General features: G+C 40.9%; 2 protein-coding genes and 1 long non-coding RNA gene across 4 annotated transcripts in view; 1 reads left to right on the top strand and 2 right to left on the bottom strand.

Moving 5' to 3' along the window:
- Positions 1 to 479, bottom strand: part of LOC142164722 (uncharacterized) — a 1,623-nt gene extending 1,144 nt beyond the window's left edge. The window contains exon 1 of the long non-coding RNA XR_012695668.1: positions 238 to 479. This is a non-coding gene — a long non-coding RNA (uncharacterized LOC142164722). The remainder of the gene's footprint in view (positions 1 to 237) is intronic.
- Positions 480 to 1,611: 1,132 nt separating this feature from the next.
- LOC107811059 (ubiquitin carboxyl-terminal hydrolase 14) lies at positions 1,612 to 14,018 on the bottom strand. Of its 2 annotated transcripts, XM_016635910.2 has the most exons (20): positions 13,670 to 14,018; positions 12,754 to 12,928; positions 12,416 to 12,528; positions 11,983 to 12,319; positions 10,984 to 11,078; positions 8,373 to 8,506; positions 8,211 to 8,267; positions 8,002 to 8,079; positions 7,215 to 7,269; positions 7,105 to 7,137; positions 6,414 to 6,494; positions 5,811 to 6,009; positions 5,622 to 5,679; positions 5,429 to 5,551; positions 5,070 to 5,158; positions 4,876 to 4,965; positions 3,339 to 3,509; positions 3,133 to 3,251; positions 2,903 to 3,029; positions 1,612 to 2,073 (listed from the first exon to the last, which is right to left on the bottom strand). In XM_016635910.2, the coding sequence occupies exons 1-20, from the start codon at positions 13,763 to 13,765 to the stop codon at positions 1,895 to 1,897; spliced, it is 2,409 nt and encodes an 802-aa protein (XP_016491396.2). In that variant the 5' UTR covers positions 13,766 to 14,018; the 3' UTR covers positions 1,612 to 1,894. The 2 variants fall into 2 exon arrangements, with proteins under 2 accessions (XP_016491396.2, XP_016491397.2); XM_016635911.2 differs by lacking the exon at positions 7,105 to 7,137.
- Positions 14,019 to 38,576: 24,558 nt separating this feature from the next.
- On the top strand, positions 38,577 to 39,458 carry LOC142165287 (uncharacterized). Its single transcript, XM_075223875.1, has 3 exons — positions 38,577 to 38,714; positions 38,814 to 38,888; positions 39,036 to 39,458. Exons 1-3 carry the CDS (start codon positions 38,577 to 38,579, stop codon positions 39,456 to 39,458), a joined length of 636 nt encoding a protein of 211 aa, XP_075079976.1.
- The last annotated feature ends 32,631 nt before the right edge of the window (positions 39,459 to 72,089 follow it).

Genomic DNA, 72,089 nt, shown 5'->3' with positions numbered 1-72,089 from the left:
AAAATACAGATAAAATCTATAAAAATGCAGGTATTTGTCAAAAAAAATTGGCAAAATATATGATCGAACGGGAGCTAAAAAAAATACTTTTAAGAAAAAATATTTCTCAAAATAAACTGATTTTCGAAGTTAGGCGAAAAGACTATTTACTACATCCTCCTTCACCTTACTGACAGAGTGAGTTATATATAGCATAGTTTTCGAAAAATTATGAGGAGTAGAGAGGAGACAACAAACCTGTACGATTTGCAATAAATCATTTAACTATTTGTAAAATTGTTCCTTCAGAGAAGTAAAAACATGATTGAGGAAAAGGAATTGGAAAAAGTGGCAAAGTCCAAATGCCAAATTAAAGACTTCACATAAATTGTCATCAACGCTGCACTCAATGATGTTTCTAAGCACTCTGCATTTGCTACTACTATTGCTTTCTCATTTTTCTTTTCTTTTTTCCTGGGAAAACTCTTATTTCACATTATTTTGTGTCCAGCCATTTCACTTCCTTTTTATCTTAGTCCAACCTATTAATTTAGTAGTTGAAGTACGTTACGAGTTGGAGTAGTACATTTGGATTTGAATCTATTGCACTTTCCAATTTTAACTATCCTAAGATTGTACTTGACTCTACAATCCATATGCACCTATCATTCAATTGTACTAGACGACGCTCTGTACTGCTGCTAAATGGAAACCCACTCCTTTTTTTTTAAGTTTCCTTATTCAATCATAACAACTGCACAAGCCATTAAAAAACTGTTAACGAAAAATAAGTATCAAGTGTTGCAGAACCTAAAACACAGATTATACAGTTAGTAGATCCGTACTTCAAAAATCCAATACGAACATTATTCTACAATTTCACAAAAAATGTCTCTTTTTACAGCATATTTAGACAGTAAATATTTCTGAGTTTTGTTTCACTAAATCTCTTGTTTGTCTCCTCAAATGGTAACTTCCTAGCTGTTCTTGTGACAAAGAAGCAAGAGAAGTTTTTGCGGTTGGTTTTGTATGATTACTTACCAATTACCACTAAGGCGAATAACTAACCAAAATTTACCGGCACTTTTTTCTATCCCCACTCCCTGCTACTATTTATAAGTATCTTTTTGAGTTCTGAGAACAGCTTTTAGCTGGAAAAGCCATTTCGCGTCTTATAGTTGCAAACAAACTAAAAATACAAAATGGCAATTTGTAATTCTGCATTTGCATTTGAAGGGCTATTGGTTCCTAAACTTGGCCTAGAGTTTAAGGTGGAGACGTCAGTCAAAAATGTGGTGCTACTTGTGTTTATAAACATTACAAATACTCTGTTACCTTACAACTTGACCAATAGAAAAATAAATTGAAGGAAAAGTGGTCGGTATGGAAATTGAGTAATATAAACCAAATACATAGACAGCCCCACAAAGTTAGCCACATTTTTTCATTTAGACACCTAAACTAAGGCTGAAGCTGTTTCTGTTACCTATTAGACACCTCATGAGGATGGTTTCTGACTTTATGTTATCTATTAGACACCTCACGTAGTGCCTGCTGAACAATCAACTACCACCATTTAAATAAAAAACCAAAACACAACAGTAAAAGCTTCAGAGAGAGAAATCAGAAAAGTAACGGAGGAAGCAAAAAGATGAATCCATAAGAACCAGTAGAACAAAACGACCCCTACATACATGGAAGATAGATCTATCCAAATCCAGGTCCTGAAGAAGTTACACTCTTCTACTTGAGATTTGAATTTCCCTAAGATTTAGGCATGTGAAGTATGTTATGAGACACTTGTAGTATGTATTCAACCAGCATAACATATGACAATAGCAAGCTATGATTCCAGAAGTTGCTTGGTCCTGCATGCGTATCCCGACATTTTATCTAGCTCTCGGGTGTCCATTGTTCAACTCTCAAGTCTTTCAAAAAAGTAGAGGTATCCCATGTCCAGCGGGGGATTTTTTGAGACCCCAACTTTTTCATCATTGAAAATCACCCACCTGCCATCTTTGTGAATATGAGCAACATAATGACCACACTGTGTAGATGTGCCAATGTGGCTCACGAATCCTAGGAGCCTGTATCCTGTTTATTATCCAAAATAAACTTGGTCAGGCCAAGCAGCATAAAATTATCTAAAAGTAAACCTAAATGTCACCATCAAGGATAGTGATTTGTATTGAACGAAATACACAATACAATGCTATTGGATTTATGCGTAAGAACCTTTTGAAAGAGAATTAGGAACTTCTATCATCCTAAAGAGAATTTGCAAGTAGTCATTTATCGACATTGCAAAACCAAAGAAACAGGGCCCATAAATAAATTTACTATGTTGTGAAATCTAATTTGCAGCCCTTGATAGCAACATAATTTAGTGAAAGAAACCTGTGTCTCCAAATAAGAAAATAAAAGTTTAGATCAAGAAAAGCATATAGCATCTTTTCTGACAATTCTCAGACCACCACAAAGTGAGAAACCAAGGGGTGGAGCTTTAGTAGAAGAGCAACTTTCCCTCCACCCAGTAGCTGAAGGTTTGTGACACGAAGGGGTGAAAAGTGAGAAATCATTGTTGCCCCTGTGAAGGGGGAGGAAGGAGAGCTACCAAATGAAGAAAAAGAAACCATGACCAAGATGATTAAACCCAGGTGGATTCAGTAATTGGAAGTTAAGTGGAAAAGTTTTAAGCAGTAGAACTAGCATATTCCCTGATAGAAAATCCAAGACCAGATTAAGCAGGAATTTTATAGCTAAAAATTGTCTCATTCAATAAACTAAGAGGATCTTCACCTACTACACCACTTAATAAACGGGCTAATGATCCTTGTCTCGTGCATTTGTTAAGAATATATCAGATCCAAGTAAAAGCATGAAAGCTGTAAATCAACAAGTAGAACCGAGATAGGGAACTAACTTCCTCCTCCATCAGGCAGCAAGGGATCAACTGCAGCTCCACCACTAGTTGCAGCATCCATGTCTGATGCAGCAGAAGCACTAGGATTGCTAAAAATCCATTCAGTAGCTCTTTCAACATCACCACCCTATGAACAGACAAGAACAGAGAAAGGGCAAAACATGAACCATGTCATAGGCAGTAAATAACAAGGAGCAAGCTCAAAAAACCCGTGCAAATGAGAAATTTACCGATGCCTTCAGAGCCCTACAAGCAAGTTTCTCCTCAAAACCAAAGGAAACCAGCGTATCAATTTTTGATTGATCGATATCAGGATTTTGCACGTTTTGTGATATAGGAGCATCAATATCTGGGAAGAAATTACACATCAACATCATGCTTCTAATAATTGCAAAGACTTGATGAACTTCTGCTCAGAGGAAATATCAAAAAACACCTGAATCATTCATGTGCTCAAGTAACCAATTCATTGCTGCCTCTACTCCACTATTGGAAGTATTAATTGCAGCCTTCTGACAATGAAGAAGATTAAATCCCATTGAAACAAGTTGTGCAACAATATCCTCATTAGCCAGAAGCTTTGTTGATTGCTCACCATCCCCAGCATCTGGTTTATGGACCAGTAATGAAAAATAATGAGCAATTTAGAACTTATAAACACATGAGAGAAGCCAGCCATAGAATTGACATACAAGTAGTTATCACAGCCAAAAACTTCTAAAGACAATTATGCGATGATCATATACAAAAGACTGAAAGAGATGCACTAAAAAGCTGTTAACATAACCATCCCGGCATCCCCCATCTTGAAAATCTCCCAGGAATTAAAACAATCACAAGCTGGAAGAATGAGAAACACCAAAGGGCCTACTAGAAGCAACTAATTATCTAGAGCAGGAATTAGAGTAAATGGTGACCCGAATTCTATTTCATGAAATATAGATATCTGAGGTATGTACTGTCAGGTCAATATTGGCTTCTCTCTACACATAGGTAGCTATCTCCTGTTGCTACTCCCACCCGTATAAAATAACTAGCACGCAATAAAATAACACTATCAGACCAGAGAACGTAACACTACCAATAATGGAGCAACTGAGGTTTACTGCTTAAAAACATTCAGCAAAAACTTTATGGAAAAAAATTGAACTAAGACATAATAAAACACATTTAAAATACATGGACATCGGGTTCATCATTTCAGTGCCCAATCAATAGAGATACCCAAATCATGTTACAGCCTACAGGGATCATGGAACGAACTAAATAAAACTAAGCAATGTTCTTTGGTTTCTCAACAGACACATCAACTGAACAAGCAATCCACCAATTGATCCAGAGAAAACATTGCAAGCTAAAAAGGAGCAAGAAAATTTTGTTCCCTTACTAGGTCAATAATAACTTACAACAACAACAACAACGACCCAATAACTTAGCAATGTGCAGATAAAAGAATAGAATTAAAAACTTAGAATAAAATACTCAAAATGAATGAGACTGATCCCAGACACCAACCTTGTCTTACAAAAAAAAAAAGGGGGGGGGGGGGGGGGCACCCAAAAGTTGTGCATCGTTCCACGCCCTAAAGACTACCAATATTTTTGACGAGAAAGATTGCAAGAAATTACTTTGTTTTTTGATCGGTAATGCAATCACTTTTAGTTCCAAAGGTCTTTGCCACACTTCCTCTAACAGAAAGCAAAGACCTCATCATTGAAGTATACGAGCGATGCAGTGCAGATTCCCACATTTTTGAAGATTTATCTCTTCAATAAGTGAGAGGATTGAAGTGCAAAAAATTCTTGAAAAAAATTGAGAAGCTACAAAAGGGAGGCAAGGCAGAAAAGAAGTCCTATGAGATAAAAAGATAGACATGCTCATATTATTCCTATTCACAAAACATTATTGGGCATAAATGAAAGACATTTTTCCAAGATCACTAAAAGATTAGTAAAAAACAAGGAGATACAAACCACTGTCAGGTAATAGCTCTTCTCCTGGTTGAATACCATTACTTCGCATGCCACTTATGTCAATGGTTTCAGGGACATCTATGTAGACATCTAAAAAGTCCATCACCAAAAAAAAAATAAAAAAAAATAAGCAATTTAACAAGATCAAACAATGGGCTCGTTAGAAGTATTCCGCTAAAGAAACAATGACATACCAAGCTTCTTTGGCACCCAGCCTTCCTCCATAACAAATTTTCGCATGTGCAAAACCAGATAATCTGGAAAAGAAGTCAAACCTGCAGTTCTATTTATAAACAAAGTTAAAAAGGATAAAAAGTAGAATCATCAGGTAGGATGCTCAAATAAATAGATAAAGGTGCCAGTCACTGGGCATTAATTTCTTACAAGGCACCTATAATCTCTAGAGGAAACTGTGCATGTTGTGACAAAGCCAAAAGATAAGATACTAGGCAAACAACAAAAGAAGTCAAGCTAAACTACATCTGAGAAGCCGCAAGCAGAGGGAGATGAAAATTGGAGAAACAAAAATATAAGGGGAGAATAGCAAGTTTACTTTATAGCCGTTGTCCTAGCCTTTAAAGCTGTGCTGTAAAACTCATGGACCTCCTCAGGAGCTGAAAAACAATCTAAGCAATCCTTCAATGACACCCTCGGGCGGACAATTTCGTCAGCAGACCTGCAGAAACCACACATTTAGCAGAAGTATTATATGAAAGGCAAGCATGGATCAACTAGTCAAGACTCACAGTTCTTTTCCTTCTGCAGCTTTCTTACTCTTCAAATTTTGGAATTCTGCTAACTCTTCTGGAATTTCACACCAAATGAAATATAAGAATAGAGCCAGTAATGGATATCAAGCTCTTCCGGAATTTCATAACAAACAAATGTAAACTAAGAGCAGGAAGAGAGAGCAATAAACAAGACAGAAAATTCACTTTTATTGATGGCCTTTTCCAAAGGGATATTAAGAGAGAGAATATAATCATTCCTCCTGTTGTAAGCAACTTTGCCTGAGGGACATTGGAGGCGTTCTTCAATACCAAACTTGAAGCTTCTTGACGGATCAAAATCAGGTTTCCCAGAGTTCATCCGTTCAACTTGATCAATAAAATGCAGGAAGAACTCTAAGGCATCCTAGATATAAGTTGCTATTAGTAAACAATAAGAATAGTGATAGCCATGGTAATGGCAACAAACCAGAATGAATAGAATTGCAAAACAAAAAGACAAAACCGACTAGGTCTCAAGGGAAATGAAGGGAAGGGACCATGAAGCCAACATGAGCATACACAACAGTTCTGACCACCTTGGTTGCAGACAAAATGATAAGAAAGCCACAAGCGCCGATGAAAGCATCAAACAAGCCACATATTTTATCAGCTGGCTGGAAAGAGCTCAAATGAAATTTTTCAGCGTGACGCAATACCGAGAGATTGCCGGACTTCTTTTAGTGCTGAGGTGTTATCACGCTTTAACCTAATAATCAAAAATTAAAAACAATCTTCTGGTTGTAGAAGTTCCCAAGAATGCCGGCGTACCTGTTGTCTCATAGTTGAAAATTCAGGGTGGCTAGCAGCTATTACTGACTTGAACATTCTGGGACGGATACCCTCCTGTTTCTAATAAGTGAAGAGAGCAAACAAATGATTAATAAGAGAGGGAAGATATAGATACGGGTGAAATGATATGGTGAAAACAGAAAAGACGAAAGAAAAAACTCATGAGTTAATGTTATGAACAATATATAAGAGGTATCTAAAACACGCCTCACACCTGAAATACAACAACAACAACAACAACAACAACAACCCAGTATAATCCCACAAGTGGGGTCTGGGGAGGGTAGTGTGTACGCAGACCTTATCCCTACCCTAGAGTAGAGAGGTTGTTTCCAATAGACCCTCGGCATTCAAGTGCACTACCCCTAAGTAATGAGCATGATTTGTTAATGCACAACAAATGAAAAATTGGAAGCTTTAACAACTGTTTTGGGAAATTTACTAAAAAAAAGTAAGTCAATAAACCGGATATCACAAGTTCTGGACGAAGGTTTGTAACCAACATTCATTTTAAGGCATTGTCATCAATCTTCAAGGAAAATACATCTTATTGCTGCATCGGCAGCAAATTTCTATCATAATATTAACAAAATAAATAATATGGACTACTCTTAAGAGTCAACCATGTAGATGCAATCATAAAATATAACAAGTTCATATGAGATTTTACCGGTGAGCTTGCAGCACTTGTAGTATCATCCTTCTGAATCACCATGGATTAACTATTAGCTACTAAGAAAAAAGACAATACAAAAAGGAATGAAGTACTCACACACATACCTCCAGAACAGGAGCCGAATATTTACCAGAAAGCAAGCCATGAGCCAGTTTCGTTCTGCCAGAATACAGGTCAGCTATCAACAAGTTAAGAGCACACAACAAGTTCATAACAGCTTTCATGAACAAAATCTTACCAAATATGCAAATTGAAGCATGGAAAAGGCTCTGTTACAGGGATCAGTATTTATACTACTACTACACCTCAATTCCGAATTTATTGTGTAAGCAATATGAATCCTCAATTAGGAATCAGTGTTTATGCGACCAGAAAATTCAGCTAACTGCAGAACTCTAGTCATCGTCACAGTACAGCCTAATTTGCAGTTACAGGGTCTGAACAAACCCTGCTGGATACCCCTCTCCCCACGAAAAGACCCCGAAAAGAAAGAAAAACTCCCTCCGTCACACATGAAGGAATGCAATGTTGGTGCTAATCTTTACATAAATTCATTTTTCATATTACTCCTTGTTCATTAGACTTGCCCGTAACAATGTCTCATTGGTATCAACAATTCAAGCAAATATGCTTTGCAGAATATGAATATCTTCTCAAAATTGTTAATTAGGAGTGCCAACGGAGGAATTCAGTTTGAAAATGCATAAAGTGTGTGCAGTGACTACCATCCTGTAACAATGAGAAACGTAAGTAGAACTCAGTATCCAGCAAGACATGCTTTGCTGCTATGCAGATTTTTGTAGAGCAGTAGAGTGCACAACAAATGCAATAGCTAGTTGAGACGTAATGGTAATGGTAAACTGGAAAAATGAATAGATCCAAGCTACTCACAGCTGCATGTTAAGATCTACAGTTGGATCAGCAGGAGCCATACTGAAAGCTGCTTTCAGACTTTGATCTGAATAGTATCTGATAGAAGATATGGCATCAGATGGGAAGATGTAGAAAAGAAGGAAATCCCAAAACCACTTTAACATAAATGACATTTTCCTTCAATAAATGAACATCAAAGACATTGCCACAAATAACATTTATCTTACTTTAAACAAAAGGAACGCATCGAGAACACAACCTGCATTGTAGCAGCCAAGTAGCAACTGCAAGAAAGATATATGAGACCAGACAGTTTCATACGTTTCTTTCTTAAAATGAATATAAGACATGCAACGTTGGCCAAGCAGCACTACTAAGGCTAGCCGCACCTGTTACCAAGATTGACTAATCCAGTGTAACCAGGTCCAAAAAGTGGTTCAACATCCTCACCCGTTTCTTGAATCCGGTTCCAATCAAAATTAATATTTTGGTCTAGCTCTCTCTCAGCAGTCGTCATTTCAGTCTGGGAAAAACAAAAAGAATTAGTCGTAATAATAGGAAGAGATGTAATGATGGGATTAGTAACTTATTAGTATCAGTTTTATGTAGATAATAATTAACAAGTGATTGCTCAATCGCCTCAAATGAAAATGATCACAAAGTATGTAACCAGTTAAAGGATAATTTCTAGTTGTACTTACAGAATATGACTCCAAATAATGGGAAGAAATCGAAGTAAGATTTAATAGGTTAGAGAAGTAATCATATAGGAAAGAATATCATTTTCTTAGCTGGCATCATGCTTAAAATAGGGCTGCAAATGAGCAACTCCAGCTGAAAGACTAAACAGAATTGAACCAACTCTAAGGCCCATTATTATGGAACATTTCCCAATCTTTAGTCTATTGACCTGTCATATCTGTATACATCTTTACTCCTCTAACATACTATAATGCTGGATGATTCCATTTATTAATCACTAAAAACTATCCATCCACGAAGTGTGGACACCAAACGTATTGTCATACAGCTTTTTTGAATATGTCAAATGTATTGTCACATATCTACAGGTTGATAAACACCCACAGAAATACTCCGCCTGCCCCAATTTACGTGACACTTTCCGCTTTTCAAGATTCAAACTTCTTAATTTTGACCGTGCATTTGGACATAAAATTTTCAAGTTTCTCGAAGTAAAATTTACATATTCGGAAACTACGTAAAAAAGTATATAAGTCACAACAATTAATAATTCAAAATATTTAAAAGGTATATAAAAGAATTAAGGTCAAAGTATAATTCTTTAGACTCACGAAATCCTAACGCCGTCACATAAATTGGGACGGAGGGAGTATCGCACTTGTTGCACATGAGTCTATTTTTCTTCATTCTAAGTTCCAATCTCATAGTCCTCAAAATTAGAAAGCATAATTTCTCAATTGGACACAAATATGTCAAAAGGATTTGAACTTCTTGTCTCCCTTTCTTAGCCACAAAGACCTGAAGCTGACATGTACTCAGGATATGTAATAGTGTCACTGGTAGAATAGAACTACTTGAAAACAAAGATTTGTGACATGACTCAGCTTCTTCCAGAAACCTTTCATGTTAACCCCCAAATCTCACACTAACGCCATTTTAAAACCATACCTTTCGACATATACATCAGAGAACCTCCTTTTAAGTTCCCTCGCCTACCAAAAAGAACCCTCCACTCCCCCATTTTCACCTATGCAAAGGCTTCTTGTACTCTTCTGTGTCCCTCAAGCATTAGTTAACCCATGCATATCTATTGCATGTGACAACACATTCTTAACATTTTTCTTAGATATTCCATGCAAAAGAATATGACCCAATATTAAAAATGTCCCCTACCATGAAGGTGCCGTCAAAACTTAAAGGTATGTTTTATAGAGCGGTGGTCAGACCGACTATGTTGTATAAGGCTGAGTGTTGGACAGCCAAGAGCTCCCATGTCCAGAAGATGAAGGTAACAGAGATGAGAATGTTGAGATGGATAGGTTAGATAGGATTAGGAATGAAGTTATTCTGGACAAGGTGGGTGTGGCCCCATTAGGACAAGATGCGAGAAGCGAGGCTTAGATGGTTTGGACATATGAGGAGGAGAAGTACAGATGCCACGGTAAGGAGGTGTGAGGGGTTGACAATGGAGGGCCCAAGGAGAGGTAGAGGTAGGCCAGAATTGAGGAGAGATCATTAGGCAAGACATGGCGCAACTACAGCTGACCGAGGACATGAAAGAAGATGTGGAGGTTGAGGATTAGGGTAGTAGGTTAGGTAGGCTAGATTGTTAATATCGGTAGCATTAGTACGTACTCTGCTTTTTGCTGGTAGTAGGTTTCTATGACTACCTGTCGTTTCTTGCATTTTGGTCATCTTACTATCTTCTTATTATTTATACTGCTTTTACATGGCTTCTCGGTGTTGTTCCTTCCCGTTTTTCTTTTCATTAATGTGGTGCATATGCTTCCCTGAGCCGAGGGTCCATTGGAAACAACCTCTCTATCTCCACAAGGTAGGAGTAAGGTCTGTGTACACACTACCCTCCCCAGACCCACTATGTGGGATTATACTAGGCATGTGGTTATTGTTGTTGTTGTTGTTACCTTGAAAATTTTTCCTCTCCAACTGTGACCTGACAATTTCTGGATATCAAACTCATTGAGACCCTAAGTTTTTTTGTTTTCAGGAACTGATTTCGAATAAATTATATTTCTATACAATATTAAAATTGAGTAATGATCAAACACCCCACATGCCATTAAGATCTTTAAAAGCTTCAAGTTCTACTCTTTCAAAAGAGAATTACTTTGTTCAGCCACATGTCCTTCCTCCCTTATGACTAGCCATCATTTTGCATAAGAAATATAGCTGAATCAAGAACCGAACACATAACATTTTGTTAGATTTTAGCCATGCACATCATTCATACTTCTTACATGAGTAAAATACACAACGTTCATCTATACAGCTGCTAACCTTTTGCAAGGATGAGAAGTCAATACCAAAATGTGCCAGATGTTGAGCTAAAAGTGGGTCAACAACGCTTTCATCCTCTGGATAGGAGAAAACATCTGAGCTGCCAAAGTTTGCAACCAATTAGTAATCAATGAAAGACAAAAAGGCACTTTAACATGTTACAAACAAGGCAATAGCATCAATGTAGCAACCAGTCTAGCAAAGTCTAGTTACAGGGCCCTATTCCATTATCAGGATCTTAACTCCTGCATAGCACGTCTAAAGAACATGTACAAAGCACTTAATACCAATTCCACGATAAGAAAGTAGTTTGTTCATTAGCTCTTTCTTTCTTTCTTTCTTTCTTTCCTTTTTCTGTTTTGTTTTTGAGGGGTGGGGGTGGTTCGTAAGTGCACATATTCTGCGAACCTCCACCTTACACCAATGAAGTCACTAAAATAAAATCAAAACCAAATAACATCCAGAATGATGAAATTTAAACAGTTAAGCAAGTTGTTCAGTTCAAACCAATAACTAATGCTTTCATTTGACCATAGGCTTACTAGAGAGATATGACTATACACAGGCATTGTCATACTGGGAGAGCAATTTAAGTCTTGGAAAGCTCTCTTTGAATGACGACTTCAAGAAAGAAATTAAAAAAAAGGACTAGCTTTGTTGTCCAAACAACCATAAGTTACATTCCACAAATCATAAACCAAGCAGATCTGCAGTTAAAATAATTGCGGTGCTTATAGTTGAACTGGGAACACCCAAGTAAAAAAAAGAGGCCAGATAGAATTGATGTCGTTCTCAAGATCAACCAAAACAAAAAGAACAGCTACCCAGAAACTCCAGTCAACCAAAACAAAAAGAAGAGTTAAGCAACAAATCAAGTTAGCCAAAACAAAAGAAGAGCTAAGCAGCAGGTCCAGTCAACCAAAACTGAAAAAAGAGCCACGCAGCAATTCCATAAACAGCTCTGATCATGAGGATACACAACTTATAAGATGGCATTACCTGCCCCCTCCAAATCAGCAGTTATCGTCCCAAGCTTTACAGCAAGTGGGTAACCAGTTTCTCTGTAATGGTTAACAGCATGGTCATTACCACCAGTTCCATCCCAATTTTTCCTACCACATAGGATAGTTCCATCAGTTAGATTCAGCCAAAGATTTTCAGTTTTATCACACTTGGCACATTTCCAGCCCACTGGTGGAACAACAACTCCATTGTCAAGCTGTAGCAGATCCGTGGCATATTTACTGACAAGCTTCTTATCAGCAGTCCAAGACGCCAGTTGCTCTTTTCTCTCAGCACCTTCAGCTAGTAAAACAGCATCAACTGCCAATCTTACCTGCAAGTTTGGGATGAATGTAAGCAATATATAGATGTGTTCATTTTACTGCAAACAAAAAGAAAACTGTGGAAAGATATAAAAAGAAATATGTACCTTTTCAGGCAATTCCACTGATGGGAAAGGAAGAGTAACATAATCAGGCAATATAACTATTTCATACGCTTCTTCGTACTGGGGTTCACTATTATCAAACCCTCCGTCGATACCTAGAAGGAAAATGCATAAGCCAAGTCAATCAATCAATCAACTATGCTTCAATCCCAAATTAGTTGTGATAGGCTAAACTCTGATAAAAATCAGAAAATGGGAACTTATACAGTTCTTTATTCTTTTTTTTCTATTTTGCCCTAGATTTGAAAACTTGTATAGTTGTACGCTAAAGTGCATTCAAACTAGTATACTACATGTGAAATGTTTAACAGTTTAAATACCTATAGCCAAGAGAGTGGGTTTTTTGGAAGGTCTATCTTCGGCATCTTCTGTCTTCTTTGTCTGCTTTATATGCAGATAAACTGAGTTCCCAGTCTTCTCATAGTTCCAACCAACATAATCCTTTCCAAATGCAAGAAAAGCATTCATATCAACAAACAGCCCACCCTCGGATTTCTGGAAAAAAACAGCAATGAAACATTTACAACCGTAACTAAATAAATAGAAACTGCTTCATAAGTGAAGATATATTTCCTAATTGAGCATTATCGAATACGGACGTAAAAGATCAAACTAATAAGTCAGCACCATTATGGCATTTCATAGAGGCTATACAACAACTACTACCATGCGCCAATCCTAAACTAGCTGGTAATGGCTAAATGAATACTCTATATCCATTCCGCTCTATTTTGACCCTGTTCCTACAACTTCATAGCAGCTTTAGGAAAACAAATAACTCCCGGCAGTAGCAGAGCTATGTAGAGCCAAGGGCTTCAACTGAATCCCCTTCGTCAGAATATTATACTGCATAAATAGGGCAAAAATGAATTTCTTTTGTTTACATATAAACTATAGTGTAGTTGCAAAGGAGTTCAAAAGTCGCTTTAGGTCACAAGTTCAAACTCTAAGTATGACAGTTCTAGTACTTTTTTTTTAATCCCCTTGCATAAATTCCTGGCTCGGCCACTGACTCGAAGTACTAATCAACTGCAGGCTTCTAACCAAATCAGAGTGAACCATAAACCCTAGAAGAAACTCGTTAACCCTACAGGACTAACATGCACTGACCTTATTAAAAATGGCACAAGGCCAATAATTACAATCTTAACTATATAACCATAACAACTTCCAGCAAACGATGTGAAGTAAAAAAAGAGCGAGATGATAATTGAATATTGGAATTAAGGATTTTACCGGATTATCGAAAGAAATGCAGCACTCGTGCTTGTAGATACGATTTGTTGGCTCTGGAATCCGAACCCGGCCAAGGTTCGATCGGAGGACCTCCATAGGGTTCTATTCTTCTGTTAAAATCAGCGAGGGCAAGAGTATGAAGAGATGAATGAATATTACAACAACAAGAAAAACAAGAATGCGTGGATTCTTTGCTCAAATGTTCAGCAACCGCCTTTCTCCCAAATGAAGAAACCAGGCTATGGACTATGGACTATGGACTATGGAGTTTTTGGGCTTTTTTGTTATGTACTGGTTAGGTGTCTCCAAAGACCTACTAAGCTTTTGTCCCCGTTTTCACGCCAGAATTAGAGAACAGTAATTTGCATTTTTACGGTACTAATATATCGGTTTCTGTTGCTTTTTTTTTAGCCGAGGCTCTTCTGGAAACAGTCTCTCTATCCTTCGGGGTAGGGGTAAGGTCTGCGTACATATTACCTTCCCCAGACCCCACTTATGAGATTATACTGGATCGTCATTGTTGTTGTTGTTGTACTTTGCATCTAATACCCCTCGCGCCTCGAACATCAATTCACTTTTCTCCTTTCTTTCCTAAAAATCTTTTTTTAGCTATATTTAAATAATTTATCAACATAAAATCTTGATTTACATTCAATGGTATTTTTTTGTATCTTACAAATTATTTTCTTGATTCAATTTATTATCATCTAATTAATAAAAATATGTAATTAGTGTATAGGGTAAAATATATTCATATTAACTAATCACATGAGAAAGCGACACGTAGAGCCGGAGACAGAAGATAATCGGGTCTGAAGGCAATGATCTCGTTTGTTATCGGAGAGAATGATATTCATAAAGGCGAAATAAATGTCTGCCACCCGGTAGCACTTAATGAAGAATATTCTATAGCATTAAGTATATGGTCCATTACAGAGAATATGGCATTCGCTGCCTACCGTTACACATTCTTTGATGGCCCTCATAATTGTCATTAAAGAGGAGCTTAATTCTAGGACCTTGTTCCCTAGTTGCAACTATAAATAGTGAGTCCTATTATCATGGTGAGGGGCACGAATTTTCTGACAAATATATACTACACTTTGTTCAAAGTTTAATATACTTTTATCTTTTGCTCGTTTATATTATTATTATTGCCCCCAGAAGCCTTGCTCTCGAAATCACGATTTCTGCTGCTTTATCTCAACCCCAAGGCTAAGTCTTATATTTTCGTCTAATTTTTTTTATCAATTGGGATCAAATTAATTTCTTGTCTATAAATCACGTATAAATTCAACAGTATCGTTTTATGGATAAATAGTATGGCGTCCACCGTGGGACTTAGACAATTGTGTAATTGAGTTGATCTTTGCATCTATTACTAACATGTTTGATCTTTTGTTCTTAGCAAAAAATCATAGAGCAGATAACGGTGTCAACACCGCACACAACATTAAGGCCCAAGGAAATCAGCCTCAGCACGAGGATTCAATCAATGATACCCGCAATGAGGGGGATGAGGCCACACTGGTCCACGGCGGACGATATTCTCAACTTGATCGAGAGGCGGCTCCTGATGATGCTGAAGACGAGCACGTCGTTGAAACAGTAAATATCTTGAAAGAGCAACAAGAGGCCATTATAGGCCATCTCACATGATAGGATCAGGTCATGATAGAGCTGAAGTAGGTTTTGTCGGGTGCTTCCAACAACACGGATGGACGAGGTCCAGTTCCTCCCGATGCTCCCGCAAATCAAACAACGTAGAGGGTCGACAACAATACCCCAAGGGGCGAGGTCGACTTTGATGGGGTCGGGGGGAACGGTCTAAAATGCCAGACATGCCAAAGAATGATGGGACTTCAGATCCTCATGAGCACATCACCACCTATACAACGACGGTGAAGGGGAACGATTTTGCTCCCCACAAGATTGAGTTAGTCTTATTGAAGAAATTCGGGGAGACTTTTACGAAGGGAGCCTTGACATGGTATTCATTTTTGCCCGAGCACTCCATAAACTTCTTTGAGATGCTCGCGGACTCTTTTCATCAAGGCCATACCGGGGCCAGAAAGGTACAGGCCCGAAAGGCCGATATATTCAGGATTACACAAGGAGAGTCTGAATTGTTACGGGAGTTTGTGGCCAGATTCCAAAAAGAAAGAATACTGATACCAGTCGTACCAGGCGAATGGGTAGCTGAAGCATTCACAAAAGGTTTGAATCCGAGAAGTTCCGATGCTTCCGGAAATTAAAAGAAAGTTTGCTCGAGTTCCAAGCAACAACTTGGGCAAATGTTCACAATCGGTACGAGTCAAATACAAGAATTGAGGATGATTAGCTCGGGACTGGGAGAAGAATAAAGAGAAATCAAAAGATGATTTCGACACAGATCGACGGTCTTCAAGGGGTCAGTTTTTGCCCTACGAACGGGCCGAAGGACGCGGCGAAGTTTTCCGGTCGACGAATAGATTCTCTACCAATAGGAGAGTTGATCACGGCCAAAATAACAGGTCATTGCAGAATAAGGAGACATCTGGTTCTCGAGATTCTTCCTACCATAGGCCTTCCAAATACAACTTTAATGTCAGTGTAGTGGAGCTGGTGTCGGCTATGGGGAACATTAAAGAAGCATGATTCCCAAAGTCAATTAGATCTGATCCCAGTCAAAGGGATCCTAATTTATGGTACGAATACTATGGGACAAACGGTCACTGGATTGAGGACTGTCGGCATCTATGCGAAGAGGTGGCGACATTGCTGAAAAATGGCCATCTCAAGGAATTTTTGAGTGATCGGGCTAAAAACAATCATGCCCGCAATCGCAATAACGTGGAGCCTTCGAAAGCAGGAGAAGATCCTCTACGTTTGACAATCAACATGATTTTTGGGGGGAACGAGATAAATGGTGTGATGTTTTTGGCGGAAAAAAAGACAAAGGTGTCGGTAACCCATAATAACAGACTTAGGGAAGTCACCGAGGACGATATTACTTTCATGGAGAAAGACGCGGATGGACTGCTGCTACCGCATAATGATGCCCTGGTAATCTCTCTAAATGTCTTAGATTTTAAAATTAAACATATTCTTGTGGACCTAGGAAGTCGGCCAATATTATCCAGTGGAGATTATTGGAGCAAGACAAGCTCACCAGAAGTATCATTCCGGCCACAAAACACCTCGCCGGGTTCAATTTGGCAAGTGTTACAACTTGGGGAGAGTTCTTGCTGCCCACAAATACCGAGGGGTGATGAAGATGACCCTTTTCGAAGTGGTGGTCGGCGATATGGGTTACAATATTATCCTGGGGAAATCATGGTTGCACGAGATGTGTCACGCCCCAAACCTGGGAGGCGTAGCTGGAACCCGGTGCCGTACTGGCCTGAGCGAACCACTCTGCAACTTTTTTTTCTTCTAACTATTATGGGTCAACATGGCCACAACTTGTAATGTATAACTATAAGTAGGCAAGCGTTGTATCAATGAACCATCTTTCTTAAGACATGAATACATATGGGTCGTCAAGGCCTCTAACATATTGTACAAAATGAACCTCTATCTATAAAGCCTCTAAGAGTATTTGACATCAAATGGGACAGCGTACCGCCCTACCCATAGGTCTGTAGCAAAACTCTAACACGATGACTTATAGACTTGGATGCACTCTGAATGAGGTGGAGTCTTACTGATTATTCGCTCAATACTAACCTCGTCTACTCTGAGGGCTCGTCAAACTGATTATTTATACCTGCAAGCATATATGCAGCATCCCCAACAAAAGGACGTCAGTACGAATAATGTACTGAGTATGTAAGGCGAAACTGAAGTATAACAATAAGTTAACATTAATTAAAGACATATAAGAATCAACATGAATCTCTGAAGTGCATACTTACTATACTTATATATAATGCTTCTCTTTAAGACTATTATCCATATCGTATGATGCATGACTGCTTAACTGATAAGTAGTAATTGTCCGACCGGCCGTCGCACGGTGGTAAATATATGACTGCCCAACCACTGATAAATAATGATACATAACTACCCAACCCGCCGTAACATCGTGGTAAATGAATATGTATGATTGCCTAACCGACCTTAGCGCGGTGGTAAATTCATGAAGATGAGTGTATCACTATATTATAAACATTAACATCTTTATCATATACCTCAATATAGACTTAGGAACATACTTAGAAATACTTGAATATCACTTTACGGGAATGAATAACATAGACATCCTTAATTTCTAAGAGTAGAACCACTTATGAAATCGCATTGCGTTTACGTATCGTTACTTGAATCATGCCAAAGGAAGGAGCAATTATTCTTAACATATCTTACTTGAAGAATTTATCAAACTCTTTTACTTGAACTTGCCAAGAACAATTTTTGCTCCTATAAATATTTGAACAAGAACTAAGCACTTCTTATGATCATGGCATATTTCATGTTGCTGGACATATGGAGTATCATGGATGTATGCTTTTTCTATGTTTCTAAAGGAAGGGGACTCCATAATAATAAAAGGAAAGATTGAAATCTTCTTTTTATCTCTCAAATTGCCAAAGAATAACATGAAAGTTTAAGGCTTACATTTCACGTGTAAGCAAAGCACATCAAGTGCTATGACTCATGTGCACATTTTGTGCCACCCTTAGCCAACTTCATGCCATGTGGAAGCCCACAAATTTTCCTAAAATGTCACCTAATCTCATAAACCAAAGAGCCACCATTTCTCTTGATCAAGACCCATAATTGCTGCCGCATGGGGGATGATGTTCTCACCAAACTTATCCACCAATTTCCTAAATGTGTCGTCTTGCTCCATGACTTAAGAGTCATTTATTGGGCCTTCCTTGGATGCCACGTTGGGAGGCTTATCAATCCTATCAAACATTTTAATTACTTATCCACCTCAATAATTTGATGACTAAGCCACCAAAACTCCCTAATCATGTCACCTAGCTCCAAGACTTACCTAGTCAATATTAAATTCCCTACTTGCTGCCATCGTAATCCTTATAAAGTTGATTAGTCATGAGCCCCCTTTATCCTCATGATTCCACGTAGATTCATACAAATGACACTTATCCACTTATAACAAATTCCATATTTCATGAATTTATACCAACATTTAACCAATTATTCACACAATAATTTCTATGTCTCGATTCACTTAAAGACTACTCACTCCGTTCCAATTTATGTGAACTTGTTTGACTGGGCACGGAATTTAAGAAAAAATGAAGACTTTTAGAATTTGTGGTTCTAAACAAGTCAAAAAGGGACCCAGAGTATTTGTGGGATTATAAAAGATTCTCATTAGTGGTAGAATTGTAAGTTTAAACCAAATTATTTCCAAAGTTAGAAAGGGGTCATTCTTTTTGGAACGGACCAAAAAGAAAATAGGTTTACATAAACTGAAATGGAGGGAGTAATACAATTCATATACCTTACTATCATAATCATGTGGTATAGCACTAGTTCATAAATATGGGGTATTATAGCTTGGACCGTATTTTATCCCAAAATATCAAACATCAACGAAACTTGCTTTCTTCGATTTGTTTACCCTCTGACCTTTACAACACTTACTTATCACTTGTTTGAAAAAGCATAAATACTTATAACCTCGAAAATAGTCTTGTCCTCATTCTAATGTACTATTATTAAAATATTAATAAATTATGGCACCTTATAAAATTAATACATACACTATTATGTCATCAAAACATCCATGTAAAAATACATACATTTTATCAACTTCTAATTTTCCTAATCTCATATAAAGAGTATAATTTTTCGTATGCTTAAATTCTTAAACTAGCAAAAAGATAACCTTCTTTTCTTTGTAGGAAAATAATTTCTATCTTTACAATAAAGAAAATCTCATTTATAAACTTTCCCATATTACGTATATAATTTAAAGCATATCCAGAAGTAGTAATATTAATAACTATATAAAATTATATTTTTCAAACTTTTTACAAAAATGTTTCACTTAAAATAAATACCATATCAAATGTATATAACGGTATCAATGCTGTTAAACTTATGGGGTATTACAATAACATAGTCGTAAATTTTTTATAGCCTCATGAATGGTCTTAATCCCTTCAAGCTCATATGGATTACTACAACTCATCCTACTATTAAAGTCCGGAATGTAAGAAGATGAAGGTTGTGCCATCGACATATCATTAGTTGTTGAAAATCCCAACTTCCATGGGAATTAAACAAATAAGAGGTGACCAACCGACAACAAGAGAGATGAATGCAATCTCAGTTTCTAGTAGCAAAGGGAAAGAGCATGCAACATAGCAATTACAGGAACCAACGCCTGCTCCTGAGCCGAGCAAAGTCAACCAGGGGAAGAGTTGTCAAAATCTTATCAGGTACCAAGATATTTCCAGGTACCAGAAGAAACGGATGCAATAAAATCCACAAGGAAAGAGCTTGAACAAGTCACATTGTTCAAAAAGTTCTTGGAGAGGAAGTTCCACTTGGGGACACGACTACACCCCGAGCTCGGGTCTAGATTTATCGAATTTCTTAAATTTAATATCGATTGTTTTGTGTGTCCGCATGCGGATATGACAGGTATCCCTTCGGAAGTGGTCGTGCACACACTAAGCCTGGATCCCACATCCCTCCGGTAAGACAGAAAAAATGTCTTATTATCGAGGTCAGAAACAAATTTGCCAAAGAAGAGGTAACTCGCTTGCTTGATATCAGTTCAATCCGAGAGGTAAAGTATCATGACTAGCTAGCTAACATAGTAGTAGTTCCAAAGAAGAATAATAAATTTTGCATATGCATAGACTATAAGGATTTAAATAAGGCGTGCCCCAAAGACTCGTTCCCATTGCCAAACATTGATCAAATGATTGATGCAACGCCGGGCACAAGTTAATGAGTTTTCTCGATGCTTACTCCGGGTACAACCAAATCAAGATGAACCCGGAGGATCAGGAAAAAACTTCGTTCATAGCGGAATTCGGCACATATTGCTATAATGTGATGCCCTCCGGGCTAAAGAACGCTAAAGCCACGTAGCATCAGCTTGTGAACAAAATTTTCGAGAAATAAATAGGGAAAACCATGGAAGTTTACATAGATGATATGCTGGTTAAGTCTTTGAAAGCAGGTGATCATCTTAAACACTTGCAAGAAACTTTTGACATCTTAAGGAAGCTAACATGAAGCTTAACCCCGAGAAGTGCGCGTTCAAGGTTAGCTCCAGTAAATTCTTAGGAATCTTGTTGTCACAAAAAAGGGATCGATGTTAACCCCGATAAAATTAAAGCCATCAAAGATATCCCGGATCATTTGTCAAGCATAAAAGAGGTTCAAAGGTTGAGAGGAAGACTTGCCGTTTTGAGCAGATTCATTTTTCGATCTTCAAAGAAATGCCATGATTTCTTTTCACTGCTCAAAAAAAGAAGAACTTCAAATGGACCCCCAATGTCAGCAGGCTTTGAAGGATTTGAAAAGGTATTTGTCAAGTCCTCCATTACTGTCAAAATCGGAGGAAGGTGGACAACTGTTGATCTACTTAACGGTCTTGGAGGTAGCGATAAGTTCCATTTTAGTCTGTGAGGACAAAGATACACAATCTCCTATTTATTACATTAGTAAAATATTAATGGGAGCAGAAACTCGCTACCCACATCTGGATAAATTAGACATAGCTCTCGTAGTAGCCGCTCGAAAGCTTAGGCCTTATTTCTAATGTCAACCGATAGTAGTAGTGACCACTTTTCCCCTGCGGAATATTATTCATAAACCTGAACTTTCGGGTAGGCCGGCCAAGTGGTCCGTCTAAATGAGTGAATGTGACATAGAATATAAGCCTAGGACTACGATTAAGTCACAGGTCTTGGGCGACTTTGTGGCCGACTTCAGTCCGAGATTGTTACCTTTGGCTACCAAAGAAGCAGTGATGGTATCAGAATCAAAATCTCCATGGACGAAGCTTCCAACGTGAAGAGGTCCGGGCTTGGCATAGTACTGACCACTCCCTCGGTAGAAATCCTAAGGCAGGCCATAAGAACCATTACTCTAACTAACAATGAAGCAGAGTATGAAGCTTTAATTGCAGGACTCGAACTGGCCTAGGGACTAGACTCCGATGTCATAAAAATCAAATGCGACCCCCAATTTTTAGTAAATCAGGTCTACGGGATCTTCGAAGCCAAAGAGGAACGCATGCAAAAGTATGTGTGAAAGTCCAGGATTTGCTTGCTCGGTTCAGGGAATGGTCAATTACGCACATCCCGAGGGAAAAGAATGCGAAAGAGGACGCATTAGCCAATCTAGGTTCATCTACAAAAATGAAAGGATTGGGCTCCGGTACGGTCGTACAACTTATGCACTCGGTACTGGGCGCAGATAGATATTACGAGGTAAATGCGACCAACTTACTCTGAAACTGGAGAAATGAGATAATTGACTATCTCGAGCACAGAAAGTTTCCTGAAGATCCCAAGGCATCTCGGACGTTACGCACTAAGGCAACGCGATATAGTTTCAAAGGAGGTCAATTATACAGAAGATCTTTCCACGGCCCATTGGATCGATGTTTGGGAGCTTCCGAAGCTAATTATATTATGCGAGAAGTCCACGAAGGAATCTACGAATATCACTCAGGCGTGAATTCCTTGGTGTTAAAATTAATTAGGACATGATACTACTGGCCCCAGATGGAATAAGATGCCAAGGATTATGTTCAAAAATGTGATAAATGTTAATGTTACGCACCGTTGGTACATCAACCGTCAGAGCCACTACACTTAGTTGTGTCTCAATGGCCATTAATGAAGTGGGGAATGAATATCGTTGGACCACTGCCACCGGCAATCGGTAAGGTAAGATTTCTTTTGATATTAACTGACTATTTTTCTAAGTGGGCTGAAGTAGGTCCTTATCAGAAGATTGGAAAATGTGAAAGTGGTAGATTTCTTGTGGAAGAATATAATTTGCAGATTTGGGATACCAAAAGAGATAGCTAGTGACAACGGGCCATAATTTATACGCGCAAAGGTCACAAAGTTCCTTGAAGACTTAAAAATCAAACGAACCACATCATCACCCTATCTTCCGAGTGCAAACGGCCAAGCAGAATCAACTAACAAGGTGAATATACAAAATTTCAAAAAGAGATTTGAAGCAGCCAAAGGTAAATGACCCGAAGAGCTACTAGGAGTACTATGGGCTTACCGAACAACATCCAAGTCAAGCACGGGGGGGGGGGGGGGCTTATTTCTCTCTTGTGTACGGTGAAGAAGCTCTAAATCTCGGTAGAAGTAGGAGATCCTACCCTGAGATATTTCTGGGGGATTGAAGAAACAAACAACGAAGCAATGTTGGCCAAATTTGAGTTGCTCAATGAATGAAGGGACTTAACGCATATAAGGATGGTAGCCTAAAAGCAGAGAATGGAAAGATATTACAATCGAAGAGTCAACTTCTATTATTTCAAAGTAGGAGACTTGATTTTAAGGAAAGTAACTGCGAACACCTAGGAGCTCAATGCAGGGAAGTTTGGTATGACATGAGAAGGCCCCTACCGGGTTTCAATCATCACCAGAAAAGGATCACACGAGTTGGAAAACCAAGATGGAGAAAAGTTGCCGATCAACTAGAATGTGGCACACCTCAAAAAATACTATTGCTGATGGGCCTCGCCTACACTAAAGTGATTATGTGATGCATTCTTTTTTCCTTTGTCTAATTTCTATCCCAATTGGATTTTTCTTACAAGGTTTTTAACGAGGCAGCAACGGAAAGCATAATACGAAGGAAGCTTCGTCAGCAGAAATAAGACCTTAGAACGATAAGCCACGCAAACGATGGATCACTATGTAGAGGTTAGGTAATCTTTGGCTTGGTAGCAAAAGTTCCTAACAGGAAGTGAAATTTTCTATCAGACAAGGGTTACCCGACCGTTCATGAGTGCAAGCTACCGGGGTTTATTAGATAGTCTTTGGCTTGATAATAAAGTTCTTAAGGGTAAGTGAAACTTGTTACCGAACTAAAGATTATCTAAATATCCACTAGTAGAATCTCGAACAAGTCTTCCAGTGTTCAAATTCGCATTCTTCACATTCGAACACTAGGGGGATGATATGAGGATACGACAATAATGACTGCCACATTGACCGGAATACAAAACCCGAAAATAAAGTTGTATTATCGAGACTAGGGATTAGACGGCCATCCCAGTAGAAACAAATTGTACAAGTTAGCCACAAGTAATGACAATTTATTTTTAGCACAACTAATGCTTATGTACTTTTTGAAAGTGAAAGGAATAAAGAAAAATCCTTTAATTTCTATCTTGTTTCTTATCTGAACGGTGAATTAATTCTATCATTTGAAAGTTAAGCAAGTAATTCAAATTCTACTATTGTAATGAACATGAAACGTCCTTTCAAGAGCACCATAAACATAAGAGGGCCCTCTCTTATAAAACCCTCACATTAAAGGGTTAATATCGGAAGAACTTATGCCCGGAATCCAAATGCTCTCGGGGAAAATGCACTCAAAGCCTTGCACAATTCAACGCAAAAGAGTAAAACTAGAGCAAATACTTAAACTAAAAGAGTGCAAATACTTAAACGAAAAGTACGCAAAGAGTTGCGTGAATACTTAAACGAAAAGTATGCAAATAGAAAAATTTGCACAATACTTAAATGAAAAAGTACTTTTATTCATAGAAAACGCGCCAAGTAGTACAATTACAAAAGTATGGAAAAGAAAAGAAAGCAAAAACTAAGCGACTACATCTCCAGAACTCGGAGGAAGAGTAACATCTACACCCCCTGGAGAAGTGGGTGGATATGCCGCCATTTTTGCCTTCAGTATCATCACCTTCCACTTCTTCTTCAGTTCTCGAGGACTCATAATCGAAACCAGAAGAGGCGATAGCATCAGGTCGGGCAGGAAGACCCCTTTTGGCAGTTGACTCCCGCTCACAGGCCTTAGCAATTTCGGCATCAAAGTCAATGACACCAGCTTTGGTCTCTTCCAAGGTTTTTCTCCTCCTATTATACATAGAATATGTTTTTTCAACAACGAGGGAAATTGCTCGGTGCTGGAGTTCTTCTTTAAGTCTTTTGACCTTGGTAGAAAGGTTATCCCGCGTGGATCAGGTGGCCTGGAGGCTGACATCAAGCTCGTAGACAGTAGAGCTGAAAAATCTATTGTACTCGATGGTCCTCTTATGCTTCTCCTCCAACCGGGCATACTTTGCCTTGGCGGCAGTAACTTCTCAAGTTTTGGAGTTCTAGGTTGCCTCCAAATTATTCAATCTTTCTGCAGTGGTAGCCTTGCGATCGGATGCAGCGAGAACGACATTATGGACCTCAACCCATTTGGCCTTAGATTCCTCAAATTGTGCCCTTAATGGGGTGGCCTCCTGGCTAAAAGTCACTACTTCTTACTCGCTTTGCTGTAACCGAGACTCCAACTCAACGACCTCAACACCTCTTGCTTCTAGTTCTGAGAAGTGAGTAGCAGTTTGATCTCTCTCAGCCAAAAGTTGATCCCGCTCGAAGGTAAGTTCTTCTTTATCACGAATCAACCTTTGAAGGCCCTCAGAAGCAAGGAGTTGGCCTGCGAAACAAAAATACAAATTCAAAATCATGCCATAACAAAGATAGAAGAAATGATAAAGGAAATAAAGACTATACCGATGGTGCGTTGTACATGGCATTGTTTAACAAACACTCTCCCAAGAGAGTTTGTATTTTATCCCTTTCTTTTTCTAAAGCCAAAGGCTTCAGTTTGTAAGTTCCACCGGCCAGGACAACATATGGCATCCAATAGAAATCGAGATGTTAACACTCCTCCTTTTTTGGGATCTTCTATGGGGGCAACATAATTTTTCCCCAGGTTCCAATGAACTAGAGACTGGCGAAGAGGGATACCAGCCTTTTGGGAAACTGTGACCAGTTGAGATGATGTAGTAGTTGTTGGTGGCGAAGGCAGAGTTGGTGATGAAGGAGATGAAGCTGATGGCAAAGCAGTTGCGGCAAATGCAGTGCTGGTTGTTGGTTATTCATAAATCAAATATGGCAGGGACTCAGTACTCAAACTCACGGTACTAGGCACAACAACTGGGATTCGAAAATGAGAGTTAGTATTTTCCACCATAACATACTCTTCCAAAGTGTCGAGGCATCATCCTCGGTTGGTGTACCTCACTCAATAGATTGAGCATTCTATTGAGCTGAGGAAGGTCGTCGTCTTTTATGTAAAGAAGCCCCCTCTTCACTAATTCTCCATCACGTCGATCATCGCAGTTTCTATTGTTGGCTCAGGCGCGGGGTTTATCGCCACAACATAAAAAGACAACTCGGGCACGACATTCTTTGCCTTCTTATTTTCTCCCCTAGCTGCGGAGGAACGTCTCCTTTTTGGTTGCGTGTTCTCCGGTCGGAGACTCCGAGAAGAAGCACTTACATTAAAAGCAGGCCCAGAGACACATGTTCGGGTAAAAACCTCTTGTAGCAGCCTCGCCACGTCAACATGATTAGCCAAAACGCCCTCCTTGAGGGCGACAACTGAACCTTGGGGTAGACCTGAATTCAACAGGAGAAAAAGGTTAATCAATATCCTTATACGAAAGGTAAAAACAAGATAAGTTCGACTTACTATGATTTTTGGCCTTCCACCTGTATTAAGGGCTAATTCTTTCCACGTGCAGGTCTCGGGCGTAGTGACGTCCAAAGTTTTCTAGACCCACCGGTCCAAGCCTTCAACCCTAGGTGGTATCCACAGAGTTGCTGAAATAAGCGAAAGAAAAAAGGTCAATAACGACATGGGGCAATGTTTAATAGAAGAAAAGACAAACGGTGAATTACGATTGCAGTTCTATAATTACGGACAGGATGGAGTCGTGACCGGAATGATGTCACTGGTGGTAATTCCAACGAACTATTCCATCCATCCATGATCGTTGTCATCATCCATGCTGGATAGCAAAGTATGGTGGCCACGTTTGCTGAAATTTATCATTCCCCCGCCCCCAGAAAATCTTGGGGGAATAAAGGTCCACTAATCGAGCCAAGGTTAGCTCTTTTACCGTCTCCTGGCATAGACGATGGAGACAAGCAACTGTCATCCACACAGAATGACTTACTTGAGTCAGGCATACCTAGTAACAAATGCAGAACTCCGTGATAACAGAGTCAAGCTCCCCGCTCAAAGAGAATGGCCCCAAAGTGAAGGGATACGTATAAAAATACGTAAACCTTTCTTGGGTAAGGTTATCCGCTCCGCCAGGTCAGGAGCGATGATGTTTAAATTAGGACAATAACAGTCTTACTTCACAACAGGGATACTAGAAGGGCTTATAGAATAAAGATACACACCAACAACCTACGTGTGAGGGTTAGCGGTAGGGTACTTCTGTTCGAAGTCTTTAGTTGTGACAAGACTCTTTGGGATGATGGTGCTTACTGTAGGAGGATGAGCGTCATCAGCTTTACCTTAGTTCTTTGAAGAACTAATGTTTTTTTGAAGAAGATGCCATTGTTATCCGAAGAGAGAAAAGGATTTTTGCTAGAGAAGAAGATTTGAGAAAGTTGAAGACAAGTATGAGTTAAGCAAAGAGAGTTCGAGAGAGTTTGGAAAGTTATGAAATGTAAATGGAGAAGTTTGATGCATATAAGTAAAGGAATAGGCGGCTAAAATCGTGACCATAATTACCTCGATAACCGGTAAAAGTGATGTTGAACCGTGGGATGACACGTGTTCTGGGCATTAAATGCAGAGAGATGTGCGTCTAATCAACCATCTGAAACTTTTCAGGGAGGGTCAGAGAACTTTCGTCCAAAAAAGGTACCTCTACCAACTTTCTGATGACACAAAAATATGTCACTGGAAAGTAAGGGGACTATCTGTATAGAGTAAAATATGTTCATATTAAATGATCGCATGAGAAAGGGGCACGTGGAGCTAGAGACACAAGACAGTCAAGTCTGAAGGCAACGATCTCGTTTGTTATCGGAGAGAATGATATTCATAATGGCAAGATAAACCCCTGCCACCCGGTAGTATTTAATGGAGAATATTCTACAGCATTAGGTATACGCCCGTTACAGAGAATTTGGCATTCACTGCCTACCATTACACATTCTTCAATGGCCCTCATAATTGTTATTAAAGAACATCTTGATCCTAGGACCTTGTTTCCTAGGTGCAACTATAAATAGTGAGCCCTATTATCATTGTAAGGGCACATATTTTCTGACAAATATATACTACATTCTATTCAAAGCTTAATATACAAATATACTTTTATCTTCTTGCTCGTTTATAGTGTTAGTATTGCCCTTGGAAGCCCAGCTCCCAGAATCGCGATTTTTGTCGTTTTATCTCAACCTCAAGGCTAAGTCTTATATTTTCGTCTAATTTATTTATCATCTTGGGATCAAATTAATTCACTTATTATAATTACGTATAAATTTAACTGTATTTTACGGGTAAACAATTAGCGCATCCTTTCAAAGGAGACTCAATTATTAGGGTTCGAATTCAAGATATGTAACTAAGGGTAAAGAAATCTTTACCATTTTATTATACTTTTTTATGATGACAGCGGATAAATGACTCATTATTCAGCAATTTCATCAAGGTTAAATGTGCTAATAGATAATACATTTGTTGTGTAGCTCGGTCGAGGCCGGGAAACTAATGTTATGGGAAAAATTAACGGAGATTAGAGCCAATTTGTAGGAAAAGATTATTTGGAAAAAATAGGAGATGGAAGTGCTTCCTTTTGGTTGGACAATTAAAGTAGCCTTTCCTTGGCCCACTAGAATATATGCTTTCTACATGTTCAAAATGAAGACACTGCCTTTAACCCCCCCCCCCCCCACACACACACAAATGAAGAGGCTAGAGTCGACAGACTTTGGGTATGTTTGTTACGAACAAAAAAAATTCTGAAAAATATTTTTAATTTTTTCATGTTTGATTGGCTTAAATATTTTAACTTTTTAATAAAGTTATTTTTCTTCGATTATCGGAAAGAGGTTTCCCTATAAAGAGGAAGGAAAATATTTTTCAAAATTTTTTTTCAACCTTCTCACCTCCACCAACCTTCACCACCCCACCCTCCACCCCCATACCCGCCACCAAACACACCCCAATGCTTACCTCCCACCATAACCCCCACCCCTACCTCCTACTACCCTCTCTTCTCCATCTCCCCTATTTAGACTCTCATAATGTTGCCTAAGGTAAATATTTTTCAAATATATATAGACACACACACTCTCTCTTTCTATTTTCTACTCACTAACTAACACTAAAAAATATTTTTCAGAAAAAAAATTTCACTCACGAATCAAACATAAGAAAATAAGTGATAAAATTACTTATTTTCTAGAAAAATATTTTTCATAGAAAGTATTTTCCTTTGTACCAAACATATCCTTTATGAAAAATGGAACCTAGAATAGACAAATTGAGCACAACAATAGATATTGTGACAAGTGCAACGTGTTTTGCCAGTTGAAATAAATGGAAAACTAATAAAACTGACTTTCCAATTTGGCTTCCTACTAGCTTCGAGTTATGTTCAATGTCCCAATAGCGGAAATTCTTAAGGTGTGGAGTAGCAATTTCAAGAGGTGGACCTTACATACTTGTATCGTGTGCAACGACAACTCATGCAATTTTAATTACCAATTATTAATTATATGTTAGGTGGTTTGGAAGATGAGGCTACGAATGATGCTAATGACCAAATATAAACAAAGAGATCAATCCACAAAATACATAAGCTGATTTAAGATTTCACTAGTTTGACATTTCCTTGACTCAAATTTACATGGGAGGAGCTAGAAGGATATAATAGTTAGTGGTGATACCGAGGATAACAGAAAAAATGATTAAATTTATCTCGTCACCTGCTTATAAATTTTTTTTTTCAAGTTAAACTCAGATGGCCTACTAAATGTTGATGCTAGTGCATGGGTGTTTAGCATTGTAAGCAATAGAAATATATTCGAAAATACTAGTGAATGCGTGTCGGCGAAATCCACAATACCTTTTGGAGTATTCTAGACATGATTGACCAGATCAGAAAGTTGCAATCACAGATGAAATTCTCATACTGCTACTATGTAGCCAATAAAGCTGTAGACTTCTTGGCAGAGCTTGAGTAACTCAACTATTTTTATAGGCGGATCCAGAATTTGAGGGCTACATGAGAACCATTATATGCTAATTACTAGCGATAAAATTCAGTGTGGAACTCCTTAAAATACTTAATGATTATGATCGATAACTTATCATCAAAGCATATACAAAAAAAAGTTATAAAGAAAAATAAAGCACTAAACACAGAGTGAGATTCTTCGCAAAATGGGTGCTGTAGAAAGGAAAGGTGTTTGAATTAAGCCTATTTTAAACTTTAAAATTTTAGTTATAAAAAAAGATTAGTGATCAAAAGGGTATTCAAACTTTAAAATTTATCAAAAACTTACTCAAAAGAATTAAAATTAAGGATGTGTTAGTAGTCAAAGAACTGAAGAAGAGTCTCAAACTCTCAGTTGCCATCGTCGAGTCGGAGTTGACGGATGCCTGCTACTTTTTCAAGTAATTATTGAAGAGGGTTGTAGCAGAAGGATTTATATTTTTTATTTGTGGAGTGGTAATGTGCAATTTGGGACTTTTAATTTTAATGAGGAATTTGAAAATGAATAAAATTAGGGATTTTTTCGTTCATATACATTATTTGAAATTATTACCAAAAATGTTCATGTTTAGTTATTTACCCAACCTAAACAAGTTTTAGCTACAAAATATATACATTTGTTTAAATTAGAATCCTTTTGCGGTAGTCTTCCTTATTTAGATGCGGAATTTTGGGATCACGTATATTTCTTCAGAGATTTTACTAACACAATCATCGCACCTTAATCAAGCCAATGTATTTATAGAATCCTGCTATTACGCCAATTTTCTCTGATTATCATCGCACCATAATCAAGTTCTATTCTCTGTTTTTCTCTGTTTCCTTTAGTTTTCCATAAACGAAGGTTTTGAAAAAAAAATTGCAAACAATTAGCTACAATTGTATTGAATTTCGCAACATAATGTCAAAATTAGCGACTATGCTTCAGCTAAATGGTCACTGGGATAGCGTTAGGAGATATAAATTTTTTGATGTTGATGGAATTGTAGTTAATGAAGATTCAAATTATAGTCAATTGAATTCCGCAATTGCAGAGCATCTAATGATTGATACCTCTACAAAAATCATCGAAATTAAATACACTATCAACAAACGTTGTCCTCCAATGGAAATTCGGAACAATATGGGAGTTCGAGTATATATGGAGACGAAAAAGGAAAATAAAAACTTAGGCATGTATCCACTTTGTATAATAGTGCGTGATTTTGATTTGGAATGCATTATCTCTAATTCGAGCACAATTGCAGGTTTGCTCTATTTTTTCAGTGCTGATGTTTTGTCAATTTCACGTATTCTACAATTTTACTACAACTTATCTACAATAATACTACATAACAAATGTAGTTCAACTGTTATGTTTCTTCAAGTATACTATCAAATACTGAACACATAAATATACAGAGGTCTGAATTGTAGATACTTTTAATTGAGTGCATGTTCATCTGATTATCATATGTCTAACATGGTATGATTGTCAAGCAATTGTAATACAATTGGAGAAGTATCAGGAACAGTGAAGTTGATTGATAGGCCAACATCTCCGACAATTGTGAAATATGAGAGTATCATCATAATAAAACATACGCCAAATGTTATTGAAGTAGGCCAATGTGCACAGTGAAATCTGGGAGGCCGATTTCTCCTCGACTGAATACCTCGAGGGATGATCCCAGAAGACCGGGATCTCGAGCCAGTCACGCCCCTCAAGATCGGCTGGTATCCTGCCAAGGATAATGTCGACTAAAGCCCCGATGAACGTAGGGATCTCCCGAGGAACACACCCGGGCTCAATCAGGTCTATTCAAGTGGCTCGAGATCAACCCACGCATACATCGCAAAGTTAGCCGGTTGTCCCATCCTATTTCTTTTATCACGCAACGTATCTCGTATGAAGTTGGGACTCCCCCCTTTTCTATAAATGGGGAGTCACTAACACCCTGTAAAGCAGAGCTCCAACCATTCTACTCAAATGCAATAATATCTTCTCTCTCTTTCCCCTCTCTAACTCGTTTGCCTTCATTGGCTCGAAGCCATTTAGCTTTATTGCTTTCTTATATGTTCTTTGTTTATCACCTAGCATTATCTCGAAGTCACTTTAATATCTATCGTTCTCTTACCTGCTCTTCGTTATACAACTCAATAGTGGACATAAAGAGCCTTTTTTAATTATATACTCAACTGTTATCCCATCCCCGACTATCCTCGATACCTCAAACTCTGCCCTGTCGTCGACCCCGAGATCCCTCATCAATCAGATCCACACCCGGGTAACAGGCCCATCGGTTCGATTACTATCTCGTTTTAGCTTGCTTTTCACCATTAGATTCCATATTATTAGCATCAACTGCTTTAACAACTAGCTCGAGAATAGATCACGTATTTTTAGAATCACATTTACAAATTTAATTGTTGTTACCATTTTCACGGTAAACAGTTTGGCGCCCACCGTGAGGCTAAAAATAATATTGATTATTTTCTTGCTAGTTTCATTGCACAAATGCACATTATCTTTCACACTTTTTGTCCAAGATCTCTTGATTTAGGTCAAAATGTCTGGCTCAGTAAGCAAAGTCGAGAACGACCACCCCAAAAATCACAGCGGAAACGGCGAGGCTGTTCCAATGGCCGGCACGACGCCGCAAAACCTGGATAACGCATTTGGGCCAATTCTAGCGGGGGCAGGTTTGCAAGACGCACAACAAGTTGATGAGGCCTCGCACACCGATGGGAGCATTCACCATATCGACTAGTAGGAAGCCCAACAAACCCCGGCTTGGGAAACATAGGAAGTTAGCCTTCACGATATTTTTTAAATGTTTCAGGCGCAGCAGTGGCTATCGCTCAGCTACAGAGCCATCCGAAGACTCCCAGCATAGCAGCGCCGAAAATAGCTCCATGCACCGAACGAGTACCCGAAAGACCAAGCAACGACGGATCGATAACAGACCCCACCATAGCGAAGATGCTCGGGGATCTCTCCAAAGGGATCGAGTCAGGTTCATGGAGGTTCATGCAATAGTTCTCCCCAGGGGAAGCGGTCCCGAAACTCGTTTCACGGAAATTCGGAATGTCGGAACTCCCTAGGCGCGACAGGACCTCGGGTCCCGATGAGCTCACCACTGCTTACACATGCGCGGATAAAGGCAGGACCTTCAAGATGATAAGTTCGAGCCCGTTTTGTTGAAGAATTTCGGAGAAACACTCTCGAAAGAAACCATGACGTGGTGCCGCAGCCTAGCGCCCGACCTCACATACTCGCTTACCGTACCAGTAGATTCCTCTTTCACTACTGCTTTGATGGCATCGACGTGTGCTTTTGTGGAGAATGAAACACCACAGGAAGTCACGCCTCATTCCCCGATAGGACGAGTGAGATCATCCCCGGTTTTGGATAACTGGGCAACACAGGTCTTCAAGTGAAGTTTAAACGAGGCATGTCCGACGACTCCAGGTCTTTTCAAATGATGCTTAGTCAGATACCAGCTGATACCTGGCCGTATACCCGTACCCAGGACTGGCCACGAATCAGAGCCATGGACAATCGTCCAGGAGCCTCTACGGGCCCGGTTACCCAAGTAGGCTCCCAGCAAAACAACTAATGCCAAACAGATGGAGGTACCATCTATGTGCCGCGAATGGGAGGAACACCACAAGATGTAACCTACCTCGCAACGGTAGGGAAATATTTCAAGGGCAACATCCTCGAGGAACCTTTAATGGAACTGGATCTGACGAGGCACAGCCAACAGAGGAGCCCTGCCCAGCAGAGTACGCTCTCAATATTGCTGTACCAAATATCATGATCACCATAAGCGAAACCAGGGACGCTGAGCGACTCAGGCCTATTCGACCATGACCCTTTCAAAAGAAACACAACCCGACGCGGGAACCGCAGGGCGCGCGCGGCCACGGGGTCAAGAGTGACCCCCATCTCGGAAAGATGACAACTATGTTACCGAATGAAAACCACTGCCGAGTACTGTCGAGCAGTCATGTTCGAGTCTAGCCCCAAGGAAGGAAGGTAGCCGAGAAGGATGAAGTGAACAAGCCACGACGTATTACCACGACAGTGAAGGAGCGGCGACGCCCTCCGAGGACTCATAACATGGGAGGTGAAAATGTTCACCGTCAGGGAAAAACGGGCCCAGGGAAATATTTCAGACGACAACGTTACAACCAGGGAAATATTTCGGAAGACACCCTTACAACCAGGGAAAAGGGCACTAAGACTCCGTCCCGACCTCACATTGACGCATTGGTAACCATTTCCCTCATTTGATTTATCTTAAATAAAACATGTGTTCGTGAATTCAGGTGGTTCAGTCACGTACAACAACGATGTCAGACCAAAGTCAGCTGGGCGGTCCGAACTAACGGACCAAATCGCTCCCGCATCCCGAATCCTTGGCGGATTCCAAACGATAAATCGCTAGAAAGACCATTCTCTTAATATAGCCCGTCTGAGTTCGGGCCAGGATGTCGAGCTTTAACTGTCAGAGGAGGCGCAAAGCATGGGCACCTTATTTATACGACCGCCATCACACTACCCAAGGACACCATCGGACCCGTTTCTCCAAAAGAGTGAAATCCCTCTTAAAGGGCAGAACTAAAATAAGTCGACTGAGAGTAATATGCGACGAGAGAAAATTCTTCACCATATGGCGCGTCGCCGGCATCAATGCCCCCACCCTTGGAAGGATCAAAGGGTAAGCAAACCACATTGTAGGCCAAACATGATAAGACACGGCGGAGGGCTGAACCAGGGCTCGCGCCCCTAAAAGATAGGAACATATCAAATCTCAAAACATCGCCTATATATCCCGCGGTGAGGAAGAACTGCTTTACTCCCTTGTTCTTTTTTCACTGACCAAGGACACCGTCAGACCCGTTTCGCCAAAAGAGTGAAATCCCTCATAAAGGGCAGAACTAAAATAAGTCGACAGAGAGTAATATGCGATGAGAGGAAATTCTTCACCATATGGCGCGTCGCCGGCATCAATGCCCCCACCCTTGGAAGGACCAAAGGGTAAGCAAACCACATTGTCGTCCAAGCCTGATAAGACACGGCGGAGGGCTGAACCAGGGCTCGCGCCCCTAAAGGATAGGAACATATCAAATCTCAAAACATCGCCTATATATCTCGCGGTGAGGAAGAACTGCTTTACTCCGATAAGGTCGCAGGCCTTCTTGTACAGCCCAACGACGAGCGATGATCTGCTTCTAAGGGCACCTTCCCCTTGGGAGGACCTGGAAACAGCAGACTAAACCCCAATTGGGAATTATGTACCGGATCGAATGGTCCAAACAATGTAAAAGGTCTCTACGACCAAACAACGTAAGAGCCATTGTCGCCAGCTAAAAAATTGAACACTTGAGGATTAAAATGAGCTCAAATCGTAACCCGATTCGGAGACCGGATCCAAAATGTTAACTAAGTAAGCCTCTGGGCCACATATTAAAAGGTTTCTATGACCAAACAACATAATAGCAATTGTCACCAGCTAAAAAATTGACAACTTGAGGATTAAAATGAGCTCGAATTATAACCCCGATTCGGAGACTGGATCCAAAAAGGTTAACTATGCAAGCCTCTGGGCTACATATTAAAAGGTCTAAACGACTGAAACAGCATAAGAGGCGCTATCGCCGGTCTAAAAATCAAAGGTATTTGAGGGTCAATTAAAGCTCGAGTCGCAATTCAACTCGGAGACTGGACCCCAAATGAATAAGCTATAATATGCCTAAGGGCACGACATAAAATGCCACTGTCACCGGCCGAGTAAGCCTCCAAGCCACGCGCTTATGAGGTCACTTCGACCCGAAGGGCAAGAGGTCACCATCACCCACCCATATGGGCAGAAAGAGCTTAAAGGTCAATTAGAACTCGAGCCGCAACGTGACTTGGAGACTGGACCCAAAATAAGTAAACTACAATATGCCTAAGTGCACGACATAAAATGCCACTGTCGCCGGCCGATTAAGCCTCCAAGCCACGTGCCTGTAAGGTCACTTCAACCTAAAGCACAAAAGGCCGTCGTCGACTGCCCACGAAGGCGAGAAAGAACTTAAAGGTCAAACTAAAGCTCGAATCGCAATACGACTCGGAGACTGGACCCGAAATAGTCGAAATAACAAGGCACCCAAGGGCGAAAAATGAAGGCCACCATTGTCCGCCAATGTAGGCAGGAAAGAACTTAAAGTCCAGTTAAAACTCGAATCGCAACGCGACTCGGAGACTTGATCCAAAACAGCAGAAACAGCAAAATACCCAAGGGCAAAAAGTGAGAACAATCACCATCCGCCCACACAGGCACAAAAGATCGAAGGGCAAGCAAGCTCAAATAAAGACCTGACTCAGAGATCGAGCCTAAAATAGTTGGGCAACACATAGGGGCCCCAACACCTGCTCGCGAAGGATTGCGCTTAAAAGCCCCCAGGCCTGCCTGATTGGTTCTGAATCCACGTGGATCCCGCCAAAGCACGGAAGCCAACCCGCCGAATCAAAGGCGATACGGGAAGAGATACAAAAAAGGTAAAACTTCAAGATTTCTCTCATTTTATATATGTGCGAAAGGTCGCTTCCCATCTACAAACATGCTCTACATACAACAAAATACAAAGTGGAAAAATCTACACTCTACCCCTAAAGGGTTACGGCCTATCGGCCCCAGCCTCGCTCTTTGTGGCATCGACAATGACCAAACCAGGTATCACGCCTGACCACCTTCGCTCGAACGAATCCTGCTAAAAGGACAGAACCCATGGAATGGGTCTCTTTAAAGTGCCTGCCCCGAGGATCAACAACGAGCGCATCCCTTGAAGGCTTATCCCAACCCGGATCGATCATCGGTGACAAGTCGCCACTCCTTCATCATCTTCAGACTAGCTTAGTACTATACCAATCTGGGCACCAGTTGTTCTCAATCATAACTTTTGAGGAATCAAGCTACAGCTTCACAATTATGTCCACTCAGATCGAAGCTCGAAGCTTACATTTGATACTTCAGGTATTCCTAGCTCGAACGGCTTTGCTCCTAAGATCAAAAAGACAAAACGCTTACCGCAAGAAGACTCATGCCTTACCGAAAGATTTATGTAATACGGTCTCCGATATTTTCCGAACCGCCAGTGCACCGACTCGACCCTTATTTCCCCTCACCAAGAAGTCCAAGAGGCCTACCCTCCTCCAGGTCCCTCCAAAGTATAGCCCCTTGATGGAACAACTCAAAGTCTGGGTCTATTGGAGCCTTATGGAGGAAAAACCCTATAAGAAAGGGAAGACCCGAGATACAAAGGAATCTTGCTGAAACTTACCGCGAGGTGAAGCCGATAAACCTACTTGACAACCAAGCACCTTCTGATGGCCCAACCCTTGCTGGCCTAAAGGAACCGCTGCTCTAGAATCAAGGACTCCAGGAACACCAGGCTCGGATGATGCACTCTCCTCAAGAATGCGGGACCGTCTCGCCCTGATAAAAGCTCCTACATGATTATGAAGCACACATCTCATCTATCGCCGTGCCCAGTCTTTGCCGTGCTCCGAATAAAGCAGCTGTTAAGGGTATGACCCACCAACACAATGAAATCAGCGACCACTATGAAAGCACGGCTAGGCCTCCATTCGGAGATTGCCTCCAAAAGGTCACCGACATCCCAAGATCATGAGTCCTCAAGCAGATCTCTCCTCGAAGGCCATTATGAGGCCCGGAGATGTTACCCATGCTCTCACGCAGGGAAAGGGTCCCGGCGGCCTAAGGTCATTGGCCTAATTCGGGTCCGATTCGAGAAATCACAAAAGACCGCACGCGAAGCCGTTTCATCAGCCCAAGGTCGAGAAGAATGCTCAAGGCCAGTAACATAGGCGACGAAACATGATCATGCACTTGAAGCTGCCAAAAATATAAAGAGATACAACAAGTGTCGAAGGAAGAAATCAAGAAAATATCATCGTATTTATATAAGTGTTCGCTTACAACGACCCTCGAGGGGTCCTTACATATGATTACATTACACATGATTACAAAAGACTTTGGAACTTTTGAGAGGTCATCCTGCTGATTCCTATAGCCGATTGCCGAGTTATTTGTATATTCTAAAGAAGACTTATTCGGGGTCAGTAGTGAAATTGCAGAAGACTGAAGATAATTGTTTCTTGTACGCATTTGTTGCACTTAGTACGTCCATCAAGGGTTGCGAGTATTGTAAGCCAGTTGTAGTAGTTGATGACACCTTCTTGAATTAGGGGAATCGTGCTAGCAACTAGCACAATGGATGCAACAGGTATTGTAGATTAATTGTAGAAATATTGTTATAAAGTTGTTTTTCAGTATGTATTTTTTATACTCTCAAGTTTTATTACAGAAGTTGAATTTCTTTTTGCCACCTGTGTGATAGGTAGCATATTACCACTGGCATACGCAATTGTTGATTCAGAAAATGATGCATTATGGGGGTGGTTTTTTGAGCAATTCAAACATGCATATGGTGAAAAAACAAATATGTGTATTGTTTCAGACCGGAATGAGAGTATCTGAAGGCAATATCTACTGTTTATACCGGCATGCCAATTATGCTTGCACGTGGCATATTTGGACAAATGTAAGGTTAAAGTTCAAGAAGGGTCATCTAACATTAAGCAAATTGTACTTTTCCACGTCACGATCATACAAGCTGGAAGAATTTAATAAAAGAATGTCAAAGATTGAAGAGATTGACACGCATGTTAAATCATACCTATATGATATTGGCTATCATAGATGGTCTCTGGTACATGCTACGGTGAATAGAACGTGGACGATGGCATCAAATATTGTAGAGTCATTGAATGCGGTAACAAAAGATGCAAGAGAGCTGCCTGTAGTAGAACTATTAGAGTACATGAGGATTCCTCTTGAACGTTAGACTAATGAAAAGTTATTGAATGCAAAGGGTACGTTTACATACCTTGGAAAAAAATATAACAAAGAGTTGGAGGACAACAGGACATTATTGCAGAAGATGAGAGTAAGTTATATCCAACAATATCATATCATTGATTCCACCAAACTAAATATATACTGTTAATTATAGAAAAGTTGTTGTATAATTATAGTTATTTTGTTTTTGTATCTATTGTTGACAACTTGTTGTGTGTTTGTTATGAAATTGTAGGTGAGGGCTTCCACATATCACATCCATACTGTGATAGATAGTGTGAAGCGATTCATTATTTGCCTTCAAAACAAGAGATGTAGTTGTAGACAATTTCAGTTTGATAAACATCCTTATGCACATGCTTTGGCGGCTTTGAGGCAGAGGAACGAGTCTTATGAAAACTATTGTTCTCCTTATTACACGAGGGAGAGACTTTTGCAGACTTATGAAATACCAGTAGACCTGCTGCCTGATAAAAATAAATGGAATGTGCCACAATATAATGCCACCTACTGGGAAAAGATAGCAGAGAGACCTAAAAAACAAAGATACAAATCATATGATGAATTAAGTGCAAAAAAGTACAAGGTTTCATGTGGCAACTACGGACTAGAAGGGCATAACAAAAGATCTTGTAAGAATGCTCCCAAAAAGAAATAAAAATTGATACATTCACAAGATTTTTTTTTCTTGAGTACTGTTGAAGATAATCTGTAGTTTAAGATACGAAGTTGTATTTGTTTTGTTCTAGAGAATTATAATTGTGGTGTAATTATGTTGCTAATTTGAATAAAGACTGTCTCCTATAATGAAATATTTGATAAAAAGATTTCAATTCTTACTGTAATTGGTTTGTAGTTGTTTTGTTCAAATTCTGAGTTTATTTATTACTTTTAAGTCTTTCCTAACAACACTGCTTAAAATTAAATGGAGTATGTATTTTTGTATAGTAGTTGTAGACATAATTGTAATTAAACTATAAAGAATTTATATAGTAACAATATCGAGATCAAGTACTAACAACTTTCAACCAAAAAAAAACCACATATGTTTTCTATTCTAAGTAGTAAAATTCTGGACAAAACAACAAAACAAAAGGTAAAACAACTGTAGCACAAATATGCTACAAATAAATTACAGCTGACTTTTTCTTAGTTAACATTTTGTCTACAACTTTACTACAATCCAACTACAACCAAACACTTTAATTATAATTTTTCAACTGAAAAGGCAACTAATTCTTCTTTTTCCAAACTTGTGTTCTCTCGTTCACAGCTGGTGCATCTTTTCTTCTTGCAAATCTGTTGGTTCCCTCACTTTCACTAATTGCACCAAGCTCTTGCTTTTTCCTAAAATAATCCCAAAGTAGTGCTCTATAGCATCTATGGTGTTGATCAATATCAGAAAGGTCTTCCTTTAAAATTGCTAGCTCTCCAATGCTAACATATTCTGCAAATGACGCCACATATACATCACAGTCACTGCAAAAAATAATAGGAGAAAAGAATTAGCATTCAATGTAAAATACAATCTGTTAATAAGATAGAAGGAAAATCAGTTTTTTTATACGGTGATCCCTCTTTTTGCTAGGATATCTCACCGACCAACCATTGAATGTTAAGAGGGTCAGTAACACCTTTTTCAATGTAAGCCTTTGTGTTCTTGTAGTTTATGTCTGGAAGCTTGCCATAGAAGCCGATGCATGACAAGTAGAGGGGGATCATAACAACAAACTTGTCGACAACAGATTCAACAAGGTTGTGATTTCGTGAAGAGACCATAAAATCATAAACATATAGAACCCTATCGGTAATTTCAAACACATCCAACAACCAATGAAATTTCTCCACAATATTTATGGTCATAATCACAAAATTAACTTTATCCCATGATACATTTGCAAGTAACCTGTAACCCAATATGTATTCTGATACGACATCCTGGGGTATGACAACAGTAAGTTTCTTATTGGCAGGAGCACTAATATGCTTCTCATAAATTTGTTCTATTCTAGTCTTGAACATACAGTTAGTGGTTGTTAATCGTGTTTTGTTTTGAGGGCTATACTTTTCTCTCTTCCTCAAATAGTATAAAATAACATCAATATGCTGCAAAAAATAGATTTCATCATTTCTCAATGCTTCATACAATTTAACAACAATTTTCAAACAAAAAAACTACAGAATTCTAAAATAACACAATACTATAGCTAATCATTAAATTTTGCCAGGGTATGTGTGTACCCTATTGTTGAGGACTTGCCCGGGATGTGCCAAAGTATAAAACCACTCATTTTACCAACTTTCTCCACTCCAAGATCATACCATGGCTTGAGCTGGTTATCTTTTAAAGAATAAGGTGTCTTCCTCCTATACACATAACAAGTACAATTATTATGTAGTTTCAATTGAAAATCCAAAAATTGTATGCATTTGATAATAAGAAAAAAAATTGTATAATCTAACCTCTTTGAAACCGTGTCGGTACCAAAGCATAACCATGTAACGACCCGACCGATCGTTTCATGAGTTATAGTCCCGTTCTCCCCATTTCTGCTTCTTTATGTGTTGTTCAACTGTATTTCATCATATCGTATTGGTTGTTTTGTGTTCGGAATGGTCATGGAGTAAAATGAGACACAATCTCTTATTTGAAAGCTTAAGTTGGAAAAGTCAACCGGATATAGACTTATGTGTAGAAGTTCTCGGATGTGAATTCTGATGGTTTGTATAGCTTCGTTAGGTGATTTTGGACTTAGGAACGTGTTCGGAATGTAAATTGGAGGTCCATGGTAGATTGAGGCTTGAATTGACAAAATTGAAAATATGGCATTTTCCAGTCGGCAATGGAAATCGTGATATTAGAGTCGGAATGGGATTCCAGAAATTGGAGTAGGTCCGTTGTGTCATTTGTGATGTGTGTGCAAAACTTCAGGTTATTTGGATGAGGTTTGATAGGTTTTTGGATCGGTTACGGATTTCGGAAGTTTGGAAATCCTTAGGCTTGAATCTGAGGGTGATTTGGTGTTTCGATGTTATTTTGTGTGTTCCGAAGTTTGGAATAAGTTTGATTGGTGGTATATGACTTGGTCGTATTTTTGGTTGAGGTCCTGGGGGCCTCGGGATGAATTCGGAAGGTTGTCGGAAAGATTGGAATTTGCAATTTAGCAGCTTCAGCTGCTATTTTCAGTCATAACCGCACATGCGGATGGGGACCGCAAATGCGAGCCACATAAGCGGAAAGAAAACCACATAAGCGACATTGGTCGCAAGAGTGGAAGGCTGGACCGCATGTGCGGGACTGCATGTGCGGTTTCTAAGGAGTTAAGCGAATTCCGCATGTGTGGATTTTTGGGCACTGAAGTCGCCCGTAGGTGCGAAATTTTGTCCGCAAATGTGGAAATCGATGGGCAGAAAGTATATAAGTTCCCCTTCGCGAAATTTTAGCCCATTCCACCATTTTTGAAGTCGGGATTGAAGATCTTGGAGGATTTTGAAAAGGAAATCAAGGGGATTCTTGTTGAGGTTAGATTTTTGAACTTAATACTCATATCTATGGTGAATTTCAGTTGATTAAACATGGAAATTGAAGAGATTAGGGGTAAAAAATTGGGAAATTAGGGCTTGAAATTGGAGATTTGAAGGGCCATTTGAGGTCCGATTTTGATGATCTTGGTATGTATAGACTCGCTGGAGGATAGGGATTCTTGTGATGTAATTTTTATCGGATTCCGAGATGTGGATCTGGGGGTCGGGTTTGGTCAATTTCAAGATTTTGAGTTTAATTTAATAATTTTCGTGTGGGCTTTGTCCCTTTGGCTTGTATTGATGTTATGATCTAATTTTGGATAGATTCGGGACAATTTGAGGCCAAGTTAAGAGGCAAGGGCATTGCAGAGTAGATTTTCGACCGGTTCGAGGTAAGTAATGATTTTAAATCTAGACATGAGGGTATGAAACCCCGAAATTTCGTATTATTTGGATAAATAAGGTGACGCACATGCTAGGTGATAGGCGTGTGGGCGTGCACCGGTAGGAATTGTGACTTGGTCCGTTCCGTGACAAATGTAGAGTTGCATATTTTGACAAACTGTATATGATATCTACGTGTTTTAGAAATGAATCTGTTAAGTGGGGCTGAATGCCATGTTTGGGGCCTTGTGCGAAACTGTTTGGACTCTCATGGGTATTTTACTACTATCCTCACATTGTTTTGATTTGAAAGCATATCCTCAGTCATGATTTTTACATGCTTATTGTTTGATTCAGTTTCATTACTCTACTTTTAATATATAAAAACTGTTTGGGCTGAGTTCCTTGATTTTCACTGAAATGCCCGAGTGGCGGTGAGGTTAATGACTGAAAGAGGCCGACATGATGGTGAGGATTATATATATTTATGGATCGGGCTGCAAGCTGCAGCGATATTTATATGTACATGGATCGGGCTGCACACTGCAGCGATATATTGGATCGAGCTGCATGCCACAGCGATATAGCGTTTGGGTTGTAGGAGCCCCTCCGGAGTCTGCACACCCCCAGTGAGCGCAATCGACTATATATACTTATGGATCGAGCTGCACACCACAGTGATTATTATCATGAGATGTCTATCGAGTGGGAGTGCTGAGTGTGACTGGTGTTTGATGATAGTTGAGTCACGAGTAACTGAGAGGCTTGCTCGAGGGGCTATATATATATGAGTGATACTTTGCCCGAAGGGTTTGTTTATGAAATTACTGTTGTTCACTCTTCTTTTATACTAAGCCTCTGTTGAAAAATGTGGAACAAAAGCTTTAAATAACGTTCATTGAAATTTGAGTTTTTATGAGAGGTTCGAAAATTGAACCACAAATTTGACTTTGATGTTCTATTGAGATTCTGTGTTCGAGTATGTATATGATTTTAAATGGTTGTCACTGCACTTAGCCTTTATTTACTTTGATCACTTACTGAATTGGCGTACTCACGTTACTCCCTGCAACTTGTGTGCAGATCCAGGTGCCATAGTCTCCAAGTAAGAGATGATATTTGTCTTTAGAGTATTTTTTGGAGATTGCAAGGTAGCTGCATGGCGTCCTTAACCCTTCCTTTATCCTTCCTATCCTTAGTATTTTAAATTTCAATCTTATCTTGTATTAAGTAGACAATATTGGGTTGTATTTTAGTGGCTCATGACTAGTGACACCAGGATCGGGCAATGTGGATGTATTTGTGTACTTTTTTTCTGCTTATTTTGTTATATTAAAATGAAAGGCTTGAGACTATATTTGATTAGAAAAATGAATTTACAAAAGACCTTTATGTTGTTAGTGTTGATTCGGCTGGCCTAGTACTGTGATAGGCGCCATCATGACCGGGGTGGTTTTGGGGTCGTGACAAGTTAGTATCAGAGCGTAGGTTACATAGGTCTCACAGGTCATGAGCCAGTTTAGTAGAGTCTCGCGGATCGGTACAAAGACGTCTGTACTTATCCTCGGGAGGCTTCAACACCTTTAGGAAAAGCTTCACATTCTTGACATTCCTGTCATGTGAATCTTTTTATTCTAGTACTAAACTTCTGTTATTCTATTCTCTGACAGATGGTGAGGAGATGTGCTACCGGCCAGGACGAACAACCATCAGTACCACCAGTTGGGGCCACCAAAGGCTGAGGTCACGGTCGAGGCCGTGGTGGGGGCAAGGTGTAGCCCGCACAGCAGCTAGGGAAGCACCTGCAGATCCACCAACCGCCCCAATTCATGATCAGGTCCAATTGCGGACGCTTCAGCAGGACCATCTCAGGAACAGGCTATGTCAATTGTTATTCCAGGCCTTTAGGAGGCCCTGGCCCAGATTCTATCAGTGTGCACTGGCCTAGCTCAGGCAGTCTCAGTTACTATGGTTGCAGCTACTTCTCAAGCCGGGGGAGGCACCCAGACTCCTGCCGCTCACACAACCGAGCAGGTTGTGTAGGGACTTCAGATATGGGGGGCAACTCCAGCCCATCCGGTTGCGCCTGCTCAAGATTATGTGGTACCAATTATGCCTGACGACGAACAACGTCGATTGGAGAGGTTTGCTAGACTTCAGCCTCCGACTTTCAGTGGTGCATAGGGCGAGGATGCCCAGGCTTTCTTGGACAAGTGTCAGAGGGTGCTTCAGACTGGGGGTATTTTGGAGACCAGTGGGGTCTCGTTCACTACTTTCCAATTTTGAGGAGCTGCCTTTACTTGATGGGAGGCTTATGAGAGGCGTAGGCCTGTTGATGCAGCTCCCCTTACCTGGCAGCAGTTCTCCGCTCTCTTCTTGGAGAAGTATGTGCCACAATCCCATAGAGAAGAGATACACAGGTAGTTCGAGCAGTTGTATCAGTATGATATAATTGTGACGCAGTATGAGATGAGATTTTTAGAGCTATATCATTATACTGTTTGATGGGTTCCTATGGATAGAGAGAGGATCAAGAGGTTCGTGGATGGCCTCACATATTAGCTTCGTATTGTCATGACCAGAGAGAGGGTGTCAGGTGCTACTTATGAGTAGGTTGTTGATATTGCTCGAGAGATTGCGTCAGTTCATCGCCAGGAGCGAGATGAGAAGGAGGCCAAAAGGTCTCGGGGATCTGGTAGTTTTGGTAGCGCTCCTTCGAGAGGCCAATTTTAGCACGACATAGGCCATCCATTAAGACATGCTCAATCAGCTTGCCCAGTTCATCATGGGGCATCATCAGGCCATGGTTATCACAGTTCTCATCAGAGCCATTCATCACTTAGTGCCCTTCCAGCCCAGAGTTCATCCCGTGCTCCATTAGTTTAGGGCTCTTCCATACCAAGTTCTTCTGTTAGTCATCCCGGTGCTAGGAGTTCCCTTCAGTCCCCGTCTCCAGCACCAGGGAGTTGTTATAAGTGTGGAGAGTTTGGGCATATAAGGAGGCAGTGTCCTCGTCTTCTTGTGAGTCCATCTCAGCAGAAGAGTCATCCCTCGACTTTAGCACCAGTTACTTCACCACCTGCTCAGGTAGCTAGGGGTGGGGGTCAGTCAGCTAGGGGTCGCCCCAGAGAGGGAGGTCGATCCGGTGGTGGTCAGGCTCATTTCTATGCACTCCCAACAAGACCAGATGTTATTGCTTCAGATGCTGTGATTATAAGTATTGTCTTAGTTTGCCACAGAGATGCATTTGTGTTATTTGATCCTAGTTCCACTTTTTCATATGTGTCATCATATTTTTCTCGTTATTTTGGATATGCCTTGCGAGTCTCTTATTTTATCTGTTTGTGTATCTACTCTAGTAGGCGATACTATTATTGTGGACCATGTATACCGATCGTGTGTGGTGACTATTAGGGGTATGGAGACCCGAGTAGACCTTTTGTTGCTGTGTATGGTGGACTTTGATGTGATATTAGGCATGGATTAGCTATCTTTGTGTCGTGCTATATTGGACTATCATGCTAAGACAGTGACGTTGGCTATGCGGGTGTATGCCACGGATTGAGTAGCGAGGTTCGACTAATTTTGTCCCCAGTAGGGTGATATCATTTTTGAAGGCCCAGCGGATGGTTGGGAAAGGTTGTCTTTCATACTTAGCCTTTGTGAGGGATGCTAGTGCAGAGACTCCTACCATTAATTCTGTTCCAGTAGTGAGAGACTTTTCGGTTGTGTTTCCTGTAGACCTGCCAGGCATGCCACCGGACAAGGATAAACTTTGGTATTGATTTGGTGCCGGGCACTCAACCCATTCCACCGTATTATATGGCACCAGCGGAATTGAAAGAGTTGAAGGAGCAGCTTTAGGAACTCTTTGGTAAGGGGTTTATTCGGCCTAGTATGTTGCCTTGGGGTGCGCCTGTTCTATTTTTGAAAAAGAAGGATGACACGATGAGGATGTGCATTGATTACAAGCAGTTGAACAAAGTTACAATCAAGAACAAGTATCCTTTACCTCGTATTGATGATTTATTTGACCAGATTCAGGGAGTGAGAGTGTTCTCCAAGATTAACCTCTGGTCAGGATATCACCAGTTGAAGATGAGGGACTCGGATATTCTTAAGACGACTTTTAGGACCCGATATGGTCATTATGAGTTCCTTGTGATGTCTTTTGGGCTGACCAATGCCCTAGCAGCGTTCATACATTTGATGAACATCATGTTTCGGCCTTATCTCGACTCGTTTGTGATTGTTTTCATCGATGATATTCTGGTGTACTCGCGTAGTCAGGAGGAACACGCTGAGCATTTGAGAGTTATGTTGCAGCGGTTGAGGGAGGAGAAACTTTATGCAAAGTTCTCCAAGTGTGAGTTTTGGCTCAGTTCAGTGGCTTTCTTGGGGCACATGGTGTCCAACAAGGGTATTCAGGTCGATCCAAATAAGATAGAGGCGGTCTAGAGTTGGCCCAGACCGTCCTTAGCCACAGATATTCACAACTTTCTTGGTTTGGTAGGTTATTACCATCGGTTCATTTAGGGATTTTCATCTATTGCATCATCCTTGACCAAATTGACCCAAAAGGGTGCTCCATTCAGGTAGTCAGATGAGTGTGAGGCATGCTTTCAGAAGCTCAAGACTACCTTGACCACTACTCCAGTGTTAGTTTTACCATTTGCTTCAGGTTCATATATAGTATATTGCGATGCTTCTAGAGTTGGTATTGGGTGTGTGTTGATGTAGGAAGGTAGAATGATTGCTTATGCTTCTTGTCAATTGAAGCCCCATGAGAAGAACTACCCTATTCATGATTTGGAGTTGGCTGTCATTGTCCACGTGTTGAAGATTTGGAGGCATTATCTCTATGGTATGTCTTGTGAGGTGTTTACTGATCATTGTAGCCTCCAATATTTGTTCAAGCAGAAGGATCTCAATTTGAGGCAGCGGAGATGGTTGGAGCTGCTAAAGGATTATGATATCACCATCTTGTACCATCTGGGGAAGGCCAATGTAGTGGTCGACGCCTTGAGTAGGAAGGCAGCGAGTATGGGCAGTTTGGCGTATATTCCTATTGGGGAGAGACCTCTTATAATTGACGTTCAGGCCTTGGCCAATCGGTTTGTGAGGTTGGATATTTCGGAGCCTAATCGAGTCTTAGCTTGTGTGGTTTCTCGGTCTTTCTTGTTTGATCGCATCAGAGAATGCCACTATGATGATCCTCATTTGCTTGTCCTCAAGGACAAAGTTCAGCACGACGATGCCAGAGATGTGACTATGAGTGATGATGGGGTATTGATGATGCAGGGATGGATATGTGTGGCCAATGTAGATGGGCTTTGGGAGTTGATTCTAGAGGAGGCTCATAGCTCGCGGTATTCTATCCATCCGGGTGCCGCGAAGATGTATCAGGATTTGAGACAGCACTATTGGTGGAGGATAATAAAGAAGGATATTATGGGATTTGTATCTCGGTGTCTCAATTGTCAGCATATGAAATATGAGCATCAGAGACCGGATAGCTTGCTTTAGCGGTTAGAGACTTGCTTTAGCGGTTAGATATTCCAGAGATGAAGTGGGAGCGGATCACCATGGATTTTGTTGTTGGACTCCCACGGACTTTGAGGAAGTTCGATGCTATTTGGGTGATTGTGGATCGGCTGACCAAGTCCGTGCACTTCATTCCTGCGTGTACTATCTGTTCTTCAGAGCAGTTAGTTCGGATTTATATCCGAGAGATTGTTCTCCTGCATGGAGTGCCAATTTCCATCATTTCAGATAGAGGTACTCAGTTCACTTTGTAGTTTTGGAGAACTGTGCAGAGAGAGTTGGGTACTCAGGTTGAGTTGAGCACAACTTTTCACCCTCAGACGGACAGGCAGTCCGAGCGCACTATTCAAATATTGGAGGACATGTTGTGTGCTTGTGTCATTGATTTTGGGAGTTCATGGGATCAGTTTCTACTGCTCGCAGAGTTTGCATATAACAACAATTATTAGTCGAGTATTCAGATGGCTCCATATGAGGCTTTGTATGGGAGACAGTTTAGATCTCCAGTAGGATGGTTTGAGCGGGGCGAGGCCAGGCTTTTGGGTACACACTTAGTGCAAGATGCTTTGGACAAGGTGAGAGTGATTCAGGAGCGACTTCGTACAGCGCAATTGAGACAGAAGAGTTATGCTGACAGGAAGGTTCGTGATGTGTCTTACATGGCTGGGGAGAAGGTTCTATTAAAGGTTTCACCCATGAAGGGAGTTATGAGATTGGGAAGAAGGGTAAATTGAGTCCTCGGGTCATTGGGCCTTTTGAGGTGCTTCGAAGGATTGGGGAGGTGACTTATGAGCTTGCTTTGCCACCCAGCTTGTCGAGTGTGCATCGATATTTCATGTTTATATGCTCCAGAAGTATATTAGCGATCCATCTCATGTTTTAAATTTCAACACTGTTCAGTTAGATGGTAATTTGACTTATGATGTGGAGCAAGTGGCTATTTTGGAGCGACAGGTCCGAAAGTTGAGATCAAAGAATATAGCTTCAGTGAAAGTGCAGTGGATAGGTCGGCCCATGGAAGAGGTTACTTAGGAGACCGAGCGGGAGATGCGGAGCAGATATCCTCACCTATTTGAGTTTCCAAGTACGTTTCTTGACTCGTTCGAGGACGAATGTTTGTTTAAAAGGGGGAGAATGTAATGACTCGGTCGGTCGTTTCATGAGTTACAGTCCCGTTCTCCCCATTTCTGCTTCTTTATGTGTTGTATTTCATCATATCGTATTGGTTGTTCTGTGTTCCTAATGGTCATGGAGTGAAATGAGACACTTAGTCTTTTATTTGGAAGCTTAAGTTGGAAAAGTCAACTGGATGTTGACTTATGTGTAGAAGTTCTCATATGTGAATTCTGATGGTTCGGATAGCTTCGTTAGGTGATTTTGGACTTAGAAGCGTGTTCGGAACGTAAATTGGAGGTCTGTGGTAGATTTAGGCTTGAATTGGCAAAATTGGAAATTTGGCATTTTCCAGTCATTAGTGGAAATCTTGATATCGGGGTTAGAAAAACTTCAGGTTATTTGGATGAGGTTTGATAGGTTTTTGGATCGGCTGCGGAATTTGGAAGTTTGAAAAAACTTAGGCTTGAATCCGAGGGTGATTTGGTGTTTCGATGTTGTTTTGAGTGTTCCGAAGGTTGGAATAAGTTTGATTGGTGGTATATGACTTGTTCGTACTATTGGTTGAGGTCCTGAGGGCCTCAGGATGAATTCGAAAGGTTGTCAGAAAGATTGGAATTTGCAATTGAGCAGCTTCAGCTACTATTTTCTATCATAACCGCACCTGCCGATTGGGGACCGCAGGTGAGAGCCGCAAAAGCGGAAAGGAATTCGCAGAAGCGACATTGGTTGCAAGAGTGGAATGCTGGACCGCATCTACGAGATCGGAGGTGCGAGACCTGGGTCGCAAGTGCGGTTTCTAAGTAGTTAAGTGAATTCCATAGGTGCAGATTTTTGGGCGTAGAAGCGGCCCGCAGGTGCGATTTTTTGTTCGCAGATATGGAAATCGCTAGGCAGAAAGTATATAAGTTCCCCTTCGCGAAATTTAGCCCATTCCACCATTTTTGAAGTCGGGATTGAAGCTTTTGGAGGGTTTGAAGAGGAAATCAAGGGGATTCTTGTTAAGGTAAGATTTTTGATCGAATTTTGAGACGTGGGCCCGGGGGTCAGGTTTGGTCAATTTCGGGATTTTGAGTTTAATTTGATAATTTTTGCATGGGCTTTGTCCCTTTGGCTTGTATAGAAGTTATGATTCTGATTTTGGATAGATTCAAGACGATTTGAGACCGAGTTGAGAGGCAAGGGCATTGCGGAGTAGATTTTCGTCCGGTTCGAGGTAAGTATCGATTATATATCTAGACCTGAGGGTATGAAACCCCGAAATTTCGTACTATTTTGATAAATGAGGTGATGCACATGCTAGGTGACAGGTGTGTGGGCGTGCACCAGTAGGGATTGTGACTTGGTCCGTCCCATGTCAAATGCAGAGTTGCATATTTTGACAAACTCTATATGATATTTATGTGTTTTAGAAATGAATCTGTTAACTTGGGCTGAATGTCATGTTTGGGGCCTTGTGCCGAACTGTTTAGACTCTTAGGGGTATTTTACTATTATCTCACACTGTTTTGATTTGAAAGCATATCCTCAGTCATGATTTTTACCTGTTTATCGTTTGATTCAGTTTCATTACTCTACTTTTAATATATGAGAACTGTTTGGGTTGAGTTAAGGGTGGCAAACGGTCCAGGCCCGGTTCTAAACGGGCCTTGTGGGCCGGTCCTAAGTGGGCTAGTTCTATGTGGGCCCGGGCTTCGTGGGCCAGGCTTAAACGGTCCCGGGCTTCGTGGGCTTTTGGAGGTAATCGGACCGGAACCGGGACCAAGAACTAATGCTCCCGGGCTAAGTGGGTCGGGCCTGGGCCTAAGTGGGCCTGGCATATTTTTTAAATTTTTTTAATCTAAGGTAATTTCTTGTAAATTATATTATATAGGTGTGGCTTAAAATTTTTTAATTCAAAATTTAAACGATAAATATTGTAAAAGATATTCAAAGGAATGCGTTATAATTTTTTTTATTATAACATTAACAAAACATGGCCCAATCTTTCTTAGTCTCTCCCCCCTCCAATGGAATGAGCACAACTAAGGTGTCAATACCACCATTGAGAAGAAAAAGAAACTAATCAAGATGTGCCAAAATACAAGTTACATATTGATTTTACATGGTATCTCTTACAAATTTCATAAATCCATTAAAGTTCGGAGGAATTTCCGTTGGTGGTGGCAGAAAAGAAGCTTGTTCATCACCCCCCGGCCGCAACTTTCATTTGATTATATTTAACTTTATCTTGAGGGTGTATCATTATGTATCTCCTCAAACTTCCCGCCCCCAACCCCGTCGAGTAACATAGTTAAAAGCTAACTCTTTGCCACAAGGTTTACATTTAGTTTTATTTTTTTCTCTTATTTGAATAAAAAATGGCCAAACAAGAGATGTTTCGGCCCGTTTAGAAGGTTGTCTAGAAAAAGTAGGTGTAGTAATAGGGGGTCAACCGGGGCATCATTTGGATTAGTTGGGTTAACTTTAGCAACAAGACTAATGGGTGTATCGTCATCCGGTTGCGTTTCATCTAAATCTATTTCATGCTCATCTTCTTCATCAATAGTTAGATTACCATAAAGAGAATTCATATATTCATTATTTAAGCGTTCACCACCAACAACATTATGCACATATTGACTCTCAGTAAATTGTAATAAAGTATTATCACTATCAAGAATAGCAGCAGGTGGAGAGTGGGTATGGGCTGGGTAGGGGAGCCCGGGGAATTAGAGGAGGAATAGATTGGCCACTAGATTCAGCATTCTTGGATTTTTCCTTATTTTTACTTAACATTTTTTAAGGAATATGCCATCTTAATTATAATAATACAAAGTAAATAAAACAAACAAAACTATAATATTAAAACTAAAGAGTTGGAACGAGTTTATCGAATTAATGAACAACTTGTTGAAAATTAATTATCGTTGAAGACTTGAATACTTCAATTCACTAACTTCATAATCTTTCACACAATTGCAACAATAAAGTAACCAATTATAGAAGAAAATTAGAGAGAGATTGATGATTTTGTGAGAAAAATGAAAGAATGAGGGGGTATTTATAGTTGAAAAAAAGGGAAAAGTATAATAATAAATGTGAGCACGTAATTTTTGCCTCACATGAATTACTCCAAAAAGAATTCTCAAAATTAGGTCCTTTTCTTTAATTATGTGTTATTCTAGGAATTACTGTGCAATTTTCCGAATTGTTTGCATATTTTATGCATTTTAATGCATTGAAAATACAAAAAATATAGCATCTGCATTTAAAATTTAGTTTTACATTCTTACATTAATTAAGTAAATTGTTGTTTTACAAAAATGAAAATTTCACAAAAAATAACGTATTTGTGCATTTTAGTATTTAATGTCAAATTTTGTGATTTTTCTTTTAATTTTAAATTAATTTGGTATTTAATTATTTGTGATAGGTATTATTTAAAGTTAATTAATCTTTTTAAAGTTAATTAGGGTTTTTTTTAAAAAAAAAATTTTAATTAGGGTTTTTGTTTTAATTTTTGGAAGAAAAGAAAACGGAAATGATTAAATAAAAGAGGGGCAAAATCTGTTGGGCTATTTCTCATTTTACCCAGGCCTAAGCAAAATCCATCCCAATACCCGCCCCAAATCAACCCAAAACCAGTTCCCCACCCGGTCCAGCCCCAGTTGAAACTAAACGACGTCGTTCCTCATTAGTGAAGTGATCCAGGCCGTTGATCGTGAATGATCCAACGGCCAAGATCAAATCTCCACCCCATTATATATTCCTAAAACCATACCCCGCCCCCAAGCCAAACCTCCCCTCACCTCTTCGTCTCCAAATCTCAGAGACCAAATGCATCTGCCACCTTTCACCACCGTGCTCCGCCCACCGGAAATCGCCTCACGGCGGTTCCGGTGGTCCAAACAGCCCTAAAATTACACCACAGCCTCCCCACGACGTCCTCTTTCCAAATCCCGAATCAGTTTTCTTCGAATCAGTACCAGACGCTTCGAATCTTAGATCGAAGAATCGAACCAAACCCTAATCCGTTCAATGGCTACCAAACTCACACATTTTGACCACTAGACCACCCTCGTCCCAAGTCCCCTACTAGTTTTGCGCAAATCAGAGCGGAGTTGGTCGAATCTCAAAACAAAAGAGCGAACCCTAAAGGGAAAGAATTGAGGTCATAGTCGACCTTAGTCGTGTGTTCTCAGTCGAGAACACTCGATTAAGGTCCGTCTCGACTTCAAACACAAGTGGGAGTTTCAACTAAAACAAATGGGAACTGGGACTGAAATTCTAAGGTATTTATTTTTCTTTTGTTGTTTCATGGTTTGTCTGATTAAGTTTCGTTATAGTTCTGTCTTTTTCAATTACTTTCCTTTCTTTCTTCTCCATCGGACTTTTTCTTGGTCCAGTTTTCTTCTATCAGTCAACATATGGTTAAATAGTTTCGTCAATTAATCCGGTTTAATTGTAGTTCAGTAGTTCTGGTCAAATCGTTTGCTGTTATGCCAAATTGTTTCATTTTTATGTGATGTTTGGTCCCCTGCTTTGTGACGTGACTTGGCGTATGAATTTAGTTGTTCATTCAATGTATTTACAGTTTCATCTGCTCGTATTTAGGTTTAGTGTAGAATTGTGTTAGTCTATTCCCTGAATCTTTAAACCATTCATCTTGGTTGCAATACTGTTCGTTCTGATCTGAGTTCAATTGTTGTGTGAGTTTAGTGGTTTGAATCTGACTATGGTTCTGTTTGAGTTTGGAGTCCGATGGAATTGAACTTGTGGTTAAATTCAGCTTTAGTTAATCAGTGATTAGGTTTCTTCTTTAAGAATTGGTTATAGCTGAAAGATGTAGCACATATTAAAGGGGGTGAAGTTAGGATAGTAATCACAGGGATTCCAGGGGGTAATTTGGGAATTGAAAACTTGAAGAAATGGGTAGTTTGAGTGTTCTGTCTGTGAGCACGTGATTTTTGCTTCACGGAAATTACTCCAAAAGAAATCAAAAAATAAATAAAACAAGTTGCCTTCGGTTACAATTTTGAGAATTTGCATGACATTTTGATAATTGTTATGTCCGTAAATGCTCGCCTTGCTATAGTTAAAAATACAAAAATACATGTTGCATTGCATTTAGGAATAAACGGTACATTTAGGAATTAATTAACCATAATTTGGTTTTAAAAGCGAAAATCACAAAAATATGCATTTTTATTCTATTTGTTGTCATGGTAATTTTATTAAATGTTTTAATTCGTGTGTTAATTGTTGTTATGTGTTAATTAATATTCGAGTAATTTAATTTTTGGTTTTTAGGAATTTTTGTTTAATTGTAAGGAAAGAAGATACCGGATTTGGGCCAAAAATTCAATTAAAAATCGGGCCCAAAACAACCCCACGACCCAGTCCAAAACCAGGCCTTCCAGGCACGCCCCAAAACGATGCCGCATAGGGCGTTTGATCTGAGCCATTCAGCCATACTCATCCAACGGTCCACGCTCACGCCTGTAACCCGACCTGTTTACTCGGGTCAACCCAGCCCTTCATTAAAACCAAACGACCCCGTTTCTATACCAAACAACCCCGTCCTGTCCCTCACCAGTTGATCCAAGCCATTGAGATCATCTGATCTAACGGCTCAAACCAATTGCCCTGTTCCGTATATAAGCTCCCCATCACACCCCACGCCCCCAAACCAAACCCCACCTTTCACCACTGTACACCATCGTCCCAAACACAAACCCAAGCCCCCGTTCCAAACCCTAGCCGCCCCCATACACTCTCACCATGAACCCAGCGGCAACGACGCTGGTGACCACCAAAGTAACACCCCTGATGCACCTTACCACCCTGAACATGGATCTGCTACCCCCTTGCCTCGAATCATCCCCCATCATCTCGAATCTTAATTTGAAGGTTCGAGCCCAACCCTAACTAACACCAACCCACCACAGTTCACACCAGTCACCGCCCTGGCCTCACTCGTGACCAAACCAAGCTTGGTTTGGTCCGAATCTACCCACAAATCCTCAAGCCCCAAATCGGGATGGTTCGAACCCTAGAACACAAGAACCTTGGAATCCGGCCAATTTAGCAGAGGGTTGGGGTCTAATAGACCTTAATCAAAGTGTTCTCGGTTGAGAACACCTCGATTAAAGTTTGTTAGACCTCAAAATGGGCAAATCCGGTCAAAGCTGGGGTCGTCTGTGTTTAAGCTTTTCAGAGTGAGTTCCCTTTCTCTTTTCTGTTGTTGTTTAAATGTTGTTTGGGTTTGTCAGCATGTTTAATTGGTTTGTTTGGTATTTCTGATATTTCCTTCCAATTTGTTCTCCGTCTTCGTAAGACCTTTTATTTGGTCGATTGTTCTTCTGTTTATGTTTGAATACGTATGATAAGATGCATGTTCAATTTGATTAATATCGTCGAACAGATAATTCATATGGGTTCCCAGTGTCGTGCAAAAATTGTTGAAGGCAGTTGATGCCCTATTCGTTTGTTTGTTTGTTCGACTGATTGTTCTATGTTATAATTAGTGTAGTCGATTAGATAAACGTCGTCGATTAGTTTTATAGGACTGAATGTGCAAATATTCTGATTCGTATGGCTTCTTATGACTGACCGAATCATTGTCGTTTAGCTGATTGTTTGACATATCTGTGAATGGTTTGTAGTTGCAATGTAATAGCTAGAGTTTAGTTTAGGGCAGTTTGAATTAGAACTTTCAGAAGTCCAAAAATTCCTGCTACTGAAGTAGGGTAATACAGCAATAATCAGGGTTTAGCAGGGTTATTTTGGGGGTTTGAAAAGATCAGAAATGTTTTGTTTAAGTTGGGCTGATAATAGGGTACGGAAATAGGATTAAACTAATGCAATAGTGGGGAACAAGAATAAATGGCATGGGGGAGGTTGATTAAAATAAGTTAAACACCCATAATTTTGATTAGAAAAGAGAAAAACATGCGGTATGAGGAGTCTGTCAGGAATATCATGGGCATATTTGATTAGTTTAAGGGGGTATGGGCAGAGGGGAAAGGCAGCCTGGGGGCTTGCCATTTCTGGCTTATAAATAGGTTGGACAGTTTTAGAAAGAGGAGGGTTTTTTTTCAGAGGGGAGAGATAAAAAGAAAGAGGCCAAAAACAAGGCTGGACTTTCAAAACTTGAATAGGTCAGCCTAAATTCAGAGTAATAGAGAGTTAGGAGGGTGCTTGATTTTGAACATAACAAATCAGAGGCTATTGTTTTCTGCATTTGTTTCCTTCTCTGCTTAGCCTGTATTTGTTGGGACGCTGCTGAGTTTTCAGCTTAGTTTTCTTGGTTTCCCTGCTGGTACAACACTGTTTCATTTGAGTGTTTTGGGTTTTCTGAGTTCACTGGACTTCTGTTTGGCTTAAATCTGTTTGTTGGTCTCTCTTACTGGGTATTGTTGGATTTTGTTTTGCTGGGTTTGCTGTTGGAAACAAAAATCTGACTGCTGGGGTTGTGTTGCTGTTTTCTGTTGCTGCTGTTGCTGTGTATGCTACTGCTTCCACTAATCATTCCTCTTCTTCTTTTGCTTTTCTCAATACCAGGTACACCACTGATACATTGTCAATGTGAGCTGAAAGTTGAAACATGAATACAAAAAAGGAAGAGTTGAAGTTGTTTTATTTTCATACATAGTCTGTATATTGAACATTAAGTTGTGTATAATAGTTCACATCTTCTATTAGGATAATGAAGGTAGCCAGCATGTATAACTAAACGTCATGTATGGCAACTTAATATCATACTGTGTATATAGGCTGGTAGATAAATAGGGGTGATAGTGTAGTAAGCAATATCTTGAATTTTAGCTATGTTTGTGGTTAGCATATCTTCCAACGCATGTTAAGTGCTGAACTATCCATTGCTAGTTAACCTCATTTCATTTAGTAGGCTGCCTCGTTATAAATTGCAGCAATACCATTAGAATAAAATAACACCGGTTCCCATTTCAACCTTATAAATGTTGGGCCTAAGTCAAATAAATTAAATAGGCCCTCATCGAAAAAGGAATGGCCCAGGTCCGATCCATACAGTGTGCGCTGGGCCTGGGCCCATAACTGCCAAATGGACTACTCGAATCACGTCCCTCTTTCAACAAAACACGTTCGAAATTTAACTATAATAACTCATAGGTATGTAAATAAGTTAGGATCTTTTCATTTATTTTAGATGCAAACAAAAATAGAAAACGTAGCCGCTATAGGACGACCTTTTAAATAAAAATGAGACGAGCCTCGCCAAATAAAAATACAAAATTGTGGGGCCCTCAGTAAATATTTGCTTTAAAATTGCTTAGACTCCGAGATGGACCGTTTAGCAAAATTCCATGACCCTACCCAAAGTAAATGATACGCTAGCCACTTTAGGCGCGCCTTTAATAATTTTATCTTCTTAAACTCGGGTGCACATTTATGTGACCCAAATCCAAATCTCAACGGAGTTAAAGTGTGTCGACGACCACGGGTACATTGATTGTGACGCGGTTCGAGGTACATTTTCACAACGTTGCAATTCCCTGTAAGATAATAATAATAATAATGAAAGAGGTAAAGAGTTGAAATCTGCACATAAGTTCATATTTGTATAAAATCAGATAATTAAGCCGAATATGACAGTTGAGCGACCGTGCTAGAACCACGGAACTCGGGAATGCCTAACACCTTCTCCCGGGTTAACAGAATTCCTTATCCGGATTTCTAGTGTACAGACTGTAACATGGAGTCATTCTTTTCCTCGATTAGGGATTAAATTGGTGACTTGGGACACCCTAAATTTCCCAAGTGGCGACTCTGAAATAAATAAACAAATCCCGTTTCGATTGTCCTTTAATTGGAAAAACTCCTTCACCCTCGTGGGGGCGGAAAAAGGAGGTGTGACAGCTCTGGCGACTCTGCTGGGGAATCAACGACCCAGAACCACTAGTTCAGGGTTAGAAATCGAGCTTAGAATAAATTGTTATGTTCAGCTTTATCTGATTTTGTTACATGATTTGTGCTTAATGTGCTAACTAACTGCTTTTACCGCTTTGATTTTGTGAACTGTATATAAACTGCGTCGAAACCCTTCTCTTCTTACCTTCGGGGATGCGGCTCACTGGTTTGAGACTCCCTATTCTGTTAGTGTCATGCCCAAGTAGAAAGAGGCTCGAATAAGTTACAAAGCTGGACGACTCCGCGGGTCCCCGGTACGTAGCCCCCTCCTCGACTCGAGTTGTCCGCTCGGGTAAGCCAGGTCTAGAACAAAGCCCAGTTTGAAACTTAGTAAAACATGACTTCATGCCGGATCCCTAGTAGGAAAATGCTTATTTACATCACGTTGCATCTGACTTAGGGGGCTCAACACAGGGGTTGGGCCCGTCTAGGAATAGCAACCTGGAACAAAAAGACCATCTTGTGGCATCTTGTATGTTGGCACATTTAATTTGCTTCGAATTTGCATGTTGACCGGTGGGTGATAACGGGAATTTTGAAAAATTAAGAGCTGCTCATTTGAGAAAAACCAATGTCCAAATAATTTTGATTTTTGAGGAAAGAGAATTGGATCCGTGATTTAGCTAATTTTCTTACCCGAACTACGTCGGTTTGATTCTCACCGGATGTGGGATACGTAGGCAACCCTTATCGGGTCCAACTCCCTATTTTTGCAAATAATAATATATAATGAATATATATATATATATATATATATATATATATATATATATATATACATGTATATATTTGTGACAAATAATGAAAGACTCTTATTATTATTATCCCTATTTTTGCAAATAATAATATATAATGAAAATATATATATATATATATATACATATATTGCTTCTTTCGTAAAAGAGTCGGGTGAGGCCATTTTGCGGAAATAGCCGAATGTTCCCGAAAGGGACGCCGAAAGGCTGTCTTTGCACAAATGGCTGCCTTTGTCCATTTCTCTTACCTCTTGGCCGGTTAAAATCCCACTTCCTTAAAATCTTCACCCCTGAAGAGCTGAAAGGCCGTATTGGGAAAGTCAGTCTTGCTTTTCTCAAAATTAAGGAAAAACGGAAAAATGGTTTTGGAGTCAAAATAAAGATTTTTTCTTTTTTCTAAAATCACCTTAATAAATGTGCAGAATGAGCACGAGTAAGAGTTCATCTGAGGCCATTATAAACAGAGTTCCTTTGGGCTTACGCATGTGGTGGAACGACTTGGAAGAATCAGGGCGAGATACAGTCAAAATATACTTAGGAAATTTGGTTGGATTGCTGGACATCGATCCGCGAGGGGACATTATAAGGGCTTTAATTTCATTTTGGGACTCGGCACACAATGTATTTCATTTCTCGGACTTTGAGCTCACCCCGACGCTAGAGGAACTGGCAGGGTACATCGGATGTCCTAAAATCCCTATGAGAGAACAATATCTCATTGCACCAAGGACCGTGACCATACACAGGTTCCTAGACACCGTAAAGATCCGCAGAACAGTACACAACCCAGAGTTGTCAAAAGGGTTTTGTAGTTTGGCATTTCTGTACGATAGGTACGGTCATCTTGGAGGGTTCAACAATCCCGAGAGTAAGATTTGCAGTGGGGAAAGCCGGCTGAAATGGGAGAGGCATAGGTGTATTGCTTTTATGATAGCCTTTCTGGGTTTTCTGGTGTTCCCTAGAAAGCACAGGAAAATTAACATACAAATCGCTGGGGTCGTCAGCACTTTGCTCAAGCAAGACAACAACACTCTGGCACCAATGATAATAGCAGACATTTTCCGTGCACTCACTGTTTGCAAAATCGGAGGAGGTTTCTTTGAGGGATGTAATATACTACTGCAAATGTGGATGATAGAGCATCTATGTCATCGCCCTCAGTTTCTGAAATATGGGTCATCACAAAAGACTTGTATAGAGGAGTTTCCCACCAGGGTCGACGGGTTCAGCCTGCCAGAAGGGGTCGCCGAATGGGTCACGCTGCTGCGCTCTATTTCAGCAAACCAGATAGAATGGGCATTTGAGTGGCTACCCATAGATGAGGTCATACACATGTCAGCCGTCGAATCTCATTTATTGTTGATGGGTCTCCAAAGTATCCAGCCTTATGCGCCCAACAGAGTATTGAGGCAGTTGGGGCGATGTCAAATAATCCCGAAGGAAGAGGATCTCAGTAGCCAGGTGGTCGAAATCGGGCCTGGTAGGCAGTTCCCTGAAGCAGTCGTTCGGTTAATCTGGAATGAACGTCAAACCCTGAAAGAAGATACTTGTGTACGAGATCGGGCCAAGGGCGAAGTGTCGCCAAAATACCTCACGTGGTACAGAAGAGAGCTTGAGCACCAGAGACCAACTAAGAGAGCTCACGTCCAAGACTTTGCAGAATCGTCGCATGCACAGTGGGGCTGGTTAAGCAGGGATGAAGGCTACCGGGCTGAAATCGGGAAGCTAAAGCAACAAGTTGAAAGGCTTATATTTGAGAACAGCGTGCAAGTCACCTCCGAGCGGGGTGAAAAGAACAAATTAGCCAAAGAAAACCAGACACTGAAAGCCCGCATTCGCCAAGTCAGTAAGAGTAACAGTGACCGGCAGAAACGTCGCTCCGACGAAAGATTGATAGCAGAGTTGAGAGATCAATTCAGCAAAAGGCGAGAAGAATTAGAGAGATCGGAAGCTTGCATAGCAAGAATAAAGGTCAGATGGGCAAAAGGTACAATGGCCCGGAGGAAGCGTCTGCAACAAGTCATAAGGGATTCTGAAATGAGCATCGGGATATTAAGGAAAACGAACTCCACTCTTCAGGAGCGGATCTTGAAACAAGCACGAGATGCCCAAGCTGATAGAAGACGATGTTACGATGCGGTGACTAGAATGGAAAGACAAATGGAGAAGTTCCAGGATCGACTCGCCGACAATGCTCAAGCACTAGGATTAAAGAACCGGCGAATAGAGCAATTGTTCGTTGAAAGGGACTACATTCGAGGAAGGATTGATGAGATTGGGCACTACATCTACATGAGATGCCTAGCATGTGAGCAAACACCTCGGGATACCCTCCTTGCTTCCATCATGGGCTACGTCCAACGGATCATGAACTAGTTGAAGAGCTTGCAGAAAGGCCTTACACCAAAGTCTGCGGAAAGGCCGAACGATGCCTCGCGGGCCCCTAAGTTGGAATTTTAAATCCCTTGTTCGAGTCTTGTTTAATTGGCTTTGTTGTCTTCACATATGTTGTTTTCTTTTTCTTTTCATCGAGTCAGGTTAAGAACTTTGGAATCTGTACTATTGATGTTCTTTGTTTGAGATAAGTGACTTGTAATAGCAAATTTTGGTGATGAATGAATGATTCCAAAAGAAATTTTTGTGTCTTTACTTTGTGTCCGAACTACGCAAGGTCTGATTCACGTGGGGACGTGATACGTAGGCAATCCACATAAGATTCGACCGCCATTAAAAAGAAGGAAAAAAAGAGAAGAAAATATAAAAATAAAAATAAAATACAGGGGTTCCCAAAGTACTTTAAAGGGGCAAATAAGCAAGTCGGGATGACACATGTGTTTGAAGCAAAGCATGTTAGAAATGGTTAACTGCCTAGGAGCATTGCATCCCCAATGTGCTATTATCAAATCTGTTAAACTCTAACGCTAACAAGTTTGCTGTTTTCAGCAAATACTAGACAGTTAGTTGTTAAAGCATTCTAGCAACACACCCTTACCAAACCAGATCCAAAGGACCGGTAACAATGAGCATGACTACTTCAGAAAATAGTACCGAGGAAGAAAGGCCGTTGAGCCAGTTGTTAAAAGAAGCGATGGAGAAGATAGAAAGGATGGGACTAGAGATGAATGCAATGCAGTTAGCTTTGGACAAAGCACAAAAGAGCCCTGAACCACTAGGGCATATGCCGGAATACCCTCACTCTGGCCCTTCAACAAGCCTCCCGAATCACCGCTATCTTCAGGAGAGAAGCCCCCACGATTCCCATGCTCCACCACCCCATCAACCTCTCCCAACCCCAAATGTTCCCATTTTTATGGGACCCACATCAGCCACTCTGCAAAGATCAACCAGCGAGCCGTTGTTTCAGGCTCACGATACGCAATACTATCCCCCTGAACCCACATTCAATGCGCCAGAACCCCATACCTACAATCCGCACTTGGAGGTACCGGCGGAGATTGAAAAGCCGGTTAAGGTCCCAGAGCAAGATGAGGTAATGAGGAAGTTCAAAAGCCTGGAGCAATCCTTCAGGAACCTACATGGATTGGGCAACCAGGTCAGCGTGGCCTACATGGATCTATGCCCTTTCCCCGACGTCCAACTCCCGGCTGGGTTCAAGATGCCTAAGTTTGATTTGTATGAAGGGCACGGTGATCCCATGGCACATTTGCGGGGCTTTTGTAGCAAAATGAGAGGGGCAGGCGGCAAAGATGAGCTGCTGATAGCTTATTTCGGTCAAAGCTTGAGTGGATCGGCATTGGAATGGTATACCAGGCAGGATTCCAGCAGATGGTACACTTGGGATGATCTAGCGCAGGCTTTCGCGGGTCATTTTCAATACAATCTCGAGATAGTCCCTGACCGTCTCACATTGCTGAGGACCGGAAAGAAGTCTGGGGAAAGCTTTCGTGAGTTTGGTTTCCGCTGGAGAGAACAGGCAGCCAGAGTTGATCCTCCCATGAGAGAGAGAGAAATGGTGGACTACTTCTTGCAAACACTGGATCCAACTTACTTTGGTCACTTGGTGACGACGGTTGGAAAATCCTTCAATGAAGTAGTAAAGATAGGGGTCATGATAGAGGAGGGTCTGAGGTTTGACAAAATCCTGAATTACTCGGCGCTCAAGGCAATGACCCAGGCTATTCAGAGCGGCACGGGAGGTGCACTGGGAAGGAGGAAGAAAGAGGAAATCGTCACGGTTGAGGCAAGCAGTTGGTCCAGGTCCGGCAAACCATACTACAACCAACCTAGACCCCACAGGCCAAACTACCCACGCAGCCCACCACAACACTACTATCCACCTCAAGAACCACACTTCTCTGTGCACCAAGCCCAAACATACACTCAGCCTCCAGTTCGCCCGCAATAGCGCGCGCCGGCTCCCCAGAACACCTACCCACCACCACAAAACACCTATCCTCCACCAAGGGCATATAGAAACCCTCCAGGGGCAGGCTTTCGGGGAAATCAAGCTGCTAGAAATGACAGGCTACAGAGACATAGAGCTTTTACTGAGTTGGGAGAAACCTACACCGCCTTGTTCCACAAATTGAGGCAATTGGGTTTGGTTAGTCCTGTCGAGACTCGAGGACCAAATCCTCTACCCCAAAATTTGGACCGATCAATAAGCTGTGAGTACTGCTCAGGAATGCTGGGGCATGATACCAAAAAGTGTTGGAAGTTAAGGCATGCAATACAAGATCTTATTGATGCCAATAAGATCGAAGTCCAGACGCCGGAGGCACCCAACATCAACCAAAACCCATTGCCAGTACACTACGAAGCTCACATGATCGAGCTGGTATACGAGGGAGGAGAGACAAAGAAGCCCTCACAGACAGTGATGATGATCCAGGCCGTGCCGAAAGAAGAATCGACCGGCGGAAGACCAGGGGTACAGTTGAAGGGGGAAGGTGGCAAGCCGGTGGTGATATTGGGAAAGAGTCCGTCCACCACAACAAAGAAACCAGAGCCAGCCAAATTGGTGGTGTCAGGTACATCATCCCCACCTGTAGTTGTCGTGAAAGGGGTCTGCAGAGGGCTGGTCACCATAAAGCCGGTAGTCCAATTGCCAATGATTGATAGCAAGGTTGTGACTTGGAAGTAGGAGAAGGCAGTGGTGATGTACAAGGGAAAACAAGTGGAGGAGGATAGCTGTGAGGCGTAGGGATTAACTCGATCAGGACGGTGTTTTGCTCCATTGGAGTTGAGAAGACCCAACCCAGCTGCAACAAAGAAACCTGTGTCAGAAGAAGAAGCTGAGGAATTCTTGAGGAAGATGAAAGTGCAGGATTACTCCGTGGTCGAACAGTTGAAGAAAACACCGGCCCAGATCTCGCTGCTATCATTACTAATCCATTCGGATGAACATCGTCGGGCCCTAATGAAGATACTGAATGAAGCTCATGTGCCCAACGAGATTTCTGTATATCACCTGGAAACGATTGCCAATAAAATTTTCGAGGTGAACAGGATAACATTCTAAGATGATGATCTGCCAGTGGAGGGCACGGAGCATAATAAAGCTCTCTACCTAACTGTCAAATGTGAAGATTCGGCAGTTGCTCGGGCATTGGTGGATAACGGCTCAAGTGCCAATATTTGTCCATTATCCACCCTGAACTAGTTAAAGATCGACCACGGAAGAATCCACAAGAATAGCATTTGCGTCCAAGGATTTGACAGAAATGGAACAGCCACCGTAGGGGATATTGTACTTGAATTGACCATCGGTCCAGTCCAGTTTACCATGGAGTTCCAGGTATTAGATGTCGCGGTATCTTATAACCTTCTGTTGGGACGACCGTGGATCCACACAGCTAAAGCAGTGCCTTCCACCTTGCATCAAATTGTCAAGTTCGAGTGGGATAGACAAGAGGTCGTACTGCACGGCGAGGACACTGCGTGCACTATGGGTGGCTCCATTGTGCCCTTCATAGAGACCAATGATGACAAGGGTCCCTGGGTTTACCAGATTTTCGATGCGATATCGGCAAACAAGGTTTCTGAGGGTGAGATCATTCAGCACCCTAGGGTAGCTTCCGCAACGGTCATGATGGTTTCAGAAATGCTGGGTAATGGGTTTGTGCCGGGAAAAGGCCTGGGGGTTTGAGCTTCAGGGGATTGTCCAACCTGTCTCCCTGCCCAAGAATTTGGAGACCTTTGGGTTGGGGTTCAAACCAACTGCGGCAGATGTAAAGCGAACGCGGAAAATGAAGAAGAAAGTCTGGTTTCTTCCCAAACCTGTGCCACGTCTCTCAAGATCTTTTGTTAGAGCAAGTGCCAAGGGGTCACCGGTCCCAAAAATTCTCGGACCATTGATTGGGATGGACGGGGACCTGAATTAGAGTTTCGAGAGGCTATTCGCTGATGTCAATATGGTAGAAGTCGGAGAGAGTTCCAGCGGAGCGGACATACAGTTTGTGGGGCCTGAGGCCAAAACCAACAATTGGACGGTTACTCCTCTTCCTATCCGGGGGGAGTCCTGGTAGTAGGCTTTGATTTTTGCTTTCTTGTTTCGGATTATTCCAGGGTATAATCCAAATTTCATTTTCATTTTTGTAAAAGTGTGAACCCTGTTATCCCGCAATTTTAATAAAATTCTCTTCTTTTGTCTTGTTTTAATTTTGTTTTGTTCTTTTCTTTCTGAACAGTTCTCTTTTTACTGGTTCTAATGACATGGCATGCACAACGGATCTTCTACCTAGTCTAATAAATCAATCCGACTCCAACTTAATGATACAAGAGGTCGATCGTGACAATGAATCTGAATATGACGAGGATGAAGCCTTCGAATAAATAAACCGAGAACTGTGCCAATTTGAAGAGAAGCCCAAGCCTAATCTGAATGACACTGAGGCTGTGAATCTAGGGGACGCAGATAATGTCAGAGAGACCAAAATCAACATCCACATTGAGCCAAACGTCAGGGAAGAATTGATCAAAACCCTCATGGAGTTCAAAGATGTTTTTGCATGGTCATATGATTATATGCCGAGATTAAGCACCAATCTAGTGGTTCACAAATTGCCCACTGACCCGGCATACCCTCCGGTCAAGCAAAAGTTGAGGAAATTTAAAACAGAAATGAGTGTGAAGATCAAAGAAGAGGTGATTAAGCAGCTGCAGACGAAGGTCATTCGGGTCACTCGATATCTCGAGTGGTTGGCCAATGTGGTACCAGTGCCGAAGAAGGATGGGAAAATCAGGGTATGCGTCGACTACCTCAATCTCAACAAAGCAAGTCCTAAGGATAATTTTCCATTGCCCAACATCCATATCCTGATCGATAATTGCGCTGGGCGCGAGATCGGATCCTTTGTGGACTGCTATGCAGGATATCATCAAATCTTAATGGACGAAGAAGATGCGGAAAAGACAACTTTCATTACACCATGGGGAACTTACTACTACCGGGTCATGCCATTCGGACTGAAGAATGCTGGGGCAATGTACATGCGAACAATGACTACTGTGTTTCACGACATGATACACAAAGAAATTGAGGTGTACGAAGATGATGTGATCATAAAGTCTTGGCGTCAGGAAGACCATGTAGCAGACCTAAGGAGATTTTTTCAAAGACTTCGAAGGTATGATATTAAGCTCAACCCGTCCAAATGCGCCTTTGGGGTTCCATTAGGAAAGCTGCTAGGATTCATCGTCAGTCGACGGGGTATTGAATTGGATCCATCCAAGGTCAAATCCATCCAAGATTTACCACCGCCAAAGAACAAAACAGAGGTAATGAGTCTGTTGGGGAGGTTAAATTACATCAGCAGGTTCATCGCTCAACTCACGGCAACTTGTGAACCCATATTTCGGCTGCTGAAGAAAGACGTTGCGGTAGACTGAACGGCGGAGTGGCAAAAGGCTTTCGACCAGATTAAAGGGTATCTGTCCAATCCACCTGTGTTGGTTCCACCTGAGCCATGAAGGCCATTAATTCTTTATCTGACGATCCTGGAGAATTTGTTTGGTTGCGTACTGGGGCAACACGACATCACAGGAAGGAAGGAGCAGGCCATTTATTATCTTAGCAAGAAATTCACAGTGTATGAAGTCAAGTACACTCAACTCGAGAGGACATGTTGCGCCCTAACTTGGGTGGCTCAGAAATTGAAGCACTACTTGTCTTCGTATACTACTTATCTCATCTCCCGTTTAGACCCATTAAAGTATATTTTCCAGAAACCTATGCCTACAGGGAGGTTAGCAAAATGGAAAATCTTTCTCACAGTGTTTGATATCGTCTACGTGATGAGGACGGCCATGAAAGCCCAAGCGCTGGCCGATCACTTGGCTGAGAATCCTGTTGATGAAAAATACGAGCCGTTGAGGACGTATTTCCCTGACGAGGAAGTAATGCACACAGATGAGCTGGAATTACCTAAGGAACCAAGCTGGAAGCTTTTCTTTGATGGAGCCGCAAACGCGAAAGGGGTTGGAATAGGATCAGTACTCATTTCGGAAATAGGACGTCACTACCCTGTTACAGCTCAGCTACGCTTCTATTGTACCAACAACATGGCAGAGTATGAAGCATGCATTTTGGGTCTGCGACTAGCTGCTGACATGGATGTCTAGGACATTTTGGTCTTGGGAGACTCGGACCTCCTGGTGCATCAGATTCAGGGTGAATGGGAAACACGGGATTTAAAACTCATACCATATCGACAATGTTTGCACGATCTGAGCAAGCGATTTCGATCAGTGGAATTCAAACATATCCCGAGAGTTCATAACGAGGTTGCCGATGCATTGGCCACCTTAGCATCGATGTTACACCACCCTGACAAAATGTATGTTGACCCTTTGCACATCCAGGTTCGTGATCAGCATTCTTATTGCAGCATGGTGGAAAAGGAAGTGGATGGCGAGCCGTGGTTTTATGACATAAAGGAGTACCTCAAGATGGGGATATATCCAGAGCGGGCCACTGGGGACCAAAAAAGAGCCCTTCAGCGTTTGTCGAATGGTTTCTTCCTCAGTGGAGGAGTGTTGTACAGAAGAACCCCAGACTTGGGATTGCTAAGATGTATAGACGCCGGTCAAGCCACGACAGTTATGGCAGAAGTGCATGCTAGAGTATGTGGGCCACATATGAGCGGATATGTATTGGCAAAGAAGATTCTTCGAGCAGGGTACTATTGGCTCACTATGGAGCATGACTGTATCACTTTCGTGAAGAAATGCCATCAGTGTCAGATACATGGAGATCTGATTCATTCTCCGCCGACAGAGTTGCATACGATGTTAGTGCCCTGGCCATTTGTCGCATGGGGCATGGATGTCATTGGGCCTATCGAGCCGGCAGCGGCCAACGGCCATAGGTTCATTCTGGTGACCATCGATACTTCACCAAGTGGGTTGAGGCTTAAACCTTCAAGTCGGTAACTAAGAAGGCAGTGGTGGATTTTGTTCACTCCCATATCATCTGCAGATTTGGGGTCCCAAAGGTGATCATCACGGATAATGGTGCAAATCTTAACAGCAACTTGATGAGAGAGGTATGCCAACAATTCAAGATTGCACACCGCAATTCCACCCCATATCGCCCTAAGGCGAATGGAGCGGTCGAAGCAGCCAATAAGAACATCAAGAAGATACTGCGAAAGATGGTGGAAGGATCTAGACAATGGCACGAGAAACTACCCTTTGCTTTGTTGGGTTATCGCACTACAGTTCGGACTTCCATAGGTGCAACTCCTTATTTGTTGGTATACGGAACTGAAGCAGTAATACCAGCGGATATTGAAATTCCATCCCTCCGAATTGTCGTTGAAGCCGGGATTGGCGACGATGAATGGGTCAGAGCTCGACTAGAGCAGTTGAACTTAATAGATGAAAAAAGATTGGCAGCAGTATGTCATGGCCAGTTGTATCAGAAAAGAATGGCAAGAGCATACAATAAGAAGGTGTGCCCCAGAAAATTTGAAGTAGGGCAGCAAGTATTGAAACAGATCCTCCCGCATCAGGTCGAAGCAAAAGGCAAGTTCGCCCCAAATTGGCAAGGGCCTTATATCGTGACCAGAGTGTTGTCCAACGGTGCTTTGTGTCTAACAGATATCGAGGGAAGGTGTGTCGACATGGCTATCAATTCTGATGCAGTCAAAAGATATTATGCGTGATTTCTTTAATTATGGTAGCTATATTGTTTCATTTGTTTGTATTTGGTACTTATCGGATAATGAAATGACGGAGTCAATTCTTTCTTCTATCCAAACACTTTTAACCTTTGCTTTCCCCTTTTGAGTCTTAAGTTATTCTTTCATACCCCTCTTTTGGAATCACTAATGGGAAAAGATATGAAAAAGAAAAAGAAATTAAAAGAAAAATGGAAACAAGATAAAGATCACAAGGAAAACAAGGGAGTTAGGAACTATGTTTGACCTGATTCCTCAAAGAGGATACGTAGGCGCCTCACGGCTCGGTCATAGTGTGCATAATATGCATAGCTCAATATAGTGTAAATATAAAATTCCCCAAGCAAGAAAACTAGGGCAGGAGTTATGTTTTTGAATCTCCAAAAAGGGTTTGATTCCAAGAGTTGTAACATTCCACCCATCAAAGTTACGTTAAATATTTGACACACAAACCCAACATCGATGTCCCAAAAAGACCTCCCGATCAATATCTGAGAGGTGCCAAGTCAGGCTAATGGAAGCTGAGAATAATACGCTGAACTCCAGCAAAGAAGAGGGTCATAAACTGGAAATGAATTGATGGCCGAAAAGAATCTCCGAAAGAGAGAATCATATCGGCAACACTCCAATCCCCCGTTGAAAGATAAAATGAGAGAGTCTTAATCGGTGAAAACCTTTGCAAGCACCATAAGGCGACGAAAGATGAGAGAGACAAAATGAGAGAGTCTTAGCGGTGAAAACCTTCACAGGCACCGTAAGGCGACGGGAGCTGAGAGAAAAGAGAGAGTCTTATTAGTGAAAACCCCTCGAAGGGCACTGTAAGGCGACAAGACAGATTGGCAAAAGGATCCGCATTTGCGAAGAGGTGGGCACCTATTTATCCCCAGCAAGTAAGGCCATCAGGCAGATTGATTGATACAAATAGACTGGGTCGGGAATCCTAGTGCACGACATGATCATAGGGACCAGTCATACCATCAGATAAGTTCTTTCCTTTTCTTCTTCTTCCCCCCAACATTTGTTCAGCAAGATTTTTCTTCTTTTCTATCTTTTTCATTTCTTTCCAGAAATTTGTTTTGAAAAGGATTTTTCAGAGTTTACTACCAGGGTCCAAAGTGGTACAAAGCAAAATGCGTATGGGACAGGCCAAAGCTGAGGCAATAAGACAAAGCGTTTGTTGCAAAACCAAAGGACAAATTGGCTTAGAAAGTTAAAGGGGACGTGAAGAAAAGCGGAAAACGACGGTTGAGGGACTTATGGACCAAGTTCCAAGAAGATCCCCCAGCAGAACGTCAATAGATCATGGACCAAGGTCCGAGGTGGTCAAACACCACAGAAAGGGGGAAGGAGGCAGGGAGAATTGATCCGCCGCAAGATAACCCTAACAGTCCTATCCCCAATAAGGTTATCCCCAGGTGATAACATTCTATGCCTGCAGTTCTGGGAGGAAATAAACTTTTAAGAGAGTGGTTTTGGAATTGAAGAGGACTCCCACAGCTGGTTCTGAAATAAGAAAGCGGGGAAGGGATAAATGAAAAAACTATCCCAAGAAGAAGTTCATCCCCAGCAAGCAACTTTATCCCCCAACCAGTTTTTGGGAGCACAGAGACAGGGAAAGGGAAAGGGACAATCATCCCCCAGCAGGAGTGACACGATCACTCACCATGTTAAAACTAACAAGATTCTCTTTGATTTTTATAGAAAAATAAAGGTTGATGATGGCAGAAAGACACGCCACAAGAAAGGTCACCAAAACCGGGGCAGAAAATTTTCTGCCATTGTTTAAAAAATTTCTCGGAGGAACGAGGAAACAAATTCATATGCATTCTGTCTTTTCATTTCATGTTCTAGGTCGCCCACCAGTATAATGCGGGAATACATTTCATGTTCTAGGTCGCCCACCAGTATAATGCGGGAATACATTTCTGTTCTAGGTCGCCCACCAGTATAATGCGGGAATATATTTCATGTTTTAGGTCGCCCACCAATATAATGCGGGAATACATTTCTGTCTTTTCATTTCATGTTCTAGGTCGCCCACCAGTATAATGCGGGAATACATTTCATGTTCTAGGTCGCCCACCAGTATAATGCGGGAATACATTTCTGTCTTTTCATTTCATGTTCTAGGTCGCCCACCAGTATAATGCGGGAATACATTTCATGTTCTAGGTCGCCCACCAGTATAATGCGGGAATACATTTCTGTCTTTTCATTTTCATGTTCTAGGTCGCCGACCAGTATAATGCGGGCATAAATTTTCATGTTCTAGGTCGCCCACCAGTATAATGCGGGAATACATTTCATGTTTTAGGTCGGCCACCAGTATAATGCGGGAATACATTTCTGTCTTTTCATTTCATGTTCTAGGTCGCCCACCAGTATAATGCGGGAATATATTTCATGTTCTAGGTCGCCCACCAGTATAATGCGGGAATACATTTCTGTCTTTTCATTTCATGTTCTAGGTCGCCCACCAGTATAATGCGGGAATATATTTCATGTTCTAGGTCGCCCACCTGTATAATGCGGGAATACATTTCTGTCTTTTCATTTCATGTTCTAGGTCACCCACCAGTATAATGCGGGTATTCATTTCATGTTCTAGGTCGCCCACCAGTATAATGCGGGAATACATTTCATGTTCTAGGTCGCCCACCAGTATAATGCGGGAATACATTTCTGTTCTAGGTCGCCCACCAGTATAATGCGGGAATACATTTCATGTTTTAGGTCGCCCACCAGTATAATGCGGGAATACATTTCTGTTCTAGGTCGCCCACCAGTATAATGTGGGAATACATTTCATGTTCTAGGTCGCCCACCATTATAATGCGGGAATACATTTCTGTCTTTTCATTTCTGTTCTAGGTCGCCCACCAGTATAATGCGGGC

The sequence above is a fragment of the Nicotiana tabacum genome, chromosome 10 (assembly GCF_000715075.1).
Source record: "Nicotiana tabacum cultivar K326 chromosome 10, ASM71507v2, whole genome shotgun sequence".
NCBI lineage: Eukaryota > Viridiplantae > Streptophyta > Magnoliopsida > Solanales > Solanaceae > Nicotiana > Nicotiana tabacum.
Note: the sequence above shows the minus strand (reverse complement) of the source record. Positions and strands in the feature narration are given on the sequence as shown.

Excerpts from the sequence above, each read along its gene's own strand:
- LOC107811059 (XM_016635910.2), bottom strand. The coding sequence starts at position 13,765 with ATGGAGGTCCTCCGATCGAACCTTGGCCGGGTTCGGATTCCAGAGCCA. Across the intron at positions 6,495-7,104 it reads CAAGTGCTGCAAGCTCACCG|AAACAGGAGGGTATCCGTCC; the intron begins GTAAAATCTCAT and ends TTCACTTATTAG. Across the intron at positions 5,680-5,810 it reads GGAAAAGGCCATCAATAAAA|AAGAGTTAGCAGAATTCCAA; the intron begins GTGAATTTTCTG and ends GTGAAATTCCAG.
- LOC142165287 (XM_075223875.1), top strand. The coding sequence starts at position 38,577 with ATGTCAAAGATTGAAGAGATTGACACGCATGTTAAATCATACCTATAT. Across the intron at positions 38,715-38,813 it reads TTGTAGAGTCATTGAATGCG|GGTACGTTTACATACCTTGG; the intron begins GTAACAAAAGAT and ends TTGAATGCAAAG. Across the intron at positions 38,889-39,035 it reads CATTATTGCAGAAGATGAGA|GTGAGGGCTTCCACATATCA; the intron begins GTAAGTTATATC and ends ATGAAATTGTAG.